Raw genomic sequence first — 72,089 nt, forward strand, 5'->3', positions numbered from 1 at the left:
CGAAGCTCGCCAACATTTTTTTTGTATGATATTTTTTTTTTTCCTCCCTAAAATTGTTTGGGGTGGGTAAATACCCCCTCCTAAATGGGATGGGTAAAATGAAAAATATTTCGTTTGGGGGGGGGGGTAATCACCCCTTCCCCCCCTCCCCTTGGACGTCTATGTTGTTAGCTTAAACTTTGGATACCTTTATTAAATCTTGATAGGTTAGTTCAAAACTAGCTGTGTTCACACATTTCAACCAATAATTTTTATATACAGATGTAATTTTGTTGATTAAAATTGGGGATATACATAAATTAATCGTCCAATGTAATATTTTACAATGCCACACTGTATTTTCATTGCATTGATATTATTATACATAAAAACACGTAAATATCTAAATGAATAGAAAAAAAATTTGAAAATCAGTACGCTTTAGTTTTTGACATAAATTATATATTATTTTTTAATTTTGTCTAATATTTAAGTTTTATCATTCATTTGGGGTTTGTTAAAAGAAGGACATTATATGCCACTAATTGCAACTGTAATCAGCTTCCTAATTTTAGCAAGTCGTTCTCCCAAACCGCAGCAGTCCATCCTTTCATTGAAAACCAATTTGCAGTTTCATATAAGTCTGCAGTTTAGTAAATCGGCTGAAAATTGGAATTTAACCCTAATTGATAGAGGTTAGGGCGAAAACGCCCACATCCATTTTTTGCGCTAAAAAGATAGAGATTTTTGAGGAACTGACCTTCAACACAACTGAAAATACAGTTTTTTATATCACTATCCTGGCGGGCACAGGATGTCATCAAACCTTGCTGGGTCAACCCATTCAGGAGAAAGGCTAGAAGTTGGAGGCTCAATAATATACACAACACATGATAAGGTTTTTTCTAATTTCGGCTAAATTTTCTTTAAAAAGTTATTTTTTCTCATAATTTTACTAATTTTTATAAATAACTGTATAAATCAACGACGTAATAAATGTTATTCATCATGTTTATAATTTTTTGTTCAGTTTATTGTCAAATAAATTATTTCATTAAACATGTCATATTTATATTTAATTCAAATTCAATTCAAACATAACAATATCTGGATATCTCTTTCTCGTATTCATTCGAATCCGGTGGATAGGAACCGGTTCTCATCCATACGAAAAAAACTATGTCTAGCATCGTATTATAAACGGCATTTAATTGTACATTTTATATCCGCGGAAAGCCGTTTATAATACGATGAAAGAAATAACTTATAAAATCTTATATATTTGAATTTTGCCTACGCGTTTGAATTTGGACTCGCAGCAATCTCTGCCGTCAATTTTAGTGGCTTTAGCTGCTAATATTTCAAAACTTTTATTATTGGTTATTGACAAAATAGAGTAGCTTTAATCCTGGTTTAGGTTGTAGGGAGGGGTGAACACTAACAGTAAAAACACCCCCTTAAAAGATAAATTATGAAGACTATATTATTATCCTTATCTCAACCCCCTTCAAGGCTCACACCCCCTTGCAAATTCTTGAGTTCGCTATTATTTTGTGGGCTTGATAAGAACGTACTAGGATTTCCCGTAAAGATCATAGTAGAGCAAAGAATCCCCCCCCCCCCATATTTTAGAATCAATGAAAATAAAGGAAGTTGAGGCATTTTTTCGTGTATTTATTGCTTTAGGTTAGGTTATATTGGGTACTGGGTACCCCTGCAGTGTTTGGGCCTCCTACAGGGGTTAGGCATTGGTAATTATTTAACACTTAACAGTCGGGCCCCTTGCCGCACCTTAATCGTTCGAAGGGGGGGGGGGGCGTTCAACGCCCCTCTATTATCTCAGTTCCTATTAGATCTAAAGGGCTAAAATTTTTGTGCAAGTCCCCTGTTTGATAATGTAATTCCGACCTTAAGCAAGTCAAAGTCAAATTTCGCTTCCTTCACTCTTTTATTTAACAACCTTAGTTTTTAGGTCCTTTTTAAAAGCGAAGCTTTTCTATAATTAGGGTCGGTCCGTCCGTAACGGATAGCTTTTTTTGTTAATTTAGGCATGTTAGAATTGTCCTATCGATTTCAAATTTTGCATGGTGATTCTTTTAATAGTTTGGTACGATTTAGCAAGCGTTGCAACTCTATAATCATCACTAAACTAACGCAAGCTGGCTGTTAGTAGGAGTTCCAAAAACGCTCACAAGTAATATGATAACTGTCTTAAATATTGAAATTATACTTGTGTTATATTTTATCTTTCAGTCAAGACTGAAAAAAAAGCTTCCATTAAAATCAAATCTACTTGAATTTATTTCCTTTCAAAGGAAATTTTTGCTTAAAAACAAAAGGTATAAACTAGGATATGAAAAATTAACAACAATTCAATTTGACCCTGGATAAATTTTATTCCTACTCTGTCTGTTATTCAGCTCAAGCATGCTATACAGGGTAAATACCTAGGTAAGGGACCAGTCGATAATGATCCTTCATTAATCCTCTGGCGACTCTTAAACCTAACAGGGTCAGAGCTGTCTACTATCAGAATACCTGTCCTTGCCCCAGTCATCTTAATTCAGTCTGCCAAGCACATCTTATATGTGATACACTATTTCTTTGAGGCTTTATTGATGACTGGGCTCAGGGAATACCACAGGATGTCTGACTTAAATTAAAGGGGCAATAACAAGGTAAGGGACCAGTCATCCTCTGGCGACCCTTGTACCTAACAGTGTTAATAAAACTGTACATGCCCCTCCCTTACTTATTCATTCTGCTAATTACATCTTAAATGTGATCCATTATTATGTTATGAAGACGTAAATTATGCCTGAACAAAGGGAATGTCACAGTATGTAAAAATCTTTTCTTATAACCAATGTAATTTTGATATGATATTCACTAATATATGTGTACATAAATAATTTTTATCCATTTTTTTTTTTGAATATTGTGAATGACTTTTAAAATAATATTGATAAACTTTAAATGTAATTTTTGTATGTAAATGATAAAGACAAATAAAGAATCAAATAATAATAACTAAAATGTCCGTACGTCCATTTTAAACATGTTGATTTTTTTACTTTTTTAACAACAAATTTTTATGTGATCTAATCATCCGATTGATCTGATTTTTGGTATATTGATTCCTGGGACAACAAAGTATAATATAATCAGCGAAGCAACTCTATAATCAAGTCCTAAAAATGTTAGTATGTCATTGTCCATAAACATTATCCTGAATCAAGCAGTTTTTCAACAAATTTACTTACAATTTTGCTTTGACTCTTATACATTTATATTATGATTATTCAGTTCTGACACTGTACAAGTGTTAATGTCCGTTTGTCCTACCGTTTCAGTGCTTCGCTTTTATGGATGTTGTCATCCTTGTTTACTTAAGAATTTCAAACGGCTGTAATTTTCTTATTTTTGAAGCTAGAAGAAAATTTTTAATTAATCAACGAAGGGGTAAGTTTCAGTGCTCACAGGCACTTTGAGGGAACGTACCGGATATACTTTATCTGGCAATTTCTATAATTGCTCAAGATAGGAAAATGATAACGTAAATTAGTAGAAATTAAAAATGGCTGAGTTAACCCATCTTTAAGTTAAAACCAAAACAGATGATAATAGGCTAGGACACAATCATTACACTAAAGTAACAGGATGTCTGTTTGTCTGTCTGTACCGAAGGATCTCGCTAACCGCTGAACCGATAACTATTTTCTTGAGAGGTGGGACACTCCGAACCCCCCACCCAAAAAAAAAAAATTAACTAAAATTAAAAAAGAGGGGGGGGGGGGCAAAAAATATTCTACCCCTCAAAATTTTTTTTTACTTTTTCTTTTAAAATCTAAAATAAGAAATTGGGTCATCAAATTCGACTCCCCCTTCCTCAAGTGCCTCTAGAGGCATCTAGGGGGCGTAGCCGCTAGTTTCAAATATTTAACATAAAAAATCTATTTGGAGTTTTCAATTTGACATCCTTTTAATCAGGGATAGGCAGTCCAAATCCAAAGTTTTGGGTGATGGAGGCTGGATTTTTTAAATAGAAAATAAGTAGAGTGGGGGTGTAATTTTCTACCTATGCCTAACTTCTGCGGGGCCTCCACCTAAAATTTGATAACACTGCTGGGCTACCCAGAATACAAAATAAACCTGACCTACCGCAATAACAAAACCGAAAAACTCACCGTCCCACTCTTTTTCGAATTTATATACTTTGAGGGAAACCGTCCAGCCAGTTAACCACATACCCTTTCCCTTCTGGCATAGTTTTTAGGAAAAATTTTAAAAATAAAGTTAGGAAAGAAACAAAAAGTACTAGGTATCTAAAGCTCCAAGTTCGTCTTAACAAATAGTACACAATATGTTAGCAAAGGAAAGAAATATAGAATTTACGATGTCAGGGGAAAAATTGTCGTCAATTTAGGTTGCTAAAAAGGAACTCGTTAATTGGCCAGTAGGCGGGAAAGGGACTTTAAAAACAACAACAATGTTTTCTATTGAACTATTTTATTTAATGATTATTGAAACAAAATTGTGAAAAATGTAAAATAAAATAATAAATTTTCATACAACATCCATTTTCATAAAAAATATAAGATTTGTTTTTATTCTTATTTAATTATTTTTCTTTAATAAACAGGAGATCATTTAAGGACATAAGGACAGAATAGGAAACGGGATAGGGCGAATAAAGAAAATCTATTTTTCCCACATTTTCGACTTTTTGTCATTTAAATGTTTGGAGGAAAGGTAAAGGAATTGTTATTTATCGCATCGTATTATAGACAGCTTTCCGCAGTTGGTAAATGAACACATTATAGGATTAATTCCAGTTTTGTTGGCCCCAAGTGGCTGAAGGCCAGAGCTACGAAAAACTAACGTTAATTTTATGAATTTTATTTTTCTATTACTTGAAATTTGTCTATAATACTTTATTTTTCAGTAGGATATCTCATCAAAACTGGTTTGAATCCAAGGATATTAATCAGTTTTATAGTCATACTGGAAAGATAGATTTTCATCTGATGCTAAACCCCATCCCATTTAAATCTAAAAAAAAATCCATGTCCCAAATAAAAATGGTTAATTTGTAAATTTCTGTTAAATTCAGGATTCTTATTAGGAGATTTTTAATTTGCTTTTAATGATAAATAGAAAAGATACCTTTTTTTACACATTTATGTATGTTACAATAAACCAAAATCACATTAAAACTGAGAAGTATATAAAAATTACATACATAGCTTGTTTTTACACTGTCAAATATTTATTTCCATTATCCATATGTAATGTAATTCAGTTTCAAGTCCTTAAATTTAGCAATTTAAATTTTCAAAAAAATATCTATTACCTAATTAAGATGACAAAAATCTTAATAAGAAATATACAATATTTTTTTGTTTGTTTTTTAAATGAAAAAGTGTAGGATTAATTCCTGTTTAATCGGCCCCAGGGTTCTAAATACTTACATACAAGCCAAAAAAATATACTTGACAATATTTCAATCAAATTAAAAAGTTTCAAATCTGTTAAGCAAGAATATTGACATATGGAAATAAACTCTTAACAGCGTATGGAAAAAAATATGCGTACATAAAAAGAACACTTCTTGCAAGACAAAACCAAATTTACAAAGAATTATAAAATAAATATATTTCACAGCTTTTATTCAGGGTAAGGGAAATGCATTCAGAAGAAAATAATAGCAGGATAACCCAGGGATTTTAAGGGATAAGGACAATAGATGTAGATCTCCAATGAGGATAAACAAAATTACCCATTCTGTAAATGAATATTGTTGGTTGGAAAGTTTACACACAATTCTAATAACAATCAAATTTTTTTTTAATTCACAAATTCTTCAGCCTTCGAATATGATAACGTGGTGGCTATAAAACTTTGGGTACCAGTATAATGTACAGCTTAATGTCCCCTACCTCCTTAAGGCGTACAAATCTTTGATATCATGCTATTTTTTTCTTCTGGTTACACATCCCTCTCTCCCTGCACTTTTTTTACACTTACTTAATTTCTTTTTAATAATTTAAAACAAAATTAATTCAAAATTGATTGGTTACAATTTTGCTCTTTTAAATTTGTAGTATCGATACATTTTTTTAAAAATGAGAAGCTCTTAAATATTGAACCCTATCAATTTTGTTTTGAGACCTATGGGTAAAATATTATTCCATTTAGGAAATTATAATAAGTTATAAAATGACTTTTATGACTATTTTTAACCCATTTAAAACATTTTTAAAAAGATTTCTTGTTTTCATGGTCTTGTTAAAACCCTGTTTTACAGTTAATAATTTAGGTAGTTTAAAACTGTGTCTGGCATTATGAACTTTATATCTCACTAAAGGGGTAGTTTCACCAAGTGTATTTGATCAATGAAATAATAGTGATATCGTTTTTTTCTTAATCTATAATTTATTAGGCATCAATTTCAGAAAACTACATTTTACTTTGTAGTTTTCATAAAGTAACCTCCTTTTATTCTATTAAATATTGTTTTTTGAATTTCTTGTGACTAAAGAATATAATACTTTTCTGAAATGACTTTTATGATTACAAATTGCACATTTTTGGAAGTGATATAAATAACTTTTCATTTCTTTATCATACCTACCTAAATAGCATATCAAGGATCAATCAATTGCACTTCAAAAAACTATCCCTTTACACATAGATTTCCCAAAACATCACGATTTCAATTTGAGAATAAACTGCAAAATATCTAAAAGTCCAAATTGGCAAACAAGCTCAAAACTACCTGCGATTAGTTTATATTTCTCTCATATGTTCTTTTTTTACAGCTCACTTTTACATTTTAAAACACTTTATAAAATAAACCATTATATCTTATAAACAGTCATTTTATTGTTTTACTAAGGACTAACTTTAATCATCTTGCGATAGTTCCTTGGTTTTTTTTTAATAACTGGCAATTTTATTTTAACTTTTTTATGTTTGATTTCTGCTTGTTTCTGTTTCTGTATCTGTTTGGTGGTGGTGATGGTGAAATTTTGTTTTTATGCAAATTTTGGCGCTCCTTCGATCTTTCTTCACCTTAAACATTAAATTTTTTAATATTTTATGGTCAGGTGAGAGGTTCTAACCCTAAACGACACTAAAAAGGTTTATTTTTACTTTTCTTTGTAATACAAAAGGTTCGACTCTCGTCCCACTTCTTCCCAATTACTCCTAGAGGCATGGCCGCTAGATTAAAGTAAAATAATAGAGGGGGCAGGGGTTAAATAACTGTATGTTCTAGGGACCCTGTGCCGACTTTCAATTGGGTCTTCGAATATCAGCCAATAGCGTCGAAAATAATAACACAGCCAAGTCGCAATAGGGAAAGCAATTTAGTAGCAGAGGAAAATGGTCCCTACCAATAGAACTAGAAAGTTATCTGGGTTATTTATATATACTTATATATTTATTGCCACAAATAACTTTAGATATTATGATGTATGATCACATCATACATCAACCTTGGATATTAAGACATATGAAAGGGGGGGGGGGGGCTACATACCTTTACTGATCATTAGCTTGAGATTGCGCCAAATTGACTGGACTTGACTGTGGCGGCGAATTCGTTAAATGGCCCTGAAAGAAAATTTTAATATTATTTGTTGTGGTTGAGTTAATCAGACATCGACAGTCGTGCATTAAGCCTCTTATTAAATTCCCGTTGGAAGCATTTAAAACTTTTTTGAAAAGAAATATTATTTCGTTAGGATTTTGGACAGGTTTGGGCTTCTAGTTGACTTTTTTTTAAATTGTAAAAGGCTTTTTTTCTTAAATAGATAGGCAGCTAGAAAAGATAGTCAGGATATCTAGATGTCCTTACATACCTGTGAGTCAGAAACTGTAGAAATTTCACTGGTAGGTGTAATATTCCCCGATGTGGCTAATTCAAGGTTCACAGGAGATGTCTGAGGGGGGCCTACAAATAATTTTATCAAGATTAGTCTTTAGAAAAACTTATGCCACAATAGACATACAAAACCTAAAGAACAATCTAATATAAAATTTAAATAAGCTTTACATAATTTTGGAAAAATAAAATGGAGAATGGCAATATTACGTTGAATAATATTATACAACTAGATAAACAAACAGCATTCTACTTTGACAAAAGGCGTAAAAATGATAAAATTTAATAGGTAGGTACGGTAGTTATTTTCAATTATTTGGGTGAAATACTAGAAGAGCAATTAAGAAAGATAAGGTTGATTCTCAATAATATCTTCTCGTCCTAACATCTATTTGATACTTTATTTAAGTGAAACTTTCATTCAAGAATAGACTATTTTTTCAAAAGCGCAACTACTCTATAATAAGTTAGATAAAAATGACGTACCTATATTGGCAAGCTCAATTGGATCTGTGCCGAGAATGTTAGCTGGTTGAAAATGCTTGAGATCAAGCTGTTGTATGCTTGTGACCCCAGCTAGTTGGCTTATACTCACAGGAACCTAAAAAACGATGTATAAATAACAGATCTATAGTATAGATGTATATACAGACAACTAGATCTATAGTATAGAAGTATATAGACAACTACCTGTCTTAATTTTTCAAAGACCTCTTTCGTCTGCTTCTAAACTATTTTCTACTATTTAGCTGTGTTATATAAGCGACACCATTGCATTGGTTGATTTTCAATGACTCAATAGAAAGGTTGCGCGCAAGGTGGTTACGATGGGGAAATAAATTTATCTAACCCTTTCTCCCTCTAGTGTTTTACTCTAATGTATAAATAGATGTATTATTACTTGGATATTACACCAGATTTTCATGCTCTCTAATTAAATTAACCACGCAGCGGGCTAAAATAACTATTACCCCCTTTCATTCCAAACTCCATTCCCTCACCTCCTAATGGATTAACGAACTGACCAAATACCTATATTACCAACCTAAATTGACAATTTTTCCCTTGTCATAAAATCCACGGATATTCTACATCCATTGATATACACCTAGTATACTTACAAATTGTAAATTCACATTATCCAAGTATAAAGCAATAAATAAAACAAATGATCTATTTATTTGTCTATCTGCTTGTCAATCAAACAAACTGACCAAGTCTGTCTAAATATATGTGTCTGTCTCTCTCTATCTGTATCAACCAATCTGTAAATCTACCTGACTAACCATGATTTGATTATTTACCAATATATCTATCTACAATCTATCTATCTAACCTGTGGTAGCATGGGTAGAGAGTTGGTATTTAATTTTCCCGAGGAGATGGTGCCCGTGCCCAGGGAGGAGGTGGAGTTGGCGAGACTGAAGGTTACAGGGACTCGGGGTAAGCTCACCAGTGTTGATACTGGTATCTAAAATTAAACATAATACAATATACATTAGCTATCCTCTAAATCTTAAACAAAATAACATCTCCACCATGTATCTATCTATCTACTATACCTGGACCTGACCAGTAATACTGGCGAGAAGAGTCATCTCCACCATGTATCTATCTATCAACTATAACTGGACCTGACGAGTAATACTGACAGGAAGAGTCATCTCCACCATGCATCTATCAAACTACTATACCTGGACCTGACGAGTAATACTGACAGGAAGAGTCATTTCCACCATGTATCTATCTATCTACTATACCAGGACCTGACCAGTAATACTGGCAGGAAGAGTGTCATCCCTACCATGTATCTGTCTATCTACTATACCTGGACCTGACGAGTAATACTGACAGGAAGAGTCATCTCCACCATGTATCTATCCATCAACTATACCTGGACCTGACCAGTAATGCTTGCAGGAAGAGTCATCTCCACCATGCATCTATACATCAACTATACCTGGACCTGACCAGTAATGCTTGCAGGAAGAGTAATCTCCACCAAGTATCTATCTATCTACTAAACCTGGACCTGGTCATTAACATAGGCAGGAAGAGTCATCTCCACCATGTTGTATCTATATATCTACTATACCTGGACCTGACCAGTTATACTGGCAGGAAGAGTCATCTCGACCATGGTTGAATCCTCATTCAGAGAAATTGTTGACTCTACGACCTCCTCTTTAACAACCTTCAGAGAAAAAAAAATTGGTTAATGTTTTATTATATAAAGAAAGGAAAGTTATATGTCGATGTATAATAAATAAAAAAGTGTCACGTCCACCAGGTACCTAAAAATTCGACATGAAATGTGGGGAAGAATTCAAAAGATGACAGCCAGTTTCTGCAGCAGCAAAGATTTCTGTTTTAGGTTATGATGTTACAAACTTAAGTTACATATCTGCCCCTCCCACACCCTTCTTATTTGTCTTGCTTTATCTGTATGTTCATCTATCTAACTATACCTGATGGGGTCCTGTTTCTTCGCTGAAAAGGTGGTCACCCTCCAGGTGTCTGATGGCCTCCACAATGGTCTCCAGGTTCTTGGATGGCCCGGAGTCACTTCCCATCTAAATTTAAAATTGAGACTTAAGATTTTGTGCATGTTTTATTGCAAAATTTGGTCAAAACAATACAAAACTAATGCACCTAACTTGAGGAATACAAGATTATTGTTTTTACCATGTAATAAAAGTATCTATTGCATAAGATTGCAGAAGGAGGTGCAGAGGGGGTGTCTACACCCACCTGACAAAACCCAGTGCAAACCATTAGTATTATGAAGAATATCCAAGAAGGTACAAAATCTAGACAATAGGAAGAACAAACATTTGTATTAATATTAAAAACAAGACCTTATAATCCATACATACAGAGGTGTATATTCTGCACGGAATCTCCTAATAAAGGAAGGGGGAAAATGAGTACTGAAAACATTTTTTCCCCTCCTTGAGGGGAGAAAATAAAATATTTTGCAACCGGGGAACAAAATAAATCTTGTGCAGAATATACACCCCTGCATACATAATTTTAAGCTTTCTATGATGTTTCTAAATGTACTACTTGGATACTTACAATAATACCTACTAGGTATATAATCTCCCTTTATAAAAACCGCAAACAAACTAACCCCTTGGTTAAGATAACATAACTTGATAGAAATCATATTAAATTCATAATAGTTATTTCTCGCATCGTATTATAAACAGCTTTCCGCGGATAAAGAATGTACATTTATAAGATTAAAACCAGTTTTTTTAGCCCCGAGGTGCCGAAGGCACGGGCTAAAAAACTGGTTTTAATCTTATGATTGTACATTTAATATTCGTAGAAAGCTGGATATAATACGATGCTAGACATAGTTTTTTCGTATGGATGAGAACCGGTTCCTATCCACCGGATTCGAATTAATACGAGAAAATATTTTAATGTCAATGATAAAGCTACACCGATAGGCTGGGTCACAAAAGTGTCTCAGCCGCCTTCCCTCTTTTGTTATTTTTTAAGAATCAAATAGTTATATGATAAAACATTTTAAAGGTGCACATTATTCGCATTAAAAATTACTAGGTAAATAATATACCCAAAGTTAAATAGGTTTAAAATTGACATATTATTCAGCACAAACATGTTCAAACTACAAAACCCACTGGTATAAATATATCAAAGTTAACACAAAACAAGTTACAATATTAATGTATTCTAGGTAGAAAAAATTGTTTACTACCGTGGAAAAGTTTGAGGGGAGCAATGTACTGTACACTTGATCCCCCTGAAAATAATCACCAGTTTATTTATAGATAATTTTAACTAGGTAGGACTTACTGAAATAGTAAAATAAATCTTTGATTGACGCGGGTATCTTTGGAGATAGGACAGTGGAATATAAATTAAAATAATATAATAATAAGATCATCCCTTATGTAGACTAAAATCATTGGCTGATAAGTTTAGACACAATTAGTGTAGATAAAATATAATAAAACACAAGATACCAGTTTAATTTACATTCCAATGTCACTTCCCTCCCTCGTTTTACAATTAAGTATAAAATTGTGAATACTTCCCCTTTTTTAAATGCCTCAATGTAAAAAAAACAACGATAAATGTTTGAAGAAAATGTATGGTATTTCAATATCTAAGCAGGATTAATAATTTTACTTCCAGTGCTAAAAGAATGTATGTATGTATGTATACCTGTGTGGTAAGAATATACTGCCTGGTGGCACCGGTCTCCGGGTCCTGGACACTGGTGATCTCCAGGGCGGTACCGGCCGTTCCGTCCGCAGATACGAATTCTGGTAGCCGGGGCAGGTGCTCTACTTCAACCTTGCTTCCATCCTTCACCTGAGGATGAATAACAAAATAAGTTTAGTCGCAGGATGTCTTTCTGTCTGTCCATTTATAATAAGTAAAGTCTGAATATGTTAAACACTAGGAAGTAGTTTTATCAAAAGGATAGTTGTATAATGTGCATTTAACAAGTTTGATTGCAAGCATAAGTTATAAAAGTTACAAGAATACCATCTCACATATATAATTTTTAATTACAATCTATAGCAATAAATTAGGCACCACCATAATAGTCATCAAACTGTTTTTGTGAAAACAGGACAGCCATTTATATTCATATATCCAAAAGTATGATTTTTTGTCTTAATATTTTTTATAACTACCTGGTAGAAAATTGAAATTCTTTCAAATTATTTAATATAGATGTAGTTTAAAATTTGAAATAAGTTGGGTTTCCTTTCACAATCTAATAACCTCTCTAAATATTTACCTTATGGCTATCCTATCTTCGTAAATACATGTAAATTTTTATATCTACCTAAATATAAATCTTATAGGTTTCTATCTATCATTTACCTGGATGATGCTAGGTAGTTTATCCCCTGAAGTTGTTTGAAAGATGATTGTTTCCATTCCCTTTTTGTCACCTGGTGTTATAATTGTTTGTCCCAACCCACCAACACCTTAACAAGGTTTAAATATCATAAAAATTTTTGGCGGTTGGCAGTATGACTTTAGTTCAGTTTAGGCTATTTTTTTTTTTTTTTTTTTGGGGGGGGGGGGGTTAACGCATCCGGTGTTTAGGCCCCGCGGGGTTAGACATTGGAAAATATGTTGGAGTTGGTGGCAGTGGTTCAATGCTCGATAGGTACTTTAAGAATAAGCACCGAATGGTTCTTTATCAGTTATATCTAGTGTAGCTAGTATTTGGAGATCTATTGGTCTCTTTATAAAACATTCACACAGGCCTCATAGAGAAAAAAATAAAAGAGAGGAATCGAAGCAACTAGAAGACGAAAATAGGCAGTGGGCCTAGAGGCCTACTCAGCGCTGTTGCCGCGCTAAAATTTATTGCTATTCCACTACTTTTCAAATGGGAGGATTAAAAATTATTAAAAAAAATATTTTTTTACTTTTTACTACTTCCATATTTAGGGCAAAAATATTAAATTAGATATTTTCGTTTTAATGTTTTAATTAAAAATTACATAGAATTTAATCTTTATTTAAAAAAATTTGTTCATGAAAGATGAATCCTTCTATTTCTAAAAAGGGGGAAATTTTTTTCATAATGAACATTCAGCTGATTCTGACCGCCCACGGCTATTTGCTAAATATCGCTTTTCTTTTTATTCACATTATTATTTATGATTGACTTACAAAAAGCCCTGGGCGGTTTTTGATTTTCGTCTGCTTCTAAATTTAGGGATGGGGAAGTAGTATTTTACCATGAAAAAGGGGTGAGTATTCATCCTCTTATCCTTTTTCCTTATGACAGGCCTACATTTTATATAAGCAGTGATAGCTGTATCAGTCGGATTCTGATCTAGTTTCCAAAATATTGGCGAATTCAAACCAGACGGATTCGAACTTTGAATGAATCATATAAAAAAATCGGGTTGTTTTTTCACGGATTTTGGGTCAAAATATCACTTTTGGTCGGAAAAAAGGGGATATCGAAAGCTACCTTCTAATAATAGTTATTTTACATATTAAAGTTTAGAATTTCCATAATTTTAATTATGAAATGAAGAAACAAATCGTCTTACTTTCAATAATTTCTGGAGCCACAGACATGTCTGTCATACCACCAGACCTGGAGGTCACGATGCCGCCACCTCCACCGCCAAACTTAATTAGAGAAAACATTTTAAAATCATAAGAATTACTTACAAGATAGTAGAAGGAAAGTATTTTTTTCCTCTTGAAAAAAAAGATGTAAAAATTCTATGAAAAGCTTCACTGTAAAAGGTAGTAGTCGTATTACTTTCAAGATTAGCAAGAACAAGTTTTGGTAAAAAAATTCAAAACTTTACCTTTTGTTTTACAAATTTTTACTTTAAGATTAAGGAAAGATATTATTTATAAGTTCATAGGAAAAAAGTATACCTAGGCTATTTTATAGTTTCAGACTACGCAAGGACTTTACCTAATTTAGTACATTAATCTTATTAGCATTAGTAAAAAAGCACAACAAACCTGGGACATAAGATTGTTTATTTTCTCCTCTAACTGCATGCGCGTCCTACGCTCACGCTCATACTTGTTTTGAATTTCTGCAATTTCCTCATTCTCCTCCTATAGTAAGATTTAAATAATATTAATTTTATATTTGTTAAATCTGAATGTATTGTATTTACAAGCGTTTTTAAAGGTTTAGGTCAAATATCCTTATAGAAAAGAAGCAGAATCTGTATCTTATTGTGTGCGTGTACCGAAGGATCTCGCCAACCACTGAATCGATATGGTTCTCCTATACAGTGTAGCTTAGTACAGGTCCTAGGAAGTTTATATTCATCTTTAGGGAGGGTACAACCCTCCATCCTAGAGAAATCGCCCCCAACAAAAATTAACCCCAACCCAGTTTTATGTGACCCTAGGTGCGTAGCAACTAGTATTATATACATATAGCATCAATTAAAGATACCTAGTCATTGCTAATACATTATTGAATTCTTCTTTAAAATATAATTCTACTCCTATTGATCTCAAATCCTGTATTTTGTAATATTTTGAGAGTAATGGCTAAACCCTAGATATTATACCAAAGGATATGCAAATTATACGCGTCTTTAAACAGATATGCAGAAACGTTGAAAAATGTATTCCCTTCCCATTCATACCCCAAATAATATTTGTAGAGCAGCCACTGTATATTTACCTCAAACAGAAGCTTCTGTCCAGTATCAATAAGCCTCCTCTTGGGAGCTGGGCCCGAGTCTACTTCGTCAGTTTCCATGACATGCTGGGTCTGCCCGAGTAAACGTTTCAGTTGACAGTTCTGACTTAGCAACCTGAATATATGTTGAAATTAATGATGTATTCAAATGTAAAATAACTTTTTGCTGACTGAAAGTTAATGATGAATTAGTTGTTAATAAAAAAATTACGTAGAGGCAGTAATCTTAAAAATATTTAAATTTAAATATAATGCGAAGAATCTAAAAGAAAGAGAAATGCCAAAATATCTTTTCTCTCAGAAAAATATAAATAAAGTTTGCAACAAGAGTAAGTATTGACGTCATACAAAATAATACGCAAATTCTAAAGATGAATCATATTATAGAAACTTTCTTGTGCTAGTATTGCATAAGTGTACAATGTATATTGTATATATTCTCGAACTGGCCATTAGGTGCTTATTTCATTGTCATAAAGAGAAGTTATTTACCTTGTTTTCTCTTGTTCCAAGCTATAAATATATTCAGCAGTCTGTTGCAGAATAGCAGCCTTGCTCAGCTTTTCTCCCTGCAAAATATATTAAATATTAACTCGGAAAATAAATAATCTTAAGATCAATTTTGAAAGGTTAAGTTAAGGTTAAAAAAAAATTCTAGGAGGCGTATTTGGGCGGCTGAAAAAGAAAGAGAGGAGAAGGTAGACCCAATTATACACTTATATATTTTTTTCTCTTTGGGAAGGTGGGTGGGGAGTTCTATTGACGATTTCTTTAGAAGGTTTTAGAAGTATCCTCAACTACATCAAAAGAACAAAAAAAATATTAATAGGAACATAAATTTCCTTCAAACTTTTGTTTCTCGTCCCTATAAACGGTAAACACTAAGCCATCAAAAAATAAAGTAAACTCTTTTGTAAATAAATAGGCAGATATTCAGTGATGCATTCATGACAGATAAATAAATCTTCCCCAAAATATGAAAATTCTGATATATCTGATACAACCAATACACATTTAGATACATAGGGCAATTACAGGGAAAGTATATTTATAAAACTTTGGTTACCACTATAATTTAGTCTAATATCCCCCTTCCTATCCGAGTCATACCTCATGGTGCGGCAGAAGATTCCTGAGACTTGAGAAGCCCGCATTGATGCTCTGCATCCGCCGACGCTCGTTGCTGTTGGCGATCTCTCTGCGAATTCTCTTCTCAGAGGTCTGCTCCAGGTTCATGGGGCCCCCGACGTTATCCTTAATGGAGATATGATTTAAACAAACTTCGAAAAAAAACAATAGTTAATAGTAAATTTCTACATCAAAATGGACCAAAAAGGTCTAAAAATCCCATTTCCGCAGGGTTTTTCTTACCTGGCCTATCCTGAAAATAATTCTTTAATGCTTTTCTGCCAATTTGATGGAGTATCAATATGACTAGGCTTATGTAACATCTCAATATTTAGACTATTTTGCTCACAGTTTACAGTCAGATGTCATTACGCACCCCCCCCCCCCCTTCATTTTTACTAAACCACGATTTTTTATTTAGATTTTAACAACTTTTACAAATATGCATGCCAATCTAAATAGGTACCTAGACAGTAGTCATGTCAAGATATCTAAGAACTAGAGATCTTAATGAACAACAAGCAATTACCTGATCGTCCTCCCCCATGTCTGTGGGCGTCATCACCTTAACCAGATGTTGACTTCCTCCCCTAAAACAAATAAAACAAAATTATATATCCAACCAAAAAATATGTTTGGTCCCAGGGATAAAAGGGACATTTGACTTTATATTAAAATCACACCCAAAAGATTTGTATCCATGTTATCTTATCCGTGTGTAAATGATTCAGTAGTGTCCAAGCTCCATTAATTTTTCTATTTAGAATGGATAGTTTTGTTTAACATCATTGGGTATGTACAATAATCTTTTGTCCATTACCTTATCTTTTTAGATCCTTGAATTGATCCATAGTTTAAATCCCCAAGATTTTACAAATAAGAATCTTATTTGATGTCAGAGATACTTCGGTTACGAGATTTTAAAAGTATTGCCCTTCTTATTTTTTTGTTATAAAGTATTTTGAAAAGTGTGTAATGTGTAAATATTTAGTTTATATGTAATTTTGCAGTATATTATTTTTAGTATAAAAAAATCAACTGATTAATTTCAAAAGGCAAAATTAAATCGATCAAATTATTTCTCAATTACCTAACAAACTTAATTTCCCAGCAGTAGGAACCATTTTCAAAAATGTAAAACAAAAACAATGGGTGTGTGTAAAAAATCGGTGTCTTAAACCGGCTTGTTACAAGACAATGCTATGCAAGAAACATCTGATTATGTGGTACTCTACCAGCTGTGTATAGTATACATTACCAGCTGATTATATGTATATATTATATATACCATATGATTACAACAATCATATGTTCACTAGGCCGCAGATCAGGTGATTAATACACAAATATACGGCGAGGAGGTATACAGTCGACAGCTCAACGTTAAAACACCCAGAGCTCAATAATGACATTAAATTATATAAATGTAATTTTTTCTGGCAATTTACCCCCCTTCCCCCTTTACACTCCCCACCTCCCTTTAATACCAACTTTTAAAACAATAAATTATTACTTTATTTTCACTAAAATGGTAACAAATCACTTATACTATATTGTGTTAGTAATAAAACTTTATAAAAATCACAATTTTAACACTAAAAACTGGATTTATATATTAATTTTTAGTAAGATAATATGTAATTTTTTGGGTGTTTATTAAAGGGATTTTGAGGTGTTTTTCACGCAGTAAAACTACCTTCCAATATTAATGACCGACTTCATTTGTTCGTCGACCTGTTGAACGAGGCTAGACGTCGAGCCATAGTCTTCTGGCGACGCTCCCGCCGACACAGTCCCATAATGGTTCGAATTCCCGCTAACCGAAAGATCGCCGTATATATCCAAATTTTCCATTGCTTTACTGACTTAAAAAGAACATAAATTTTACAATTTTTAAATGAAAACAATTAAAATGATATTGTAAAGTTGAAATTAATATAATTTACGCACCTTTGTAAAGTTTTTATTGCAAGGACCCGGGCAGAGTTCTAAAACTCCCCCTTGAAAAATCCTCTAAAATCAGCACCCTGCGGCCACAAATATTTTCACGGATTTTTGGCCAAACACTAGTTAGCGGATTTTTCGCCAATAATTTGGCGGATTTATTTATCTTATACGCTTGTTATTTCTGTATTTTTAAATAGCAGAAATAAATGCATCAGCTGGGCTACAGATGATCTAAATTGTTGTTTGTTGTATGAGTGGATGGAGGGTGTGTGAGTTTGTCCCCCACTCCCCCTGGCCTCCCCTGCTTTGTTCAGCTGTGCATGGGGGTGCGCACAGTGTATAGCTTGCTCGGGGGTGACTCTGTTATCAAACATGAAAATATAAGGGGGGCTAGGATCAAAAGGGAGGTTTATATCCAAACATCTCCCTTGTCTCACCTCCCCTCTAATTTGCCTCCATGTTTTACCCATGAAACATTGCAGCGCTCACAAATATAGCTTTATTTTTTCACCTAATACATAATACGTGACTTCAATAATAATAATAATAATTTTATCTGAAAAAATCTTCAAATTATTTAAAAGGGCGCGATAACATCAAAAGAAAAATTAAAATTTTATTATTTAGCTAGAAAAAATGTTAATGTATTTATTCAAATGAAATGTAAAAAAATTCCGATAGCATTCATTAAAATTTGAATTTTAAAAATTCAGAATAAAAACCTTAATTTTTTCACACATCAAAATATCATTTTTGTTATCCTAAATTATGAGTTTAAAAACGTTGTCATTAAAAAAATATTTTCTTTATTGCGCAGAAATTTATTTGTGAGCGATTAACATTTAAAGTGGGGCAAAGTCGTAGTAGGGGAAGGATTTTAAGGGGGGAAGATGGACAACCGACGCCATCTTGATTTTATAAATAAATTATAGAAAGCGTCCTTCTCAAAAGAAGCTTGTTAAAATGTCGTCTTTGGCGTTGAACATTTCAAAATTAGCAGACAATGGTTTGTTTACAAACATGATTAAATACGCTATTTTTTGACGGACAATTTATTTTTAGAACTCTCGTTACGGAAATAAGTGTGGGTATGATCAGCTGATTTGACGTACCGGTGTATTTTTTACATGAATTGCGTAATTTCTTCTACACATTGGCATATTTTAAGGTTTTTTAATAGTATAAAATTATTTAATTGTTATTTTAGCCTTACGCAGCATCTAGATAGAAACAAATGGATATTACAATTAATTTTGGGTCTGGCCGTATGTCCTATAGTAAAATCTCCTACAGCCTTACTCTAAGTCGCACATCTTCCTCTTTGCGCGATTAATTTGTTTGTCTCTTTAGACGGCAGAGCTACTAGAAAGCCAATTGGTTAGGCTTAGAGTGGCTAATTTGGTAGGCATCAGTGCCGATGATGGCTGTTCAGTTCATGCTACCAAGACCCCGGTAATTAGATACAAACTTTTTGAATATCATCATGTCGGGCACAGGATTACAGCTAACCTTGCTGCTGAGCCATCTAGGTACAGAGCTGCAATCCTCACTTTAATTTAACTCTTTACTATCAGTACCATATATATATAGTAATAAATATTAGGGTTGTTCAATTTTTAATACTTTTGCCCCTTTTGCTTGATTTAAACCTTTAACGCAAAGCTACAAAAAAATATTGAATGAAGTTGTGCAGTAGCTGACTGTAAGATGTAACTAACCTTTGAAAATCTAAATATTCCGTAGTCAATTAACAAAGGATATTAACAAGAGAAGTACATGAGTACAGACATACAGACAAACCGAGTGAGGGAAACGAAAATTTATAGAAAACACTTTTCTTGTTAAAAACAAAAATTATTGAGTACTTTGGTTATTTATTTATATTAAGAAACATTCACGCATTTAGTTATAGAAAAAACATTCATAAAAATAGCTGTTACAATATTAGATACTAGTGGTTTCGCCCAAAGGGCAGGTAATTTTTATTGATTGGCGCATAGATTTTCCTTGTGGAGGGGCGATTTCTATTGGGAGAGTGGGCTCCCCCAAATAAAAAGTTATAAACCTTCCCATGTATGAGTTATGAGAGGCTACACTGTAAAGAAGAACCATATCGGTTCAGCGGTTACATAGATCCTTAGTTACAGACAGAGAGACACAGATCATGTTACTTTTATATAAGGAATAAGTTTATTTTACAGTATTTTATTTATTACATTATTACATCAGGGTAAAGACATACTCTGAAAAACAAGAAGTAGAAAATAAAAGCGAAAGATACTCTAAAAGTGTTCATGTCAAACTGTATTTCATTCTACCAAACATTCCACTCTGTTTTGGTCTCTCTCTCTTATTGCTCCGTCCAATGCACTGATAAGATCAAAAAAATAATGAAAAGTTTCTAAGATTCTTTCTCTGCTTTTTTCCCCCTATTTCTCTATCACTTTCTTTCTATCTCTCTATCCCTCCCGTTATTTAACTTCTATTTGTTCTTTAATTTTTGACTGTTCTGTTCTACCATTTGTTTTTCAGAATACCTTTAAAAGTCCCTTATTAATTACAGAGTAAAAAAGACACATTGGATGCCTTGTTATTTTTTAAGGTTTCAAAATGATTTTGATTCATATTTTTTTTTGATTAAGTTTCTGGGTTTTTCGGAGTAAAAAATTTGCAAAAAAATATTTTTTTCATGATATTTATATGTACTAAAAACAGAAAATTGAACTGTTAAAGAATCAAAACTTTGAAACCCTTTTAGGATCTAATACTATAAGTTATTTACCATTATTAGACCAGACGAACAATAAAAAATGCTAGAATAAAAATATCATATCAATTATTCAATTGCAGGGCTGGAAACCGATGCTTTATCCACAGAAGCGCAGCTTATTTTTTTGTTTAATAAAAGGCGCGGCTGCCGAACCCTGCCCATTTGTACAATAATTTCGAAATCATAAATTATTTTTACAAAAAAAATTATATTAGAATTTTTAGTAAAAATTTTGTGGATTTTTTTTTGACTTTATAACTCATAAATGCCCCTTCTAAAAAAAATATTAAACATGTTAGAGTAGTAAAAAACAAGCTCTCGATCAATAACATACAAGTTTAGAAAAAGTATAAAATAGTATAAAAACTGATAATCAAAGGTTACAATGAAACAAACTTACATAGAATTTAAATGGTTAAGTTTATAACATTCACCGGCCTGTTATACAATTACCAAAGATTGGATTCAGATACTTTTAGTTTTTTTGATTTGATATACCAAATTTTTTGAATATTTTTATACATCTATCTGGAAACCATGCCTGAAAAGTGAGAAAGTACCTGAGAAGTTAGAAAATTTTTTAGAAAATGTAAGAAAATAATTGAAGATATTATCAAATATGTTGTCTTGTTTTTAATTTTCAAACAAATAGAGTGATTTTTATATCAAACTTTAATATAAGAGCTTAAAATAGAAAAATTGAAGCTATTTTATACTTTTCAAGCACAGGCTACAGGCAGTGGTATCTCAAACTTAATTTTTTTTTTAAATTTTGTTAAAATATGAAAAAAAGTATCTGTGGAAAAAAAACAATAATTAACAATCATTCCAAATTTCTAACAACAATAAACAAAACAAACATAAAATACTATCATTCATAATATAAAACAATTTTTTAATTCATAAAAAAAACATTAAATTTTAAAATCAATAATTATAAGCTATAACCTAAACAATTTTTAAAAGTATGAATTTTTCTGTGATTTTTAATTTTAGAGCCTAAATGATTTATAACATTCATTCAATTTGAAAAAAGACTAAATATGAAACTAATGGCAGTGAGTTCAATTAGCCTGGTTTAAATTTTACTAATCATGAGTAAAAAAGTGAAAATATCAAAGTAATTATAATATAAAAAGGAAACATAGCATAGTAATTACAGTACATTTTGCATCTAACTGAGTTATTTAAAAATATATTCTTGACTAAAAATCAATTTTTAGGTGCAATTTTGCAAAAAATCAGTCTTTTTAATTTCCAAAAATTTGTTGGTTTAAATTTGATTAAGGTAACTGAAAATTTCATTTGTTCAATTCACTTCAAAGCTCCTTTATTCTAAAATACTGTTATTATTTTCTATAAAAAAAAATGCTTATAAGCAAAGTTTAAATTTTGTTGTCTAATTTTGATGAGCATTTTGCCAGGTACAATTAATTTTTTTGACTAATGCTGTATAAAAAGTAAAAAAAATCATTGGATCAATATTACTTTTTTTCAATGTCTTCACTTACAAACTTTTATAACTAATTTTACTATCATCAATTGTTTTCTAGTATCCTAAAAAAAATTAACAATTTTATAAATGGCAGTTTCTTATTTAAAGTCAGGCTTAATATGCAAAAAAAATATTATTTTATTACTAAAAAAGCAATAATTAAATATTTAAAGTGTCATTACAGGAATAATCTAAAAGTGGGAAAAATTCTATAATGCTAACATTAAATCTGTAAAAATTGTATAATATAAAAACAGCTAGAATCACAGAAATCACAAAACAAAAGATCAAACTTTTTATAAAGGATGATCTTGGAATATATTTGCTAGAAATTACTTATAAATTTACTTTATTACCATAACCTAATGTAATTTTATAATGTTTCATATTATAATGCCTAGTTGTTTTTGAAAGACTAAACTTGAAAATAAACTTTTTATCTTATTATTTGTGACTAGAAATGTTTAACTAAATCATTAATATAAATGCCTATAAAAAGTGAAATTCTAAATTGATAAAAGAAATTCTTTAGCAACTTCTTAAAATGTGCCAGCAAGTCCTTTACTCAAGTTAAGAATCATCTTGGAAGATGTTCCTCCTAACCCTGCATCCACATTACTATCAGGACTTACAGAATTCCTATCAAAGAATCCTTCATCCAAATCAGAATCTTCATCAAGCAAATCATCAACTTCGTCAACAGCAGATGATATCTTTCCATTAAATGACTCCTCATTAACAATATCAGAAGTAGATGTGTCAGTTTCGTCATTTTGATCATCCATACACTCATGGTCATGTTGCAAGGATTGCAATTCCTCCTCAATAATTCTTTCAATTGTTGACAATCTAGATATTGCTGTTGAACCAGATGATATTTTTAGAGTAGGATCAGTTAAAAGTGTTGCAGTTTTGATAGAATCAGCTGATTTTGCCACATTGTCATCTTTGTTGAAATCAAAACAATTGGTGGACAAAACAACTGGAATATTATGATTATCATCAATAGCTTTATAATTATTTCTGAAAGAAGACATCCTAGTAGAACTTCTGGTACACATGACACTCAATGTTGGGGAGATAGTTATTGATTCATCAGAGATTGTATTAGTTGGTGAGGAAGATAAGGAGGAGTAGAATGAGGAATGATGGGAATCTTTATTGCCAAGACAAGGTGAGTAGGACTGGAGAGGAATTGCCATCATGTAACCTGGTCCCTGGTAAGCTGAACCACAACAAATGTTTGTCCTAAATTAAATAGGTTACAAAGTATGAATTGTTTTCTGGAAAAAGAACTTAACAATTACAGCTGCAAGTAATGTGTGTTTCATGTCCTTCAGTTGGAGACAGATTCCTAATGTTTCTAAAACTATAAGTTAAAAAAATGTATGAGTATCCTAAATAAAAGAAAATGACAGACATTGAATAAATTGCAGAAAACAATAATTTTTTTCTGTTAGTCAGGTAAATTTCATGTTGACAACAGTTTTATAAAACAAAAAAATATTAAATTACCTTTTCCAAAGCTTTGAGTCAAGAACATTGTTGAGAGTTCCACGACGTTTCTGCTCCCCTGAAAAGATGAAATTTTAGATACATAATTTGCAAGATAATGAAATTTATGGGTAAGACAATGAACAATAAATGATTATAAACACAATTACCTCCTCTGTAGATTTAAACTGTTGTTAGACACTACTATTAGTTAGAAACAACCACATCAAAATTAAATAAAAGTACCCAAAGTTTTTAGGTCAACCCATAATATGACGTGGTTACAAAACATTTGGTACTAGTGTACTTTACAGCCCCTCCCTCTCATTCCCTTTAATAAAAATATGATGAGCATTAAATTGGAATAGTTATTTCTCGCATCGTATTATAAACGGCTTTCCGCGGATATAGAATGTACAATTAAAAGATTAAAACCAGTTTTTTTGCCCCTAGGTGCCGTAGGCACGGGCTAAAAAAACTGGTTTTAATCTTATGTTTGTACATTTTTATATTCGTAGAAAGCTGGATATAATACGATGCTAGACATAGTTTTTTCGTATGGATGAGAACCGGTTCCTATCCACCGGATTCGAATGAATACGAGAAAAAATTAACTAAATTTTTTATACAGAATAAATTTTAGAAATTGTTCTTTATATGTCTCCTTTATCTTTAAATAGAAATAGAAATTTATCATACAAGAATAATTCTTAAGTGAGGCTACAGTTAACTACACTTTCAAGAATACATTCTAATCCTATAATATTTTATGTAAAACTTTTTTTAAAAGTACCTAACATCTTTTTTACTTCAATAATTTATGTCACTAAAATTGGGTCAATTATATAAAACTTCCTTTCATTTATAATGTATGAATCAGTTTTTTACTTCCTCTTTTTATTACATTTCAGGCGAAAGTTTTCCTATAGATCTGGAAACACAAAAACCTGGACAAAAACAGGCTGTGCAGAGAATTTCATGTAAAAAAACCGCGAAGCAGTCAGCTGATTTGTGTGTGTGGTGTGAGTGTGTGTGTGAAAGGTTTTCTTCATTGAGGACAAAGAAGACAAAAGCTGGTTTTTGGTTTTTGCTGTACCAAGTACTTTATAAAATATGGATGTGTACTTTTACAAGAGGAATGATAAGAGCTTGTACACCAACAGACATATGTATTTAACATTTTATAAAACTCTTAGTTTAAACAATTCTATTATCAGTCCCTACTAAATTTACTATTTGGGGATGTATTAACACTATTTAATCCTACTTAACCTAACTTAATACCAACTGTATAAATCTTTTGAATAGCATACTGTAATAAACAAGTATCAAATTAATTTCTTTTACATCCAAACTCCTTTATATTCCAGGTCCAACACGCTAATTTCAGAGAAAACCATTTAAGTTTTTTACAATAGTTTTTATTTACTCTATTACATATATATTTTATATACTGAATTCTCTGTACTTTTGATAACAAAGAGAAGCAAAAACTAAATATATTTAGATACAGGGTGTATCATCTAAATTGTCACAAAATTCAAACCTTCCTTTGACAGAGAGAACTCACTCAAAAAAAGAGTTTTTCGGTTTGGTTTACCCTGATAAAAAAAACGGAATGTCTGTCTGTGTGTCTCTAGCCAAGTATGATTCTCCTTCAGAGTGAAACTTCATTCAGGTACAAGGAAGGTTTTTAACTATTATGGTGGAAAGTTCTTTTTAATAAATACCCTCATCCAAAAAAATTAAAATAACAAAGTGAATGTCTCCTCCTCCCCCTTCCTCAGGGGCCCTACAGGTCTCTAGGGGCTCAGACGCCAGTAGTAATTAGACATATCATTAATATTTTTTTCTCAGGCATTTAAAAATCATTAGTTTTAGACACCCTGTATATATGTGATTCTTTCTTATGTCTAAATGTTATGTATGTATTAAATAGGTCAGGAAAAGTGGAAGTTTTAATGAAAATGAAACCATAATAAAAACTTTTCTCTTGGCTGAATAACTTTAAATTATTTTTCTCTTTATACATTTGAAGTAGGAAATCTAAATAACAAGGATGACAGCATGTATAAAAGCGAAGTTATTTTAGAATAACGAATTTAACAACTCTAGACTGACTGCGCTTTTAAAATTAAATAAACAAAGTCTGAATAAAAAATTCAATCTGTCGTGAAATTGGTTAAAATGAAGTATGCCCAACACATAATTAATTCTGCGAATTAATCATTCTGGACACACAAACATATAAAATGTAGAAAATTTTCACGCAAAAAAAAATTATGCTTAATTAGTGTACTTTTGACTTTATAAAAGTGTTTGATGACTAAATATTTTAACTAATATTGATAAATACCAAGACCAAGAATCTTCTTTTAAGCTGTCCCATTTTAAAAATTAAAAGAAATGGTATGTGTTTAAAATCTCGGTTTTAAAAATAAAGTTTCAATACCCTAGTCGTTTAGTCCGAAATCATGTTTTTATAATATGAATTTACATGGAAAAGTGCATGTAGAATATTCCACTAGTAATCAGACTTTTAGTATTTTAAAGTAAAAATCTCAAAATTGGTTAACTTTATGAGGAAATACTTAAAGAAAAAAACTTTTCAATACCCTAAAGAAAATGAAAGTATGCATCAAACTTTGAAAATTATTTCTAGTTGTTGAAATAAAAAAAGCATTTTTCTTCCTTATACTTTTACTTAGAATATCTTAATCTTCTAAATACAAACATTTTTGGGGTATACAAACAAAGGCTTAAAGGGGAAGATATTCTTTAATGATAAGGTCCCCTCACACCCAAGTAAATATTTAAAATTAGATAGTACAATCTTTATGATGGTCTCATAAAACAACCAAACTTACTCTCAGTTATTTTATTGACTAAAGAAATTACAGTTTTTTTCTTTTTTTGGTTAAAAAATTTAATAAAATGATTGAGGTATTTTTTAATATATTGAAATTATTAGGTATAGATATTTAAATTTTTTGTAATTTTGTAAAAACATCAAATGCATATGACCCATGCAATGTAGAGAGTTATTAATGATATTCTTCAGTGATGAACTGAAATTAGTTTCCGAATGTGAACACATTTTCCTGGGTGTTACCCAATCCTATCTCAATATTTGCTACTAGCTAAAAAACCTTCAAACTTCAAAAAAAAAAAAAAATTTGAATGTATTAACGATTTATACATTATACATTCAAAGTTTTAATTTTTCAAATTTTGATTTTTTTGTGGAAGTTTTAAGGGTTTTTTAGCTAGTAGCAAATATTGAGATAGGATTGGGAAACACCTAGGAAAATGTGTTCACATTCGGAAACTAATTTCAGTTCACCTCTTCAGCTGTCCAAATGTAAAGTGTGGGTTTAAATCATAAACTTATATTTTATAGTTATGTATAATCTATGAAAAAGGATATAATCTAAAGAAAACATTCACATTAAATAGATTATGTTTTAGTAAACTAATTCAGAATTAAAAAGAATAAAAAATTATCATATGAGATAAGCCACGCTGCACATTAGTGTTAATTTTAATTACAGATTAAAAGTTATTAAACATAATTGTTTAATATGTTTTATGTTTATTAAAAGTTATTATTCATTAAGGAGTATTGCTTTCCCATTCCCATTATTCAGTAATATACTATTTCAAGAAAGAATAATTATACACATAACCCTTTTATTGGGGATTATGGGAGAGGGTAGATGGGGTAGGGGAAAGAAAAAGGGAATGCAAACGGTCAACTAGAAAGAAGAAAGATAGACAGCAATTTTTTGGGGGTTTTATTTAAAAAGGGGGGTAGGACAATATTCAGAAAAAATCTTACAATGCAACAAAAAAAAAATGTTTGAGTATTTTTAGTATTAACAGTTAAGATTTTTAATTACATGCAATTGGTAATCTAAAATAAAATTTTCATTTTAAGATTATAAAAAAGTTGGTTTATAATTTATTTGAAATGTGTTGGTCTTATATAGCTAGGATTGGAAACTTTAGCTGTTTTCTTTAAACATTATGATAAATCCCCTGTAGACTTATATTCACTCAGTTTTCTATTAACATTTCACAAAGCAAGACAGAAGATAGAAATTTTTCAAAGATATCTCAAACAAAGAAACTTTTAGAAATGATTAACTTCATGAAAGCTTCTAAAATGCAAAGGTGTATAAATTATAAATTGTTATCTAAGTTTAGAATTAGTAACTTAGATATATTATTTATTTTTTTTTACAATTTTGCTTTTCAACACTTTTAAGAATACTTTTGATACAGTTTGTAAATGCATATAAACCAATTATTTAAAGGTTTTTCCTTTTTTTGTAAACTTTAGATAGTTATGAAAAAAGTGAAAACTTGCAATCATCATGGTTTATAACATCCTGAAATTAATTCCTATATCTTTTTGTATAAGATAAATTTGATTTTTTTTCTACCAATGATATTAGTTTTTATGTGTTATAGAAATCTTTTCCAAAGCGAAAAAACATACTTAAAAATATTTGAACTAAAAATATATTTTGATATATGTTAATTGTTTATTTTTGTGTGTGGATGAATGTAAATAGGGTAGGGGTAAGGATTTTTAGTGGAAGGGGAGGAATTAGAGAATAGGGAAACTGTGGGAAAAAGGGAAGGTGGCTGAACCAAATAAAGAGATGGGGAGAAAAAAGGGTCAATAAAGGGTGGGGGGCCGGCTAAAAGGGGGATGGTGGATAAAGGGGGGAAAGGGTGGATAAAGCAGGGGAGGGGGGTGCAAATTAAAGAAAGGGAAGAATGGCGATGTCCAGAAGGAGGAGTGGGTAATTAGGGGAAAGGGGTTAGTTAAAGGGTTAATTCAAAAAAGGGAAAGAACAATGTCAAGAAAGGATAGAGGGGATTTTAAAAGGGATTAAATACAAGGGTCAGAGGTGAGATAAAGTAAATAATTTGTCAACTGATATCTAGTTGTTTATCTGAAAAGAAAATTATATTCCTATTAATATATTATTATTCCCCTTTAATATTTTCTTCCCCTTTCTGAAAAAAACGTCTTACACCACAAATAAATTCTATTACAATTTAAGCACAGTAATTTTCTGAAACTTAATAACTATCATCAACTTTAAACATTACTGTAATAGTATTCTACTAATTTTGTGATTTCAAAAGACTAGGGTATAAGTTCATTTATGTAAAATTTGAATTTCTAACTAAACCTTATTATAAAGATACAAATTTGGATTTAATCAATGTAAATTGGATTGATTAACATACTTTATTAGAAATCTAAGCATAGACGTCCAAGCTTTTTTTTTTGGGGGGGGGGGGGGTAAAAAAGTTTAAGGGGGGGGGGGTAATTCGTATTTGGAGGGGGGGGGGGGTAAAATGGCGAAATTTTTTTTACCCCCCCTGAAACCTGTTGGCAGGGGTAAATTTAGTTTACCCCCCCCCCCAAAATTTACCCCCAGGGTAAAATTTTTGGGGTGGGTAATTTAAATTTTATTAAATATTTAGTATTAAAATGCGCGCGAAATTGTGGAAAACGCCGTTTGTTTTTTAAAAGTAGGGTTTTTCTCACATTTTTAGATATAGGTTGTTGTCATTCCTTATTAAATAACTTTCATTTTTCTTACCTCAAAAGTCACGAAACCTTACACTCCCTAATTTCCTAACCGTGCGTCTATAACTTTCAATTTCAAACAAAGTTTTCTTTGTTTCAAGAAATTTCATGAAAAGAATACAGACAAAGGATTAAGGTCAGACCCATCATATTATTAACAAGATGCAAAGTATACAAAGGAATTCAAGTAAGTGTTGGAAAGAAAACGAAGTAGCGGAATTCGTCGTTTTTTCACAGTAGCTTTTGAAAGGTTATTTTAGGTTAGGTTAGGCAAATGTTTAACCCGCTGCTTCGTTTTCTTTTCATGATCCGATATCTTTTATTTATAAACTTGAAACTGGGCATAAAGTAATGTATGTATAAATGTATAAGTGCAAGTACTTATGTCAGTTACTTTAAGTTTGACTTTGGTTTTGGTAGAAGTTTGTACATTTTGCCTAAAAATCTTCCATATTTAATATTTTAGCTGTAAAAAAAGCAGTGCAGTTTAGACACTCAACCTAATGAACCAACCAATCAAAATTCAACATAAGTACTCAAAGTTGTTAAGCAAAAAAAAAAGAAAATGTCATTATAAATCTTTGGGGACTAGTGTAATAAACAGCCCAATGTCTCCTCCCTCCTCCATGCTAGATACAAAGTTCTTAAAAATATATTTTAATATTAATAAGAAAACGAAAAAAAACATTAAGCATTTAGTATGAAAATATAAAATTATATAATTTCAAATCTAAGTGCACATTGCATAAATGGAAATGAGCTAAAAATTTATTATGTAAAGTAGTAAAATAAAACATTTAGGAATGGATGTAGAATATATGTGGACATTATGACAGTGGAAAAATTGTGTTAATAACTTGGAACGCAAATTTATTGGTCAGTTTGTTCATCCTTTAGGAGGGGAGTGAATAAGATAATAGGGATGGAAGTGGGAGATCGTTATTTTAGTTCGCTGCAAGTTTCACTTTATTAGAATGCTTGAAAATATGGTTAAAGATCCATTTATATACGTTAAAACTTCTCCCAAATGCGCAAACAAGAGTATCATTAAACATCCTTTTAAAGTCAAGAATACGCAAATTAAAAGTCAGCTTGAATACTTATAAAAATATAAAAAAATTATGCTTTCTCTGAAATTGAACATGCGAAAATATATCTACTGTACTTTTGCTGGATTTGTAAATAGCAGTATCCCCTGCGGGGGGCTAAATATAACCCAACCTGCCATGCAATATTAATATAAAAACAAACAAATAAATAACCACCACCCTATTTTTAGGATTTTTAAAAAAAGACGTGAGGGGGGGGGGGTTGTGCCCAACATGCACTTATGTTTAGGGAATGTTTAATTCTTAGTCATCATTTCAAACATATATGTAAAATCATCTTTTTGATTTTAATCCTTCCTTTATCCAATGGTGATTAGACACGAAAATATAATGTAAGTTTAATATAATAAATGTTTAACAAATTTATATGGATTATCAAAAATATTTTGAAGACTTAAAATTTTGAATAATACTTTCTGAAAATACTTTGTTAATGGAACAAAACTTTCTGTGTATAAACTTATATCAAGGTCAAAGAAATAAAGAGAAAGAGTTACAGAATAAGAAAGAGAGAGAGAGAGAGAGAGAGAGAGAGAGAGAGAGCGAGAGAGAGAGAGAGAGAGAGAGAGAGAGAGAGAAGGAAAAAAGAGAAGAAAGGGTAAACTATAAGTGCAATTCTACGCATTTATGTTGAACAAAGATGGGCGAACTTTTCAAAATTATTGCAAAATAACAAATAATAAAAAAGATCTTTGTATTTTTTGGATATAGTTTCTAAAAAGTTAACTGTCTGTGTTATAAACTAGTTGCTCAATGGAGTGATTGTTTGGTCAAGCCGTTTACTGGACATAAACACAACTGACTGCTTATATTTTAGTACTAGCAGCTACTTCCCTAGCATCTATGGGCTCTGTTTTCTAGAAAAAATGCTAGAAAAATAGCTATCCAAAGAATATGAAAATGAATTCGCCTATAACCATCACTGGACCTATGTAAAGCCTATAAGGGGCCTGACATTTTCAGACAATAGTAGTGTAATGCCTCTGCTCGTAAACAGGTCAAACTCAAAACTGATATTAATATTATGAATATGATTTTTTATATTTGTAGAAAATTGAATATATTACAATGCGGAACATGATCTAATTCAGCGGATATTAATCGGTTTCGAAGCCATACTGGAAAAGTTATTATAGTTGATACAAAGCCATCCATCTTGCATTTGAATTATCTGGGTCTTAAAGTTAGGGCAATGTTAATGCAACACTAGAGGATGGTTACACACATTACACAACACATTTTGTTTATTAAAATTACAGCTATTTTTCCAACCAGCCTGGCTGAAATTCAATTGTGATAAAACCAGAGCAAAGGAAACAGCCTTAATTCAGAACTGCACAAGTTTCATAGATAGAGAAAAGTTAATTTTTAATCCTTTTAATTTCAGAAATAGTTTGGGGTATAGTCCCTTTCGTAACATCGCACCTCATGGGGCGATTCTTCGTATTTTTCACAGTAACTTTTCTCCTATTTCTAGCCCCTGCGGGGACAGTTACCTAACCCTGTGGGACAATCACCTAAGCCAATACAACCTAACCTAACCTAAAATAACCTATAAAAAGATATTTTAAAAATACGAGGAATCGCCCCTTATGGTGCGATGTTACGAAAGTAACTATTTCCATAGTTTGAATGAGATAAATTAAATAATGGACTTAAATTTTTTTTTCAAATCAAAAGCTTAACAAAATGCATCTATTATTGAATGTGGACATTCAGCCTTTATAAAGTAGCAGCAGCATTAATATTTGCTTTTTGAAGCAAACTATGACATTACAGATAGACATACAGAATGTAAAAAGTTAAACTTTATAGAAAACGCTTTGCATATAGAAAAAAATAGATTCGTTTACCAGTACAGACTGTATAGTATATATACAGGCTATAAAATGCATTTAACATACATTTACCTTTCCCCCCCTCCCCCATAAAAAATCTCTTCCCTCCCCCAACTTTCCCAAGAGATATATATTTGTAATTGGCAAAATAGTTTCCCAAACAAATGCTTTTAGACCTACAGGGTAATATGATATAATCTTCTGTAATTGTATGCAATGAAACCCTTGACCAATAGAAATTATTTAATAAGCTGCTATATAAGATAGGATTATGTGATTAATCTTGAAAATGAATTATATTCTTTAATTAACTCAATTTGTCTGTATTAACTAAATAGATTTATTTGTATTTTGAACATTTCCCGGTAAATAAACTTCTACTGCATGAATCAATTTGTCTGTCAGTCTGTCTTTAAATCCTCAATGTCTAAGTTAAAGAAAAAGAACAGAGGGGGCAGGGGATAAGTAACTATATATGTCCATGGGGTTGGGATCCTATGCCGACTTTCAATTGGGTCTTTAAATATCACTTAATAGCGTCGGAAATATTAACACAGCAAATTCGCTACAAAAGCAGAAAGCAATTTGCTAGAGGATGAAAAGGCCCCAAACCCTGGGGCCAGGTAGATGTCTGAGTTATACATCTGTACTTATACATTTATTATGCCATGTAAAAAAGGATGATTTTCACATGGATAGATAGATATAGATGGGTATATGATGATTGAAAAAAGGATAGAAGGTCTCTAAAATATTTGTAGAATTTAGCTGGAAAATATGAAAATATTGCGTACAAGTTCTATAGAAGAATGTAGATGCGACCAGAATTATAAAATCTGCCAGAAATGCATTTAATGTAAAAACCTCCTCCATCTCTTTAGTAGCTATGCTGCTTTATAATCTGAAATGTCTGATTATTAGAAATGTGATGGTAATATGTCATTTGATCAGCTACTATTAGAGATAGATGGCTGCATATCTTGTTAAGATTCCTCTTATTATATTACATTATATAATGAATGTAATATGATTATTTTTTCAAATTTTGAAGAAGTTTCCCTTAACCAATCCGAATCTTATCTTAATTCACTTTGCTGTTCGTCCGACCGTACGTTTTTAAGTTGTAGTTGAAATTTAACCCTAACAGTCGGGCCCCTTGCCGCACCTTAATCAGTCGGGGGGGGGGGGGGCGTTCAACGCCCCCCCCATATTATCTCAGTTCCTATTAGAGCTAGAGGGCTAAATTTTTTTTGTACAAGTCCCCTGTGTTATGATGAATTTCCGACCTTAAGTAAGTCAAAGTCAATTTTCGCTTCCTTCACCCTTTTATTTAAAAACCTTTGTTTTTAGGTCCTTTTTTACTTAAAAATTTCAAACGGCTGTAATTTTCTTATTTTTGAAGCTAGAAGAACAATTTTTTTGCAGAAAATGTTTATCTTTATGTAAATTTTATACTTGAAATGTCAAAATATAAATTTCAGCGGCCGCAGCTGTACTTGGCAGCTGCCAGCCGCCGCAGTCGATGGTCGGCGGGAAAACGGCGGTGGATCTTTATGAAATTTTAATACTTTATGTAGACATGTAAGAAAAGCTTAAGTATAAAATTTGAAGTCTCTAAGTCAAAAATTGAGGCCACAGGAGCCTTTTAAAGATTTCTGGAGACCTGGAGGATCAGGACCTGCAGGATCATACCTGGAACCTGAAATTGACTTGAACACCTGTATTTCATATAAGGATGTACTACTAGAGGATATTTTAGTATTTTGGCAAGATAAAATACTTTGTTTAAGTCAAAAAAATATTTTTGCTCTTTACCTGGATGACCCTGCCAGGTTTGCTGGCATCCTGTGCCCGCCAGGATGGAGATATTAAAAAAATTCCAACTCTCAGTTATGTGTCATACCCAAACTTAAAAAGTCACGCAGTTTGGGCTCTTTATCTTTCACACACAGAAAATGAGATAGAAAAAAACGGATGGGGTTAAGGGTTAAAAGCAGAAACATGATTTCTTAAGCTAAGAATTAAGACAGACCTCCAGATTTTGTGTTAACATTCCCATGAACATTTAGCATAAGAGTGTACCCCTGTTTTATTTTTTTCTAGTCCAATTGTATTGTAATTAATGTTATCATCCTTGTTTCTGTCTTACCAAAAGTTTTTCCCTCCCCTTTATATTTGTCTTACCCATTTTCTGTATGTTTAAAATTAGGACGGCGGGAAAAATAATAGATGTAAAATAAATTAAAATTAAAAATCAATAGATTAAAGAAGTATGATTTTCTCTTATTATCCTTTTATGTAAAGAAGTAAGAATTTTTTGTATGTCTGTTAAGATCTAGTGTACCACTAAATCTATTAAGAACTCCATTTTAGGAAGGCCACGTGATGGTTTTAGACTATTTTATCTGCTTTTGGGGGCAAAATGTAATGCAAATCAATCTCCCGACCAACTCCTAATCATCAATCATTTTCTATAATCTAATAACCTATCCCTTGTTTAAAAAGCAATGCATCAAATTCTAGTAGAAAATCTTTCTTCTATTGTGGGATCCGATAGACCCAAAAAATTGCATTTGTTTTTAATTTTTTAAAAAAATATTAATTTATTGTCCATTGTCTTTTCCATTCAGATTCCTTAACAACATCCAATCGAAATAGTAGTTAAAAATAAATAACTCACCAGGAGATAGCCTAATTGGATTAGTCTGTTTTCTTCTGCCAACTCCTTGCAATTTTCGTTTTCTCTCCGAGCTCAACATGCGCTGGTAACGAAGACGAAATTGTTGATAACTTGACGCGGCATCTGCGCCTTGCACCAGCAGTGCAGCACTGAATGAATTGGTGGATTTTCTGGCATTTACCGCATTTCTTTTCCTCTGTCTTTTGTGTTGGTCGGAGACATTTGTCTGCTTTTGCATCATTTGTTTCTTACGTTTTACATAGGATTTTACTCCAGGTCCAAGCCTAAAACAATTATACATATCTTTTATACAAAATTATTCATCTACTATTTAAGTAGGAGACTAAGTTAACTTAAAAAATGACTATAATTGTAATACACACCAGTAATAGCCTTAAAGCTGTCCTGAAAGCATGCTATGCAGCCCTGAAAATTATAAACTTAATTCTGGGACTTAACTTTGAAGCTTTACACATTTATTCAAAAAATCATCTATGTGACGTCATAAAAATAAGATATTATCCATCTCTTTTTTAGGGAGTTTCTTTCCCACTTCTCCTCTCATCCCTCATTTTGATGACGTGACTTGGCTAATTTTTTGAGACAATTTGTCCAGCTACGTACTGTATCGTACCTGGAATCTACGACATGCGCCCAGTGCCTGGTATTGTTGGCTGGCAGCTTCCTCCATCTTTTGATCAACAAGACACAGGCATTGCAAATATCTCCAATTCTAAACAAAAGAGGTTACCTAATTTTTTTAAGATAGATATTTTTAGCTAATTAGCTTTTTGATGATTGAAATTTAATCAAATTTACTTTTTATTTATTAAGCTGCTATATTAGATAAGTATTTGGAAAATTGTGTAATGAATCCTTAAATTAAGCAGAAATGTAGGTATTTTTAGATACTATAGATATTTACAATTCCTACTACTGTTAAGAAATTAAGTTTCATTATATTTGCAGATTGCTGTAGAATTTGTCACAAAAATCATAAACGATAAAATTTTCCTGAATACTTTTTTAGCTGCTTAGTAGCATCATAAACGCTATTTATAAACAATATTATCCTTGCTTTTACATATGAACAATATCGACAGCTTTCCGCGGATTATAAAAAGAAAAATTATAAGATTAAAACCAGGTTTGTTCGCCCCGAGTGGCCACAGGCCTGGGCTAACAAACTTGTATCAATTTTTTGTTTTTATTCTAATATTCGCAGAAAATTGTCAGTAAAACGATGCCATACGTTAGTTTACAGTATGGATCGTATCCGGTTATAATCCAGCAGATATTTGTAGGTTTGGAAGCCATACTAGAAGTATAGTTACCTTTGTTCAGTGAGAAGGAAACATTTGTTGAAGCTATTGCTATATCTCTCACTGTCTGTAAATCTTGAACTAAAATAAAAACATAAAATATTTTTTGTAGCATACAATTGATATAGTACTTCACAACTTTCATTTCATATCTATACTACAAAGTAGAAAGATGTCTTGCAACTAAACCTGCCTGGTACCAACGATAAATAGGCTTTAAATTGTGGACTTGAAGGACTTGTCAGTTATGAGATTTTACTGAACAAACATAATTATACACATCTAAATGCTATGAGTTCAAATACAGCTTATTTTTTTCTTTTTCAATGAGTTTTAATTTGAAATCAGCGAACTGAAGGGATAAGATATTGGACGAAAAATTAATATATATCTCCGATATGTTAATAAACAAGATTACCCCTTCTGTAGATTAATATTATTGGTTGAAACTTCTGAACACAACTAGTTTTGAACTAACTTATCAAAACTCAGTAAGTTTCTCAGCCAACGAATATGATAAAGTGTTTAAAAGCTTTTGGGTACAAGTGTAATTAACAGCCCTATGTCTCCTCCCGCCTTGTTTTAATCTATACAAATTTTTCTTATTTTTTGTGTTAGTTTTAATTACTTCCGTCCATGTTTATTAGTTGATTTGAAACACATAATTCATTAATTTGTAATTACAAAATAATAGGTAACGTAAAAAACGTAACACAAACAATCAATAATTTGTGATAAAGTTGTAAAAAAAGCAGGTGTACTATAGGTAAAAAAGACGTATTGATTTTTACTAATATCAAAGTAGTAAAAAAGTGTAATCGTAAATAAATAATGACAAGGTTGACAACATCCATGCTTATACAAAAGTAACAGGATGTATGTATGTACCCCAGGACCGAAATGGTTCCCCTTAACAGTGATGCTTACAATAGGTCCTTGGAAAAGGGGAACTAATTTTTGGGTAGGGTACCAACATCCTCACCCAATAAAAATTTCATCCCCTTCTTTTAAAAAGCTTTTTCTTTTTTAAACTAAAATTGAAAATGGGAGGGATGGAGGGGGATCGAAATCCAAATCCCCCACCACCACACCTCCAGTGTCCCTAGAGGTATTTATTTACAAGTTTTTTGTAAAATTTAATACAAAAATGATCTTTTTTACTGATAAGTAGTATTTATTTAGGTTTTATAATAAATAAACTGTCGAATTTCAAAAGTTAGGATGATAATTCATTATAAATGCAGTACATATTATCAATGATGAAAATAATTTAATCAATACATGGCATTTTATCTTAATGTGAGAATGATTTTAATAATATCTAATAATACTGAATTATTATTAAAAAAATGAAAATTGCTGACAAAAAAAGAAACATGATATTTTGTTGATGTAATTGACAGAACAAAAATAATAAATTTTTGGGATATAAAAAAGATCCTTATTATCCTGATAAAAAATGTTTCATGTTCAAGGGCGATGTAAGCAGATGGTTGAAAACAGGGTAGGGGGAATATTTTTTAAAATCCTAGGCCTACAAATAAACATGACAATGGATATATGTGATACGTGGATATATTGACAGGGGAGATTTTGTCGTTAAATTAGGTTGCTAATATGGATCTCATTTGTTGATCAGTTCGTTCATCCAGTAGGAGGGTTGGGATAGGGGGTAATGTCATTTTAGCAAGCTGCGGATATCAATTTATTAGAGTACATGAAAATCTGGTGCAATATCTAAGTAATATTATATCGATTACCATAACCACTCCCTCTCTCCACCCCCTACCCCGCTTTAACTCGAAATTCAGAATTGTACACAAGGCTAATCCTGTCAAATTTTACTGCTGTTACCATATCAACATAAAATCATAGTCTGCACAATGTCATTATTGTACAACCATGTCAATAATATATCAGAAATGATCATCATGGAATGTCAAACATCTGACATTAACAGTGTGTGTTAACAATTTATCTAAAGGTAAGGGGGGTAAAAGTTAAAGCACTTCAAATTTCTGAGGAAAAATATTATAATTGTTAAAACTTTAAAAATCAATGTTCTGTAATATTATGTTTTTTTAAGAACAAAACATAAAATTTTATCAAAAGTGAAGCCAAGTATTTAAATTTAAATATGCTTATTTTTCTATGAATACGTCATGATTATTTGGAAAATAAATATAATTAATTTTTCAAGCCACCTGCTTGCCAATGCTTCCCCTAAATTCAATAATATTTTCTAAACATGATTTTTTTCCTAAACAAGGACGATAACATCCATTATTAGTAGTTACTGTACTGAATTAAGTTATTCATATTGGTAGATAGAATACTGCATAAGAGTTTAGTACATATTAAGATATTTGTGATTCAATTCAGAATCCAATTTTGTACATATTTTTGTGTGTTATAAGGTTTTTTTCTCATTGTTAATATTTTTACTAGTTACTGAAATGTAAAAAAAATGGAAAAAAATATTATTACAACTTTAAAAAAAGTAATTATACTGTTATCTGTGACAATTTAAGAAGTGTGTATTATATTGGATTCATGCACCCTAATGCATTAACAGTTATTTATCGCATCGTATTATAGACAGCTTTCCACGGATAAGAAAATGGAAAAACTGGTATTCATTTTATGATTATTATTTTATTATTCGTGGGATTATTCAGTGGATATATTTTAGTTTCGAGGCTATACTGGAAAGTACATTACAGATATAGATATGATGTTTAATTTTAACAACAAAAATATTATTCTAATTCTACCAGAGGGAAAGAAACAAGTATATAAGCTAGTTTTTTTATCAAACATTCTAATATAAGAAAATTAATGAAAATAAAAGTAAAACCTGCGAAACTTGAAATTGCGATGAAACAAAATTTAATTCACAAAATAAAGTAACCTTGGCTGACCTAATATTATCATGATTAACCTTATTTATTTTATCATGTCATTTATTTATAAATCTACAATTTAGCTATTTACTTTTTTGTGTCAATACTAGCAGATTCGTTCCTTCCACGGATACTTTAAAGCAGTTAACGAGATCATAACACTGAAATAAACTTAAAAAACAAGTTTAAATTTTTTTCTCGTATTCATTCGAATCCGGTGGATAGGAACCGGTTCTCATCCATACGAAAAAACTATGTCTAGGATCGTATTATATCCAGTTTTCTACGAATATAGAAATGTACAATCATAAGATTAAAACTAGTTTTTTAGCCGGTGCCTTCGGCACCACGGGGCTAAAAAAACTAGTTTTAATCTTATAATTGTACATTCTATATCCGCGGAAAGCCGTTTATAATACGATACGAGAAATAACTATTCTAGAACTCAACAAAAATATCCTTTAATTTCTCAATTTCAACTTTGGGGATTTAAATGAAACAAATTTTAACAGTACATATTAAGTTTAGCTAACGTGACTTTTAAAAATAGAAATTAAATTAATTTAATGCAATGATTGTAAAATTAAAGATAAATTAATCTCCCCACCTCCCACAAAATCAATATGCAGTATGAACCTTTTAGTTACAAGAATAGTGAGGGAGAGAGTGGACAATGGGCTGTAACTTATACTTGTACTCAAAGTTTTATGAACATGTTTTCTCATTCGTTGACTTAAAAGTTTAATCTAATTTTAATTGATTGGTTCAAAGTAGTTCGGTCCCAATCATTTGAATCGAAACAATAATTTTAATCTACAGAAGTTTTAAAATTGGCTTCAAATTGATTATTTTTAACCTTATTATTTAAAAGCATGCTGTAATTGTTGTTAATTTTACCTGCTTGACTTTGCTTTGCAAATGACACACCCATGCAGAGATCTGAAAATCTTGGGTTTGTGAAACGACGACATTATACCGTTTCACATAAATGTCGTCCTATTTCTTTGATTTGCCGGATTTTTTTCTTGATCTTTGCGGATTTAAAAAAAAATATTTTATTTCTAATCTAATTTACTTCTAATTGCACTAATATTATTTGTTAACTAATATTTATATGTATTTCTGTTTGAATTTTCTCAGCTAATGTTTGATTTTTCTACAAGGTGGTTCCATTTTTTTCTTCTGAAAAAAATCAATATTTTTAATTAAGTTTGTAATTTCTCTATAGATAAATTTTTAGTGTAAATAAAATATTAAATATGCAATGAGCTGAAAATGTTATTCTGACCAGTAACTGATATTGAGAATAATATCCTAACTAAAAATCAATAATTTTTCCCTTTGTTGTTATTATATTAATGGTGAAAATGTCTTTACTAGTGGTGTAATAGGAGTTTCATTATAAGTAGCACAGCTACTCTACACATAGGACATGTCCGTTCAAATCTCCGTAACGGACAGAATAATCAAAAATCCTAAATTATCGGTTTTATACCTTATGGGCTAAGGGCCAAAGAAGTAACATTAAAGCTAAAATATTGTCTTATCTATCTATTCTACTATGGTGATTTCTTCTGATTTCTTTGACGATTAAACAAATTTTTCCTTTTAGGATGACATGTTTAGCTTCGCTTTCACAGATTTTATCATCCTTGTTATAAATACTTATTATCTTAATAACAATAGCTGTCATATAGCTGTATATATATTATTGATAGCGGATAAACCCCTAGCATCTAGGGGCTCTGTATTCATAGAGACAGAAAGGGATTAGCCAAATATCTTAAAACAATCCAAAGACTTAAATCTGAAAATGAATTAGCCTAAAACCATCACTGGACCTATATGAAGGTTACCTAAAAGGTTTAGTAGTAATTAAGAGCGTAAGCTTCAGAATAAAACATGTAAGAAATAAAGAATATTAAGTTTTATGAGTAAGGTCTCTCATTCTTTTGTGCTTTTGGAATTTTCATTAATACTTTTAATTTTGTTTATCATAATTGTTGGTATACATCAAATTCTCGTCCATTGTCCAATTCCTAAAAATATGAAATGACAAATGGGGAAAGACGATATGAAAATTTGAAATTAAAAGAAAACTTTTCTTTCTCTGTACATAAAATTTAGTGCCATTTGTAAGGATAATTTAACTTGAGAAATTCAAGGATGACAAGATCCTTAAACGCCAAGATCAGCTGGAAAAGTCTGTACGTCCCTTTTAAACGCTATTATCTGGGTTTTTGAGAGGTTAAATTGATACAAAGTAATAAGCTTATGAAATCACCAATCAAGTCTTAGAGTGTTTTGTCTCTATAAGATTGAATTTGTTTCTGTCCGTATTACTGTCTTATTTATTTATTGACCTTTGCTTTTTAATGGATGTTGTCATCCTTGTTTATTATGTCAAAATAGTACGATATACACACACACATTTTATGATTATGTGGGTAAAATGAAAGGGAACTTTAGTTTGAAGATTATTCCCCTAGAGTTCACCCTCTCTCACTTTCTACGTACTTTGTAGTTATAGGAATCATTGACAAGTATAAGGAAAATCAGGATAATAATGTCCACGAGTAACGTAGCAATAAAGTTACAACACCAACAACATTTTATCAAAAAGTAGAACGACAAAGGACAAAAATTGGTACTTTATAAATACATTCGGAGAAAAGGCAATAAGGTAACCGAACCAACTAATTTTTAATAACGAAGCTACTCTGTAGTTTCCGTTGTCTGACCATCAGGCAGTCTGTAACGAGAAAAATTTAAGATAGACCGCTGAAAATTGTAAAGATTTTGGATCATGTTTTGGGAGTTTTAAATTTTTTTTTCTTTCGATGGTAGGTAATTTTATAAAGTCTATGCTTTAAATGTTTAATATTTGTCAATAAATAAGGATAGATTTCTTAACATCACCTACTCTTAGTAACATTGTGGTGACTTATTGACTTATATTTATAGACATACACTATTTATAGATTAGCTTCGCTACTAGAAAAGTAATATGAAAAAGTGGTTGACTATATATGTGCCAAATTGTGCCTGTAAATATCTCTAAATCTGCTGATTTACTAATGAAAGCTTTATATATGTCATGACAGGCATATATTAAATATATTGTTTTCAACATACTCAAATAAAAAAAAATTAGGTATGAAAATAGAATATCTTATAAAATGATAACATAAGAAAATGTAAAGAATAAATAACAACAGAATATAAAAACATTGAAAGCAAGTTTCTTTATAAACAGTCTAAACTGTTTTAATTATCAGAACAATATTCCATGTTCTTAATAACTTAGATTCCCCTTGATTCAAATTAATACATCACTGTGTGAATGGCACTATCTTTAGTCTTTACTACAACTAGAATGAGAGTTTGTTGTTTACTATGACTCAAGCTCGAGGGAGAGCTGCACCCCTCTTCCCCAACACCGTCTTTTAATCTTAGAAGGAGGGGAGGGGGGGGGGCTGAGGACTTTCCCTGACTGTCACTTCCTAAGGGAAAGTTGTACTTTGACTGAACTGAATGACGCGAATTTGTGAGGTTGGAGGGGGGTGTCAGAGAGAAAAATAGAGAGAGGGAGAGACTGAAAGTGAGAGAGAGAGAAGAGAGAGTGAGAGAAAGAGAGAGAGAGAGAGAGAGATAGATAGATAGATAGAGAGAGAGAGAGAGAGAGAGAGAGAGAGAGAGAGAGAGAGAGAGAGAGAGAGAGAGAGAGAGAGTGGTAGAAATAAAGAGAGATATAGAGAGACACAAATAGCAGAGAAAGAGACGGAGAGACAGAGAGAGAGAGAGAGAGAGAGAGAGAGAGAGAGAGAGAGAGAGAGAGAGAGAGAGAGAGAAAGAGAGAAAGATGTTATGAATGACAACAATTTGGAACCATCTATATTTTATGCTTGTTTCAACATGAAAAACTGCTGTTAAAAAAATGTTAACGTTTTTTTAAATTTATTGTTTTAATTGGTAAGTTTTATGCCAATATGTTTTTTTTGGAAGGGGGGGGGGTGCCTTGTATCTAGTTTGTTATTGGTACCAAACTACTAATTGTTAAAAATAGACCGTTTTATGTGCTAAAGAAAGGGAATTAATCAGGGTGCAACATACATTGTATTAAATTAAATTAAATTAAATTGTATCAATTAAGCTAGTTTTATAAACATGTTCTTTCATAGATTGGCTTAAAACTATGGATGTACTTTTATCAAATCTTGATTGGTTGTTAGAATTAGCAGTGTCCAAACTTTTCATCAACAATTATAATAATCTACATAATTCTCGTCCATTGTCTTATCCCTTAAGACCCCTCCCTGGAAGTAATGGAGATAAGGGGAAAATAAAATCTTGGGGAATGAAAACAGGGGAAAGAAAGGGAGGAAGATTGGTTTGGGAAATTTTGGTGAACTATTCAAGATATGTTGTATTACATCATATGTGGGATAAAGGATGTTAAAGGTTTAATGCCAGAAAAACACTTCCTATTTCCTATAGCTTCTAACTTTTCGACCAGTCAAAATAGAAGACTTCTGTTATTTTTACCTTGGCTTCTAGTTTCAAATGGCCCTATACTCTAACTTCTAATTGGATTGAAAAGTAGCCTAGAACCATGCCTATAATATGGAGAACTTAATCAGTTCAGTGGTTTGCTAGATGATAGCGGACAGTAAAAAACTACTTTAGAATAAGATAAGACTGCAGTCAAAATTTCAGTAACTTCTTGTCTTTGATATTTCAACCAAACCTTTAAATTTGTAGCTATGTCCCTTCTAGAAACCTTGAGGGGCGTAGCCGCTAGATAAAATATAATATCTAAAGCAAAAGATTTATGAAATGACAAGAATTTTTATACTTTGCTTCTCAGAAAATTATCAACCTGACACTTTATCCCTAAGTTATAAAGGTTGTTGTCAAAGTGTTGATGGTAACTTTCGATTTCTTTTACCCAAGTTTTCATTCTCAAGAAGATGGGAGAGAAATAGAGAGATAGAAAGATAGATGTTTGAAATATCGATCTTTTGAAACCCCCAACTTTCCCCTATTTCACAAACCCCATTTAACTTAATTTCCCTTTCCTTCTACAGCGAACAGGGAATGATATTCTGATAAGCAAATCTCAAAACAAGGATGACAACATTTATAAGAAGTTAAGCATTTAATTATTTAATAGCATTTTACACTAAAATTAAAGGTTTAATTGTCTAGTAATATCTTGTGAAAGGCTGGACCAGTCTTTCCACAATTGTCATGAGATATTTTTAAGCTATTTTGTGGGAAAAACCTTTTCTACGAAAATTCAACCCCGGCCAAAGAACAACAAAACTAAAAGTTACTAGTTTCAAATAATGATAATAACAACCAATATGGAAGGACAAAATAATAAAATTTCAAACCCAACATAAAATCCAACTCCATAATAACAGTTTAATGACGCACAAACGTACATTTAAGTTATAGAGTAGACAAAACGATTCATGTTTGGTGGATTAATAGTGGAAAAGTTTAAATACTTTAAATCTATACCTCCCAATCAAGTCACATGAGTTTTAAAGCCAAGGAATGAGAGATTATGATTATAAAACTTTGGGAACCAGTACCATTTATATTCAAATGAAAAAAGGTTTTATTTTGAAAATTCTATTAATTCAAGGCAAATTAAATTCTTATTGAAAAGAAGACGAATGTTTGTGTGTCTGACTGTTTGTTTGTATCAAAATATCTCGATAGCAGCTGGACCGTATTGGTTCCACCCCCTTAAGAAAGTATATTGGGGGGGGGGGGAGTTAGGGGTACTTATGTAATACCTTACTGAGAATTATAGTCCTTGAAACAATTCTTCCCCACTCCACTTAAATAAAAAAAAAATATGAAAACAAATATGGGGGAGAGGTTTCAACCCCCAAACCCTCTTGGAGCAAAGTCCCTATATAAGTTAAGATTAAGAATACCTAACCCTGTTCTTATTATGAAAGAAGGGAACGAGAGAAAGTGATCTTTAACTTCAAAATTTTTGCACAAAATAAATCTTTCCCTGTCTTTTCATATTCCCTTTCGACCATAGCCCTTTCTCGTTCTAAGTAGCAAAGCTACCTAAAACTAGGTTGTGTTTGTATTGCTGTGTGTCTGTCAGACTGAGTATAACTTTGGTAGATTTTCTGTAGTTATTGCTTACATTATTTTTAGTACCTACTAAAATTTTGTTAACCTTTTTTTTGTTTTTCTCTATTCTTACTTTATAACAATGTACTAATATTTTTCTTTTAAAATGTTGTAGCTGGAAATAATTGATTATTATATTTACAAGACATTCAGACAAATTTAAACACTAAAAAGTAAAGGATAATGAATAAATAACTATGCTGCCTCCAACATTTTCACCATTTAAACCGTTCATTTCCTTAAAAAAATCTAGATTGATTTCTTATGATTAGCGATAGTATATTTTTTTCTCGTATTCATGCAAATCCGGTGGATAGGAACCGGTTCTCATCCATACGAAAAACTATGTCTAGCATTGTATTTTATCCAGCTTTCTACGAATATAAAAATGTACAATCATAAGATTAAAACCAGTTTTTTTAGCCGGTGCCTTCGGCACTTCGGGGCTAAAAAAAACTAGTTTTAATCTCATAATAGTACATTCTATATCCGCGGAAAGCCGTTTATAATACGATGCGAGAAATAACTATTCCTTCGTTCTTTTAACCCTTTATAATTATTTTTTCAATTATTAATTACATCAAATCCAATAAAGAAAAGATTGACAAAAAAACTCAAGTTTTTTATACCACAAGGAAAAAAAGCCACAAAAAGTTAATGAAAGTAAGACAGGAAAAAAAGTGAGAGAGACATAGAGAGAGAGAGAGAAAGAGAGAGGGAGTGTGAAAAAAAAGAGTGAAAAAGAGAGACAAATAGATAGATAGTGATAGTTTTTAGGCATTAAGAGAACGGAGGAGGGGGAAATATTATTATATTTAGCACACTGACCCACTTTTGTATACTTTCCCAGGTTTTAGGCCATTTTCAGCTCAATATAACATCATATTTTTGACTGAAATCATATTGTCAAATTATTGCGGTATAAAATCTCAAAACTTGCAACCATCCATTGACGAAATAGAATTTACACAGTACACACACGGAAGTATAGATAGTGTTGAAGCAAAGCTACGTAATTTTATAATGTTTAGTAGCTAAACTTCCTTCTATTCCTGTGGGTTAGTATTTCTATTTTAAAAAGAGTAGTAATGTTTTTTCCCTCAAAAATCTTTCTAATTATTTATGTTCGAGTTTTCTATAATGGGAATGCTTCACATATTTTTCAAATTCTAAGTCTTAGGATGGTTTCTTGCTAATTTACTGTCCTCTAATCCCTCTCTTGGGTGCTAGGGGCGCAACTGCCAGTTTTATAATTCATTCTTAAAATTTTTAGCTAGTCTAGGCTGTGTGTGTTGTAAACAAATAGAAAAAATAAGTAACAGTATTATTTGTCATTCTTGTTTGATTTTAAGTATTGGGATGGTTTAATGATATTTTGGCCCCCAATCAGTCCATAAGGTGCGAAAGAGTCAGCTGCTAGTTTTTAAAAGAGGCAAAAAATCTATCTTACACTTTTCAGCTAGGCTAGCCTCTATTTGTTATTAACAAAAAAAAAAATAATTAACAGTAATTTATAAAAGCGAAGCTTTTCTATAATTAGGGTCGGTCCGTCCGTACGTCCGTCCGTCCGTCCGTCCGTACGTCCGTCCGAGATAGATAGCTTTTATTCGTTAATTTAGGCATGTTAGAATTGTCCTATCGATTTCAAACTTTGCAAGATGATTCCTGTAGTAGATGGGTACGATTTAGAAAGCGTAGCAACTCTATAATCATTACCAAAATGTCCGTACGTCCATTTTAAACATGTTGATTTTTCTACTTTTTTAACAACAAATTTTAAAGTGTTTTAATTATCCGTTTGATCTGATTTTTGGTATATTGATTCCTGGGACAACAAAGAACAATATTATAAGCGAAGCAACTCTATAATCAAGTCCAAAAATGTAAGTATGTCCATAAACATTATCCTGTTTTTAAGCAGTTTTTCAACAAATTTACCTACAATTTTGATTCGAGATTTATGCTCCGATTTTTCAGTTTAGATACTATACAAGTGTTAATGTCCGTTTGTCCTACCGTTTTAGTGCTTCGCTTTTATGGATGTTGTCATCCTTGTTTTACATCATTGAATGAACAATCAGACTTATATTAAGAGAAAAGGGGGAATAAATAAATAAGAGAATTTGTTGGGGGAAAGGAAGGGAGTAGGAAAAGTGGGAAGTCGGAGGTGGTGGAATTTTGTCGGAGCCAAGATGAGTGAGGGGTGGGAAGAGGGAAAGGGGCGTCGGAGACCAACTGGCAAAAACTCTGCTTTCCCTTTCTATCCACATCATTATTGAGTTCCTCTGCCCCTTGCCTCTCTCTTTTCACTACTTATCCTTTTCACCCCCCCCCCCCAATCCCCCTTTTCTGCCGGTTTTTTGTACGTCACAAAAAATGCAAAAAAATGGTTACTAAGTAAAAGAAAAAAAACATCAAAAGTTTTTGGAAGCAAAGCTTTTCTAATTTGTTGGTGGGTCTGTCCGACCTTTCAAAAACCGTTGGTATCTTATAGGACTATTAAAATTGTTCTATTAATTAAAAACTTAAAGAATACTTTACCAATTTTTTGTTCTAAAAATATATTTTGATTCCTAAATACTTCATGATTGTAAATGTTTTACTTTATTTACTTTGACGAGCCGCGCTTTTATGTGTGTTGTCATCCCACCGAATATAAAAAAGTTTGTACTTTGAGACTTACATTTCTCCTAGGACCTAATTAGAGAAAGCAAAATTAGACTTATAGCAAAGGCTAAACATCAATAATATAGGGTCTATGTCGATCGACAATTTGGAAATTAAAATATGCCAGTGTCTGACACGATATACACCCCACGTTTCTGTCCTTCAGTCCGTAACGCTTTAGGAATAATGTAGGTTCCAGGACAAACGCATGAGTCCCAAACGTCGGAGTGGACAAACGCTGGAGTGTTAAAATATTAGTTTAATTAGGTATTTTTATACAGGTTAGGTTAGATTAAGATATGAATATACAAATAAACCCCCCGCAGGGGTTAGGCATTTAAAAAACCTAAAAAACGGTTTAAAAAAGGTTAGATTAGGTTAAGTATCCACTCCTGCGCTTGTCTACTCCGACGTTTGGGACTCCTGCGTTTGTGGTAGGACCATAATGTATTATTTCTAATCACTATTACGGAAGGAATGAATATTTTTGCCCAAGGGAATGATTCACTGTACCACTCTAGTATATAACCGGCTAAAAAAACTGGTTTTAATCTTTTGATTTTACATTTTTATATTCGTATATCTAAATGTAAACAAATTGTTAAAATTCTCCCCTGAACCTTTAGGAAAAAAGCTCCTCGAGGCTAGGGGCGAAGCCGCTAATGAATTAAATAAAGAAGCCAAAGATTTAGAAAATACGAAACATAAACACGAAGGGGCATCATAAAAACATTTTTACGTTATTTTTTAAAGAAAAAACTCTGAATAAGATAAAGGTTTCGTGATGTTTTGCTCAAAATCCTTATACTAAAGTAACAGGATGTCTGTTTGTCTGTGTGTTTGTGTGTTTGTGTGTCTGTGTGTCTGTACCGAAGGATCTCGCTAACCGCTGAACCGATCGGGTTCTCCTTAACAGGGTAGCTTCTCATAGGTCCCGTGAAGGTTTATAACTATTTTTTTGGGGGGTGGGACACACCCAACCCCCCCCCCCAAAACAAATGAAAAATCCCCCCCCGAAAAAATTTTTTAAAATTTTTTTACTAAAATTAAAAATGAAAAAAATATAAAAAATTTCGCCCCCCCCCAAAAAGAAATTTTTTAAAAAAATTTTTCTTTTAAAATCTAAAATAAGAAATTGGGTTATTAAATTCGACTCTCTCCTCCTCAAGTGCCCCCTAGAGGCCTCTAGGGGCGTAGCCGCTAGTTATAGATAAAATATTTGCGATGTTTACATTTTTATATTAACAAGTTGGAAGTCAACCCTCCACTTTACATATTAATTTTTGTCCCTTGTGAGGGTTGGTGTACCCCCCCCCCCTCCATAATTGTAATATACCTTATTATGACCAATAAGAAGCCTAATTGTAAAGAAGAACCATAAAAAGACAGACAGACTTACGGACATCCTGTCTCTCATATAAAAATACTAGGAAATCTTCAGCAAAAAAAAAATAGGGGGGGATTTTTTCTTTTTTTTTGGGGGGGGTTAGGGGTGCTCCACCCCCCAAGAAAATAGCCTAAAACCACCACAGGACCAGTAGGTATATTACCTGAAGAGTAGGATCCAATCGGTTCAGTGGTTACCGAGATCTTAAGGGACGGACAGACAGACGGACAGACAGACGGACAGATAGACGGACAGACAGACGGACAGACAGACAGACAGACAGACGGACGGACGGACAGACATCATTCTACTTTGTATTATAGATAAAAAGAGAAATAAAAGGCTATAAGTAGAAATAAAAGGCTGAATGTTTAAATCATTGTTCGTTCGTATACCAAAGCAATTTGTAACTTACTTTGTCTGTTTGTAATGCTACAGGGAAGAAAATTTCTCGGCTGTTATTTAAGATATTTCTCTAGATTTTTGTGTTTCTCCAATTTTCAAATTAAAATTTAAAAAGAGAAAGTCAAAAAATGTTTTTTGGGGGGATCATAAATTTCCGATTTCCTTTTGTGAAGTTAGTTTTACCTTTACCCAAAATAGTTTTAACAACATCCCAGGACCTAAGGAAAGATGAACCATAGCGGTGTACTAGTTCCTTCAGACAAAGACAGACAGAAACCCATTCTGTTACTTTTATATATAAGGATGTGAGCATAGACGTCCAAGGGGGGGGGGGGGGGTAAAGGGGTGATTACCCCCCCCCCCAAAAAAAAACGTTGAATTTTCAATTTTAACCCCCCCCCCCAAAATAAAAAAAAAGCCTCTATGAAATAAAGATTACCCCCCCCCAAAAAAAAAAATTTATTTTCAAAATTTTACCCCCCCCCCCGAAATAAAAAAGCTTGGACGCCCCTGGATGTGCGGAAGTTAACTCACACCTATCTTATTTACGATTACAGAGACATTGTAGACTAGAAATGTACGCTAAGTTTGAAATGTGAAAATAAACAATGGAAAAATATTTGGTTTTAATAATATTTTTGTATTGTACATTTTTAATTAATATCCGCTGGATTAGAACCTGTTAGCAGCCATACTGAAAAATCTGGTATAGCATTGAATTACAGACAATTTTCCATGAATATTTAACCCTTACAGATTAGGGGGGGGGGGTCATATTGACCCCCCCCTCTAGTTTTTTCAATGTCATTTTTTTTGTAGGTAAGATGGAGAGCTGTGACTTCATGACTTTTTAAGTTTAGTAATTATGCGTCGGCAAGAGTTGATTTTATTAGGATATCTGGTCTGTGTCGGTCGTGGTGTCCGGTCAAAGTCGGTTGGGTAGCACCAAAATTAAAAAAAAAAAATTCTAAATAAATCTTAATTTCTGCATTATGACTTTTGTGTATAAGGTAGAAACCTAAAATTTTTTTGGTGAATACTGAGATATCAATGACCTTATGAGAAAAGTGGCGTTATGACCGTTTGACCGCACCCTGACCGACTTTATGACCGATTTTTGTCCGGCTTTTACTACAGACATATATCATAAATATCGTGGCTTCTATTACAGCTATACTTCTATTACTATTTTGGTAAATTCTTGAGCAACAATAAACAGATAAAAATATTAATTGGCGCCGCCAACCGCCGTTTTACCGCCGTAACCGCCAAAAATGGCGGTTTCCGTTATTTGCCGATTTCGGCGATGTTCAGAAAAAGTATTTTTTTTGTTATGAAAAATAAAAGTTCGTCCTAAAATTTAATCATCCTGGCTGTAAAATTGGCCCTATACAGCTGTTTTAAAATTTAGCGGCTGGCCGCTAAAAAGCGGCTAAGGAGCGGCCTGACCGCTATGACTAGAAAAAGTAATTTTCTCTAAAAATACACATGAACCACCAGAAAAAAAATTTACGTCTTTATCTGTAACAGAAGCCGAGATAGAACCCCCGATCTATTAAGGTGGGAATGGGGGCCCGATCTGTAAGGGTTAAGTAGAAATCATAGAATTAATACAGGTATGAATTAATATCCCTTTGAGCTAACAAAATGATTTTAATCTTGTATTTTTCCATTTTTATATCCGTGCAAAGCTTTTTATAATACAACTCAATGAATAACTATTACATAACCCGAGAAAAATTCTTATGTACAAACTATGTACTGTACAAAAATGTTCCCCGAATTAGCCTGTGATCTTATAAACCACATCGGTACAATTACGCAGAGAACATTATTAAATTTACGTATAAAAAGCGTAAGTGTTTTGAAACTTAATTTTAGCTAGTTCACTGAGTAGTTTCCCATATAAACCGTTAATTATTTTATAAACCCCCTTTAAACTATTTAATTTAGTGATCATAGAGTTTGATGATGGGTTCAGGTTCCTTTCCCTTAAAGTGCCTTTCAGGCACTGAAACCACCTTCCACCGCCCCCCCCCTTCCGCACCAAAATAAATTTAAAATTAAGGGGGGAGGGAATTAGTTTTCTAATCTATGTTTAACCCCTACCAGGCTAACCAATACCCAATAAAACCTAAGAAATGAACAAAAAACTACCAACCCACTTTAAAATTTGGTCTGTCTGTGCTTTTAAAACTTAAAATTAAATAATAAATTTGATGATACCAAAATTTAGATTTTTATCCAAAAGGATACTGCTATCCATTACACTCTCTCTCTCTCTCTCTCTCTCTCTCTCTCTCTCTCTCTCTCTCTCTCTCTCTCTCTCTCTCTCTCTCTCTCACTCACTCACTATTTCTCCGACGATGGTTTGAATTTCTCAGTCACTCCTGTGCAGTGAAAATGTGAACCTATATTTTAGAAACATTAACAAGCGCATTTATATTTATATCGTGTGAATTTCGCGGCTTTTTTTCGCGACTCTGCAGCCACTCTTTAATTTGGTCCGTTCGTCTGTTAACATATCCGTAATGTTATACTATTTAGCGACAACTTTTTTTTGGAAGGATAACGAATTTTTAAAAGTAGTCATTTGTTCTTATTTAAAGATTATAATCATAATTCGAATACTTAGTTTTTGGGTTTTTTTTTCATTTTACTAGTTTTATATGAAAGTAGGATTTTTGACTGCTAAAATAAGCGAGGTAATAACAGATAAATAATAGTTAGAATTAAAAGATAATTCTTCAACTGTAATTTAATATTCTATAAAGAAATTAATATAATTGAAGGATCTGGTGTTTCTATCTCGCAGCGCAAATAAATGCGCGAAAAAGACTTATTATAGCGTGTTTTTATCAGTCAAGCTTTCCCTGTGGTGTGCATAATTGCATTTTACCCTCATACGCACCAGATCCAATAAAAATAATGATAATAGAAAATTCACAGAGACTGTCTAATCTTTAGCTGATTAATTATATCTAAGTCTTCAATGCAATTGTGTAACGGACGGTCAAACTACCATACAGACTTGCCAATTTTACAGTTTTTTCATTCTTTGAATCAATTTTGCTCTTCCAGCGTATGAATGTTATCATCCTTGTTAGCCGAAATATGACGTATGGCAAAAATACATTTTTTTGACACATGTTTGTTTTAAAAAATGTATGCAAAAATATTTTTTTATGTTAACAAGGATGGCAACATATTAAAATTTAAATAGTTATTTATATCATCATATTGTTGACAGCTTTCCGCGGATATTAATATGAAAAATATAAAAAAATAAGGCCCGGACTAACAAAACTGGTATTGTTTTTATGATATTTGTTTTATTAGAAATTGTCTATGATATTATGCTATACATGATTTTTCAGAATAGCTGAGAACCGGTTCTAATCCAGCGGATATCAATCGGTTTCGAAGTCATACCAGAAAAATATTTCGTATATGAAAGTAATAGGATATGTGTGTGTGTCTGCTGAGAAGTATATCGCTAACCGCTGGTTATCCTTTGCAGGAAAGCTTCTCAATAGATTCAGGTTATAAGAATGATGATATACGTACTAACTTTTGTGATAATATAGTGCAGCTATTCTTAATTTTGTTTCATTATCAAATGGTTGCTTCGCCTCAAGGGGGTTTAGAGGATATCTATTGATTTTAAAGCATGGCCATATCCATTATTGGGTCGAGGATTACCTCCCTCCTCAAAAAAAAGATTTTATGGTATGCTTTTAAGCTATTTTATTTTCAAATTTAAGTATTGAGCCATTGAGTCTAGACCTTTAATGGCCCTCCCAAGGACGTCCAACCTTTTTTTTTTTTTTGGGGGGGGGGTCAAAATTAGAAAATAAAAAAAAAATTGAGGGGGGGGGGTAATCTTTATATCATAGTGCAAAGAGCGTCCAAGCTTTTTTTATTTTGGAAGGATAATCGCAACCTTAACCCCCCCCCCCTTTTGGACCCCTGGGTCCTCACTCCCCTTTATGCTAGGGGCGCCTCCGCTAGTTTGTTATAAAACCACAATGCATGCTCCTGGAGCCTTAGAGGTCAAGAACATGGAAGAAAATATATTATACATATCAATCACTACAAATATTAAATATTAAACAAGGATGATACAATTATAAAAAAGGTTTTAAAAACTTTAGAAATCATTTAAATGATTGTACTGCTCTTTTTGGAGGTCTTCCTAATATTGTCTGGTTAGCCCCCCTTAATTTGAAAAATTTAGGTTAAATTAGGTACAGGTAACACCGTAAGCATAGGCCCTGCAGAGGTTTAGTATGAACTACCCACTCTCCCCCACCACCTATTTTAGATTTATCTCCATGTAGTCAACTGTTAGTTTGAAGGTGAGAATTAATTTTAGATTAGATTTGCTATATAATAATATTTGTAAAAAAAGCTTAATTAGTATCTGAAAAAAAAACATTATTAATTCTTACCTTTGCTAAATATATATGGTGTGCATTCAATTCCGCACTTGTATCACATCTTAAAATAAAAATTGCATATTAAAGATTTCAGGGATGGAGGGGACATTTGAATATAAACTATACAGGTAGCTCTCCTTTGCTGTCGGCTAACAAACTTCCCCCTCCCAATTTCTTTCCTGCCATTATTAAACTATGATATATTTGCTATTGTGTCTGCATGCGAATATGAAACAACACGTGGATGTGATAATATGCAGAAGGGAAGGTACACCAAATATTTATTTTATTTTTAAAAGCGTCCGTCCGTCCGTAACGGATAGCTTTTTTCGTTAATTTAGGCAGGTTAGAATTGTCCTATCGATTTCTAACTTTGCATGGTGATTCCTTTAGTAGTTAGGTACGATTTAGAAAGCGTAGCAACTCTATTATCATTACCAAATTGTCTGTACGTCCATTTTAAACATGTAAATTTTTTTACTTTTTTAACAACAAATTTCATTTGATCTAATCATCCTATTGATCTGATTTTTGGTATATCAATTCCTGGGACAACAAAGTATAATGTTATAAGCGAAGCAACTCTATAATCAAGTCCTAAAAATGTAAGTATGTTCATAAACATTATCCTGTATCCAGCAATTTGTCAACAAATTTACTTACAATTTGGGTCGACTCTTATACATTTATATTTTGATTATTCAGTTCTGACACTATACAAATGTTAATGTCCGTTTGTCCTACCTTTTCAGAGCTTCGCTTTTATGGATGTTGTCATCCTTGTTAGTAATAAAGCTACACGCAATATATATGTCTGTCCTTCCGTAATGATTTGGGAAAGTTTGAATAACTCTGATGCTATTTAAGAAGACAGACGGCGTAAATTTTTTATGAAAATTTTTCTGACCATGGAGCATCTTCTCTATAGCCTACTTGTACTGCCAGTCTGTTTGCAAGGCTCTAGATGAATTTTTTAAAAATTTCTTCATACTGCGCTACTTTTGTATGTTGTCATCCTTGTTTTATCCTAATAGCTTTTTAATTCATTAGAATCATTTCATTATATAATGTTATTCAATTTATTATCTCAACCAAGGTGAAAACCTATGAATCGTCTGTCCCTTTCAAATTTTCCGAGGGATTTGAATGGATTGGTCAATGGACGATAAATTTATCTACATCCATAATTATGAAAAACAAAATTATCTCCTATGCAGGGTAAAATTATTAAATTGGCTGAAAACATTGGACACTTTAAGTTTGGAACAAACCTATTCAACAAAATACAAGAAAAGTACCCAAAGTTTTTGAGCTTACAAAGTAAAATTTACATTCCACTGTCCACTCCATCCCAGAGTTTTCCTTCAAAATTCGCACGAACATTTTTTATTAAAGCCATATAGTCGACTTAAACTATGGAAGTTGTATATCCATAGATTGTTAACCGTTTCTACAGGACTACTAGACGGCTGGACGTACGGACCAGGGGTAGCTATTCTAACAATCAATTGTACAAAAATCATGAAACCTTTTAAAGTATCCGTGGGTAAGAAGGGGAGGAAAATGGTAAAGGGGTTGTGGGGAAATATTCTTTTAGAATTGTTTGTCAGAATATCATTCCCTTTTCCTTGCGTACGGACAGACTCTAAAAAAACATAAGGAAAGTGAATTTTAAACAATTTATAATAAAATGGTAAGGAGAAGTAGTTTAGTAATGGATTTTAAATTACTTATTGTTTTTACTAATAGTCTACTTGTATATAAAACATTTAGCTAAGAAAGTATACAGTATATTTATGTAGGGTATATTAGTACTTGGATGTTACACTAGATTTTCATGTTCTCTAATAAGGCGAAACTCGCAGGGGGCTAAAAAAAAGATACCCCAAATCAAACCCCCTTTACAAATGACAAATGTTAGGAACCTAAATTGACGACAATTCCCTATCATAATATCACGTATATTCTAAATCCATGAGTGATTTAAACAAGGATGACAGCATCCATTCTAGCAAAGCCTATACAATCAGGGTTTGGCAGAGTCGCGCTGAATAGAAGGTTGCGGCTGAGGCTTTGGTAGCGGAATTAAAAATTGACTGCTGCAGCTTGAGATGGCTCTAGCTGATTAAGGCTTAGAAAGGCAGCAGCAGAGGATGAATATAGCGGCTACAGCTGCTAAAAAGCCGCTTCTGCAGTTTATAGTATTTCTTTATAAGTAATTTTTTTGTATTTACAATTATAATCACTTACCTAACTCTAGTTCTTCAAGTTATTATTATGTTAAGTAACACTCTTCCTAACTATGGGAAAATATTAATGTTAAAACGTTAAGTAGGTATTGTCGTTCAATACTGCAGATTTAAATGAATCTTAAACAGTCTGACATAATTTGGATTAATTTCAATTATGTCAATTATATCAAAATAGATATTTATAGCTTCGTATTATAGAAAGCTTTTGTTCGGATATTAAAATGAAAAAAATTAAAATTAAAACCAGCTTTGTTACGCACGATGGGCCGATGTCCCAGGCTAACAAAACTGGTATTAATTCTATGATTTTTCTTTTATTATTTGAGGAAAAATTGTCTATATTACGATGTTATAAATACATGATATTTTAGTATTGATGAGAACCGGTTCTAATCCAGAGGATAACATTCGGTTTCGGAGCCATACTGGAAAAATTTTATTAAAAGGCTTTATAGTTTGTAAAGCCATTTAAGGTATCTTAAATTACATTTAGGATACGTTAATGATTATTTCCAGATATGCTAATAGTATCTACTACTTCGATGCAAGGCGCACGAATCACGATGATAATAGTAAGGTAAAGGGGACTGCCTTGACCTATACACAGGCTCATGCCCAACCTATTACCAATTACAACTTAGTTCTAGATAAAAGTTGTGCAATGCATTTTTTTGGCTTATTTACTGAGTGCTACAATAAACTGATTAATTAAAAGGATAAATTGTTGTTTGCTAATTTGCCTTTTTAGCTAAATCGAATGAAATTCTTTATAAAATCACACGACCTTACTAACTTTCCCCCCTTGTCAAGTTTTATACCCCATAATTTACTTTACTAAGATTAATAAATTGAACTTTTATTATATTGATTCATTCTTTACACGCAAAGCGTATTCTAAAAGACTTTGTCTATCTCACTTTTATTCAAATAAATATTTGTGGATGTTTATTTTGGGATAGCTTTGATTGCAATATTATTACCTCTCGGGATGTATTATTACTTAGATCTTACACCAGATTATCTTGTACTCTAATAAAGTGAAACTTGTAGCTGGCTAAAATGACGAACCCTCATACACCCATTTACCCATCCCCTCCCTTACACTGGATAAATGAACACGCCAATAAGTGATGTTCATGTTAGCAACCTAAATTGACGCCAAATGCAATATTGTTCAACCTTAGATTATATATTATGAATTATATTTTATTATTAAAGTTTTATTTTAATAGATGTTGACATCCTTGTTATTACAGAAAAAATTTGTAAATTTAGATTGATTATCTAATTTAATTGATAAACCAATCTATCATTACAAATTTTACATCATAAATAGCATGTACTTGTAGAATTATTAATAACTATCAATAAATTCTCGTAAAAAATGTTTAAGATGTAAATTCATCAAGGATGACAAAATACATAAAAGAATAGCCCAACAATTCACAAAATATCCTCTTCTGTATATTTCAATAAGTTGTTAAAACGTTTGGACATCTAACTTAATGAACCAAACAATCACAATTCAATAAAATTCCCCAAAGTTGATAAGCCAAACAATAAGAAATCGTTATAAACTTTGGGGAAAAGTATAATAAACAGCCAGATTTTTCCTCACTCCCTGCAAAGAACCAAACAATAGAACGAATGATAATTATGAAAATACATTTAATCTAGTTGTAAAATTACTTATATGCAGAATGTTAATGATGACATACTTACATTTTTGAAAAGATAACCTTTTCCCCATCCTTAGACGGTGGGGTGACCATTGTCTCTAGAAGCCTCTGGGGGCAATCGGAGGAATGGTAAGTCGACCCTACACTTTCCATTTTTTGTACTGGGGGAGGGAGTCTTCAAGGGGCGATTCCTCTTGAGAGGGTGGTGGTATCCTCCCTCAAGATATCTATAAATCTTCCCATGGACTATGTATTTGAAATCACTTCAACGGAAAATTCCAGCAGTTAGTGAGATTTTAAGATAACCCAGATAGACATCCTGTTACATTTACATAAGAATAATCATTAGAGTATTCATTATTTTTTTTACACAATTTTGTATAAATTATATTGTGTATGCTAATTATTAATTTAACCTAGAAAATATTAAACAATGCTTTATTACTAAGCATTTTATATTTTAAACAAGTTTATTTTTGTGTTATTATTTATGCTTAATTCCAGCTTATACCAATAACGAAATTATTTCGGAATAAATTCACGAAACTTTTACGTGTTTTTCAGCTGTCGTTGGGGGGCAACACATCGTAAAATTGACGACTTCTCCATTTTCCCCCCAAAATTGAAATTAGAAAGAAGTAACCCAACCCCCTTTTGACCCCCTCAAATTTTCACACCCCCTGTGCAATGTGCACGCCACTAATTGAAAATGTAGAGCTTAAATAATTATAATAATCAAATCAAATTAAATCAAATCAAATAAAACGTCCAGGGATAAGGGATGGGAAACGTAGGGAAATATTATTTCAGGCCTATTTCAAGAAACCAGTTATATGATGGTGCATTACGATGCATTATGATGGTACAAACAGACAAAAGAAGATGGCAGCACTACTAAAAACAAAAAATATATTGTTTATTTAATTTTAGCATCGTAAATGTTTAAAATGATAATTAATTATTGTATGAAGTAGAGAGGTCTTTTTACGCTGGTAATTTTTTCCAAACAAGGGTGACAATATCCACAAAAAGCGAGGTTTAACAAATCAGACAGAGGTTCGATTATTTAAAACAAAATATCCGTTACAATTAGAAGATAAATATTTGTTTTAGAATTGCTTGAAATGCAAGTTAATTATACAGACAAACAGCTAAAGCTACAGAGATGCTACGCTCTTATCGTCCTAGAAATCACCATTTCAAACATTCTGATAACAAAAATTTTTAGTTTATGCCCTATCTTTGCAGGAATCAATTGAGGGAAATGTTAGGGGCTGTCTGTCTAACACAGATGTATAAAAGCTTCGCAGTTTAAAACTATTATTAATGATGTAATGAAATAATTTCACCAACAGTTGTCAAATACATCAATTTTAAAGTGATTTATCGAGTGTGCTGTCATTTCCGCATAAACATTATATTATCAAATCATTCGCACTATAGGAGCTACTCTCTTATAGACCTTTGTTAGCATTTGTTAGGGGGGAAGAGAAGGTCGACTCCCCAACTTCAATTTTAGTTTAAAATTGAAAAAGTTTTTTTAAAATCTTTTAAGGGGGGGGGGGGCTTGGAGGGTGATAAATTATCCTCACCTCCATTGGACATATAAGAAACTTCATTGTAAAGGTGAACCATGTTGGTTAATTGGTTAGCAAGATCTTTCGTAACAGACACACAAACACACTTTGTGTTACTTCTAAATACATAAGCCTAAAGTTTAAAAGTTTATTTTGCAAGTCAAATTGCAATACATCATAATCTAAGTTTAAGAAAAGCTATGCTTTAAAAATTCAAATATTAATATTCAGTAGCCTATTAAGATAATAAATGCGCTAGTTTTAGAAGTAATATAAATAATAGTAAAATATTAATGTTTTTAAAGTATGGTGTCTAATTTTGTTACATCCTTATTAAAAGAAAACAGCATTTATGACTATTTTAGTGGTGCCTAGTTGATTGGAATTCAATGCAATAAAGAGGTGGGTTCTTAAAACACTCAATTGCTCCCTTGTTTTCCCATTTTTTTGGAACATCAAATGGGGTAAATGTGATTCTCATTCTTAAAAAAAATCAATTGAGAAAAAAAAGTGGGGCAAAATAATGTTCCAAAGAGTGTTCCCTAGTTCAGTGGATTAAGTTGGGTAGCCATAATTAAATTTGTAATATTTTTTTTTAATTCAGAGATTTTTCAATTATCTAAATTAACCCATTAGTGCCGAACCGGACATTAAAACCCGGTTCCGAAAAATGGAAAAAAAACCGGTTTCCGGCTCCATAATTGCATCATTCTCAGTATGAATCCCTCCTCTACTACCCTGGCTTTCATTTCCCCCTGGAGCAGGCAGTTTAGCTTACTTCCGTTTTATGGTATAGCTCAACAAAATTTGAAAATCATGAAATTCAAAATACCCCTTCTAACTTTTTTGTTTTTATAGTAAAGTCGCTGATTTTTTTCGTGAAATCTAATGTTTATTGACAAGTACATCTATATGTGAATTCGTTTTATTCAAATTATTATTTTTTATATGATTTTTTTATCGTTTTTTTACGCCCTATTATGACCCGGTTCGGCTTGGCCATACATACCCGAAAATTTTAAAACCCGGCTCGGTTTCGGTTTTTATTACCCGGTTTTAACTTTTCAACCAATAAAAATAACAATTAACGTCATTAGTAAGGGTTTGAGCCACCATAATAACCCTAGTAATCTCTATAGGTGTCACCCAATAGTTTTATGATCGTTTTCTGATATGTAACACCCAAATTTTATATGTTCTTTTTTTGTAGTGTGTGTCTTTTAAAACTTCGAGCAACGGGTTTTTTTACCCGAAAACGGCGGCACCTATAGCCGAAACACTAAATTTGAAATAAATCGCTTCGAATTATACTTGTAGCTCTTTAGATTACATGAGGTTGTGTAGTTTTCAATTACGGATCGTATCAAAGTTCTAAAAAGTGTTCATCTCACTTTTGGCGTTCAAAAATTACATGTTTCGATTTTTGGTCAAAATAACCGGGTTTATACAGGTCAACCGGGTTTTAAAACTGGGGGAAAGCACCAAAAACGGGTGTTAATGTCTGGTTGGTATTTATGGCCAAGCCGAACCGGGTTTTTTTGCAACTTTCCTGTGCACGCCACTAGAGCAAAACAAAAAAATACGAATTCCGTTTTGACCATTATAAAGCTTCCCTGAAACTTACAGCTCGATCGGCCCATAAAAGTGGCGCTCGGCACTAATGGGTTAAGCATAAAAAACATGTCTAAAACAACAAATACCAACAAAGACAAAAAAAATTAAAATTTTTATTCAAATAAAACTTGGCACCCCATTTTGTTGCCATTTTGTATAGGCATTTACCTAAAATGAGAAGACAATTTTTCTAAGCAATTTGTTCCCTTTTTTAAGAGCGATTTTTTTTGGAGTCAATTGTAAGCAGTTAATTCCTTTTACTTTGATTTATTAGTTTTATTTTTTTAAAAAATTACAATGTGAAGCTTGGGACTTTTTGTCAAGTAATTTTTTGTCCCAAAAATAGTGGTCCAGTGAGGATAATTTATCCCCACTCAAAAAATCATTTTGGAACATTATAACCAGTGCAGTGGGGTAAAAGTTTTTTAAGAATCAATATTACCAAATTTTTTATTTGCCCCACTGGTTATAATGTTCCAAAATGATTTTAGTGGGGTAAATGTTTTTTAAGAACCCACCTCAGAATTATACGTATATGTTAGATGGTATTCTTGTAACTTATGCTTTCAATTAGACTTCTTAAATGCACTTCATGCAACTATCCCTTTATTTTAAAAGTTTGGAAAATTTCTTCGAGTTATTGCATATTCTTTTTTTCTTTTCTTTTATATGACAACTGAATGTCTGCTCTTAATATGTTAGTCCATTTCAATTTATGGATGTTGTCATCTTTCTGATTATTTGGAAATTTATCTGTGATTACTAATTCTAAATTATTTTGAAAATTAGATGTGATATCTTTTGAGAGTCATTACGTAAGATTTAATTCCTGATATTTACAGTGTAAACCAATGTTGTAATTACCCCCTTTGTTTACAACTTATGTTTCAACTTTTAAATACCACAAATATTAATCACTGATTCTGCCACGTTGGGATGAGAGTTAGGGGATATGTATTTGGAAAGATAAATAATAACACAGAAAAAACAAAATTTAAAGAAATTAGAACTATGGTTGGTTTCGTCACACCTCACTTTTACGGTCTATATGACAAGAGGCGAACGGAGGATTTTACCGGAATGTTTTGACACCCCCCCCCTTCAGATTAAGGTGGGTGTGACTTTTACCCAGACACCCTTCTTGGCTGCTTTAGGGATATGAATCAGGGGAGTGTCTACCCTTGTCAAGGGGGATAAAGGGGTGTAGGGGAGTTGACACATATGGGAATGTATCCAATGATCCACCCCCCTTAAATTTGCCTTGAGGGAGGAGACTCCCCCATCTGAACGCCCTGCTGTTTACTTGTTTTGAACAAATAAGCATGTGATCACAAAAGAAGAGTCAAATCTTTTTTTCTGGAACCTTTTTTGTTCGTATAACTATCCCTCATCCTATAATTAGTCTACTTATGTTTGCTTCCTTTTAAAATTCCATATATATATATCAGGGACATATGGATAGGACAATGGACGATAAATCAATCTTTCTAGCTTATTTTTAAGTGAAAAAATTGCATTTGATAGTTGGAAAATAATTGGGGAAAAAGGAGTAGTGGATTAAATTAACTTTTCTTGTCCTTTACCTCCCTGGTATTTATAGTTTCCTATAAACAGGGTAGATTGATGCAATAACAATTAAATTATACACTTTTTAAAATTACAATTTTTTTAATATTTCGGTAGGGAGAGTAGGGGATTTTATGCTCCACTCAACAAATTTTTCGTATCGCATTAGAGACAGCCTTCCGTGATATCAAAATGAAAAATTGTAAGATTAATTTTAAGACTTTTAATTTTATATTCTTGGAAAATTGTCTTTGATACGATGCTATACATTATTTTTCAGTATATCTGAGATTCGGGTTCTAAAACAAAGGATATTAATCGGTTTAGAAGCCATAGTGGAAAATCCACTTACAAAAATTGTTAACACAATTTTTGTTCAAACTTTTGGCATACATCTCCCAAGGACTAAATCTATATGTTGATTTTGACTTTCATGAAATTGCCATCTTAACCTAACCTAACCCCTCTAATGGGGATTTTGTGATACACTTCTATAATCTTGAGGTTTTTTTTCTATAGGAATATCCCTGGCCGCATGAAATGCCCCCGTCTATCCCAATAACACTTTTTTTCTTGAAATTAACAAATTTTTGTAGTTCAAGTTAAACCAAGGACCTCATTTATTTTACAAACAGTTCAATGTTAAATACATTTATCTTTAATAGTAAATATTGGAAACACACAAGGGTGATAACATCCAAAAGAGCATAGGCCAACAAACAACATATTATAAATTAGGACAAACTGACATTTACAAAAATAGAGTGAGTGCACCTTCAATAACCAACAAAAAAAAAGAACTTTATCATAAAATATGAACTTAATTTTAATGTAAATCCAAAGAAATCTTTTGTTTTTTATTTTGTCCAATCATCCTAGGAATTACCATATCAAAAATAGAATTAAAAGAATAATTATTTCATGTAAAAAAAAACATGTTTATTGGATAATGCTTGTTTCGTTGCTATACTTTAAAAATTGTATCTCAGGTTTCAGTTCGATAGGACTATTCTATCATACCTAAATGATAAATTAGAGCTCTCCGTTTCCGATGAACGGACCGGCACTAATTGTAATGAAGCTTCGCTTACAAAAACTATGATGACAAATATGTCTCTATATTTTGTTTCGCAGCATGTTGCTAAATTAACACAGCGCTGTAAAGATTTCAGAAATCGATTTTTAAAAATGAACGCCTTTCTTTTTTATGTAGTAACAATTGCAATAATTTTAACGTAAAATGTTAAACAGGGTCAATGATAATATTCTTTCCAATAAGGCTTCCAAACTGATTAATATCCGATTAGATCCGGTTCTCAGCCATACTGAAAAATCATGTATCGTTTAGTATTATAGTCAATTTTTCATGAATTTAAAATATCTTAACGATTACTACTTTTCCTATTTTGTCTAAGAATTAACGTTAAATTATTTCAGGATTTATTTAACTTTAAGTTTAACCCATGATTTTTCAAGACAGGCGCTATAGAATTTAAATAATTGCAAGCCTTTTGAGGCCAGTTATGTTCTGTCTTTCCGTTCAGCCGTTTTTTTCATATAGATGCCTGGAAAATTTTTGAATCAATTCAATCAGACTTATAAAAATTATATATTAAATTTTATTGTATGATTGACAATTGTCTCTAAACATACTTCTTCTACATTTAAAACGGTTTTAATCCAGCGGAAAAAGTATAGGATTCTGAGTCATGATTTAAAAAGTATTTGTTATGTAATGTAAATGACGCAGGGGAAGCATGTTTCTAGTCCACAGCACAAAATAGCATAACCAAAACAAGGATGACTACATCCATGAATGCAAAGCTCTGAAATCAAACGTTAAATCAAACGAATATGAACAACTGTAGAGTGTCAAAATTTAGAAAAGTATTAATTTAAAAGTAAAAAAGTTGAAATCCGCTAAATTCAAATTGACATACGATTACAGAGTTGCTATGCTTTCTAAGAAATTACATGTATTGGCATTCAAAGTATAATTAACGAAAAAAGCTATCCTTTAAGTACGGACGGACATACCATTTTCATAGAAAAGATTCGCTTTAACAACGAAAAACTTTCCTTTAAAATTTCTTTGCATCTTAGACAGAGGTTGGTTTCTGAAAAAATATTTTGATCTCTGTAAAATTTGGCTATGATATATCATGTTGTAACCAGGGCTCGGCAGCCGTGCATAATTAGCTAAATAAATCCTGTATACGGCTAAAAAATTAGGCGTCAAACTCTTTTTCAGGCATGATAGCAAAATATTTTAAGGGGAAGTCCCCCCGACTTAGAAGAAATCTTAAAAGAAGTCTTTACAGATTTAGATGAATGGGTATGGCCAAATTTCATAACAATGATATTTGATAATCCTAATCCGCAGTTGCGAACTTGAAATCCGCTGAGTAATTGGTTTAAACGGATCTAGATATAGACCACATATAAACCAGGATTTGGGGGAAGTGGGAAGCACAATGGGAAAAAATCTGGGAAAAGTAGTTAATAAAAAAATCTTTGTTTTGGTAATCTCAATTCTGTTTCGTTGATTAAGTTTATTATTATTAATATAGTAGTTTATCTATTCTATAACTCACTTAACTGTCTGTTTTTTATCGTTCGTCAAATTAACAAAGATTTAGTTTTTATGTTTTTTTGCATTCTAATTACAGCTTGTTTATTTCATTGCTCCGCTAATTTTAAATGTTGTCAACCTTGTTGTGTTAGAACAAATCTTAACTGTTTAAAAGTTCCAAATGTATTTCACTGTGGGGGGTAAAAAAGGGTATGTTAAAGAGGGGTGACAAACCACACATCCATATATATACAGAGCAAATTTTTTCGCGGTTTTTCGCAAACATGACTCTTACAGTCTTAAAGCGGGTTTTTGAAATAAGCTAATACCAAAAAACACATTATTATTCAAGCCAAAAACTAGCCTAAAACCATAACATACAGTTGATATAAAAAGACTTTATTACGTTTTTTGTACTTTATCAGAAAGTAAGGGAAAGAAACAGGAATTTAAGGACGGGTAAATTTATTTAATAAACAAGGCCGTTTCTTGTGAACATAGGTTTCAATGTTTAAAACACAAAAACATTAACAAGCTACCCATTGATTGGGGGTGTTTTTTTTTATTGTTCGTTGTCCTTCCCCTCCATCCCTGACGATTTTAAAGAACGGATAAGAAAGTGGAAAATCAATAGAGGAAATGTTTAATATTTAATAAAAACCAAATAAATAAATAAGAGAGAGAGAGAGATAGATAGAGAGAGAGAGAGAAGGAGAGAGATAGATAGAGGAGAGAGAGAGAAAGAGAGAGAGAGAGAGAGAGAGAGAGAGAGAGAGAGAGAGAGAGAGAGAGAGAGAGAGAGAGAGCGAGGGAGAGAGAGAGAGAGTAAAAGAGAGTAAAAGAGTCAGAATTAAAGATTAAAAGAGAGAGATACTGCTAAGCTACAAGTACAAATCCTGCAGGTTTATTAAGTTCCCAATATAACCTTACTTAACCTAACCTAAAGTAATAATATAGAAAAACTCGACTAGGCTATTTGATGGAAACCGCCGTTAAAATATATGAAACTAGTTGTACAGACATAGTTGTGGAATAGCAGTGGTATTCGGTTCCTACTGTTTTTGGTTTTCCTCCTCAGAGCACATCAAAATCAAATCTTTTCTATTTTATAACCTTAATTATTTTATTACTAGAGGCTGCGCCCCTTGATTGCTAAAGTAGAGTTAGGCTGGTAAACAACTGTCAACTAAATGTTATGAATTATACAACATATATTCCTTTTTTGCATGTGAACTAAATCTACTAAATTTAAAATAAAAACATTAGCTTCAATCAAATCAAAACACAACCCAATCTTTCCCGATTTTGTATAATTTTTGAGGAACACGATTCCAGTGACGTCATATTTTTCTTTCCCGAAAAAGGGAAGGGGGGAAGAGAATCTCTCCAAAAGAGATGGGGAAAACACCCTTTTCTCTTATCTCTTTTTTTTCTTCCCCCCTTCCCTTTTTCGGGAAAGAAAAATATGACGTCACTGGAAACGTGTTCCTCAAAAATTATACAAAATCGGGAAAGATTGGGTTGTGTCGTAATGACTTTTCTGCAGGACAAATTATTATAAATTTATCTCAAGTTTAAATATTGAAAATAGTTTTATTAAGTATAGTAAAATTAAAAATAATTGGGTTTATTTATTTTTTATTGGTCCCGAGGATCCGAAGGTCCAGGCCAATAAAACAGGGATTATGTCTATGATTTTTATTAATGTGTAAAATTGTCAATCCTTATACTAAAGTAACAGGATGTCTGTGTGTCTGTGTGTGTGTCTGTGTGTGTGTCTGTACCGAAGGATCTCGCTAACCGCTGAACCGATCGGGTTCTCCTTAACAGGGTAGCTTCTCATAAGTCCCGGGAAGGTTTATAACTATTTTGGGGGAGGGTACCACCACCCTCCCAAGAATAATGACAAAAAAATCTAAAAAATTTCAAATTTAGAGGAGACTACAACGTCAAATAAGGTGGTATCGTACATAAAAATTAACTTTAACAAACAACAACATTTAAAGTGCCACTAGAGGCCTCTAGGGGCGTAGCCGCTAGTAATACTATACAGTAAGGCTCAGAACTGGATCTAAACCAAAAAATAATCGGGTTCAAAATAATACTTCTAAGTATTTATAATACAATTTAAAAATTTTTTAACAAGGATGAAATCAAACAAAAAGCAAATCTCAAGAAACCACAATATTTAGACATACAAACATTGACGTATGTAGAGTGATACTTCTAAACATTGTTGTCAACAATCGTCGTTGGAATCACCTTTTGAAAATCATCTAGTTTGGAACATTGTATTAGTATAATTTGAAATTATCATTAGCAAAAAATTAGATAAAAATTATTATGTAAGAATAAGCAATAAAAGTTTTTTTTTCTTCAGTATAGCTTTCCCTGTTCATCAATGGATCTTGACTATTATTTGTAGGCCTTCTTATGTCGCTTATAGCGGTGTGCGGTATGTATGTTCAGCCGCTTGGCAGCAAGCAGTCCTAAAATTTATAGATTTTTGGAGATAATCGTTAGCAAGCACATTTTACTGTCAACTGCACTTCCAAATTTTCTTCCTTTTTTATCCTTTTCTGTTTTTGTAAGCCTAACCACTCTGTAATATAATAATTAGAGTGAAACAGCACCTAATCAATTTCTAACCAACATATATGGCTGGTATAAATTTAATTATGCATACTTCTTTTTTTTAGTAGCGAAGCTACTTTTCAGCTAGGGTATGTTTGATTGATTGACCCTTGGCCGGTAACCACGGCCGATTAAATGAAAATTATTCTTTACCTACAGGAAATTTTTATTTCTGTTTCGCTCATTATGAAAATAGTCGTACTTGTTTTTGATGTTTTTAGTTATTTTAATCTTTTGCTGTAACTTTCACTTTTTTTAGATTCTTATGGTGCTTTCCCTATATGTATTGTTATTTATAGCCTGCTGCGAATATTACTTTATTAGAGTACATGAAAATCTGGTGGAACATCCCAGTAATAATATTTGCCTGCATGCAATTGTAATGTTTTATGTAGATTATGGTATTAAATAACAAGGATGCCAACATCCATAAAAGCGAAGCACTGAAACGGTAGGACAAACGGACATTAACACTTGTATAGTGTCATAACTGAATAATCATAATATAAATGTATAAGAGTCAAAGCAAAATTGTAAGTAAATTTGTTGAAAAACTGCTTGATTCAGGATAATGTTTATGGACAAACTTACATTTTTAGGACTTGATTATAGAGTTGCTTCGCTTATTAAATTATACTTTGTTGTCCCAGGAATTAATATACCAAAAATTAGATAAATCGGATGATTAGATCACATAAAAATTTGTTGTTAAAAAAGTAAAAAAAACAACATGTTTAAAATGGACGTACGGACATTTTGGTGATGATTATAGAGTTGCTACGCTTTCTAAATCGTACCTAACTACTAAAGGAATCACCATGCAAAATTTGAAATCGATAAGACAATTTTAACATGCCAAAATTAACGAAAAAAGCTATCCGTTACGGACGGACGTACGGACGGACGGACGTACGGACGGACCGACCCTAATTATAGAAAAGCTTCGCTTTTAAAAATAGCTTTGCCTTGATTGGTATAAAATCGACATGACATTTTTAAACACAATTGTTGTCAACTTTTTAACAATTATAAATAAAAGTGGTCTTGCAACTGACATAAAATCAACATTTCATTACATTACATATCAAATCACATTTTTGACAAAAAAATGACACTAGGACCTTAAATAAACGTGGTCTTGTCTGTCTTATTATGTACTGTACAGTACACTTTACCGGTGATGTTTTGATGTAATTGCTTGAATGGTAAAAAAAAATCCTAACTTCTTACCAATAAAAGTTAGTCATCATTAAATCTTTATAAAGTTGTTACCAATTAATAAATCTTATTTTAAAAATGTATATTTAATTTCAGATAATGATGCCACATTGAAACAAATGTAGAAAGCTATCAACATCAATTTAAAAAAAAGAAGAATTCGTGAAAGTGATCTAAAAACCATAAAAAAAATCCGTGAAATAAAAAGAATAAAACCCGCAAACCAGAAAAGCGCAGTTACCATCATAATAAAAATTGTTCCACATTTAATTTCAATTTTTCAAGGGATGTTATTCATAAAAATAATGTTAATTTATTTTATTGTATGAAATTTGATTTTTTCTTCCTTTGATTTCAAACTTTTAATTATGGTGGCTTTGTTAAGTGAAAGGCTGAAAGCCTTTGTTATCTTACTGGGTGATTAGTATTAGGTGTTTAAACTTTTAAACAAATAATTTCATTCTTCAGAAGAGTAATTTTCTTTGTCACAATAAATCCCCTCCCCATATTTCTAGCCAACCCTGTAAGGTCCATAATATATCTTATAACCTTTACCTAACCCATTTTCTCAAATCCGGGCCAATATACGCATCAAAAATGTTTTCGAAAGGTGATTAAGTGAAATCGCAAGTAAAATAATATTTTATTCATGAATAACACTATTAGAATCAAAAAGAAAGAAATTGAATAAAAAATGATTGTTCTACAGCTGTCTAAAAGTGAATAAATGCACAAGAAAAAAACTGTTACGACGGCTACAAATGTATAAAGAAAGTGATCTTTAATGTACGTGATTCTATTAAAATTTTATTGCTCTCAGAGGGATTGAAAAATATGAAAACAAGGATGACAACATCCATAAAAGCGAAGCACTGAATCGGTAGGACAAACGGACATTAACACTTGTATAGTGTTTAAACTGAATAATCAGAATATAAATGTATAAGAGTAAAAGCAAAATTGTAAGTAAATTTATCGAAAAACTGCTTGATAAAGGATAATGTTTATGGATATACTTACATCTTTAGGACTTGATTATAGAGTTACTTCTTTTAAAATATTGTTCTTTGTTGTCCCAAAAATCAATATACCAAAAATCAGATTAAATGGATAATTAGGTCACATAAAAATTTGTTGTTAAAAAAGTAAAAAAATCAACATGTTTAAAATGGACGTACGAACATTCTTGTAATGATTATAGAGTCGCTACGCTTTCTAAATCGTACCTAACTACTACAGGAATCACCATGCAAAATTTGAAATCGATAGGACAATTCTAACATGCCTAAATTAACGAAAAAAGCTATCCGTTACGGACGTACGGACGGACCGACCCTAATTATAGAAAAGCATCGCTTTTAAAAATTGTAAAAAATGAGCTAGGCAATGGGGCACTTGAGGGAAAGGTACTCTCCACACTTTTTTCAATTTTAGTTTTTAAAAGTAAAAGTAAAAAATAAAAAAATAGATGTAAATGTTTTTTTCCTATGGCAATTTCTCTTGGGAGGGTGGAGATATCCTCCAAAAAAAATAGTTATCTGGACCTACAGTAAGGTTTCGCGTAAACAAAACCATATCGTTCCAGTAATCTTAGACTACAAAATGACACACAAACAGACAAACACTCATCCTGTTTCTTTTCTTTTTCGTCCATTCTTTTTTCAGAAGTGTTATTCTTATCCCTTTAAAAACATTTTATTTTAGTAAGAAAATTGAAAGTCCGACCAAAAAAATCTTCCAAAGAAATTTTGCACCAAAAACTTATTCTCTGAATATGAAACAGTAGAAGAAAAATAACAAAACAAGGTTAGTTTTTTAGAACGTATTTTTTTAAATTAATGAATTATTTAGGTAACACAAAAAATATCAGATTTTATTATAATGTGGTATTCGGCAACCGTGAGCCATGCCTATGGCACCCCTGACCGGGGTTCGGGGAAGGGCCAACGGCCCTCCCCCGAGTCCTATGCCTAAAATTAATGATTGAATCTGACAGCCTTATTATGGTTAAGCTGCATTGTTAATTCCCCCCACCCTTCCCAGGGATGGGGGATCATTATTGCCCAAACTGACTATTGTATATGTATTATATTGCTTTTATTTATGATTATTTATTCCTATCTGTGTAGTTATTGTTTGTTGTATATAGCTTTAGTAACCCTTAGACCTTCAATAAAGGAACAACTGAATAGATGCTGTTTGTTATTTAGTGATTGTTAGAGAAGCGTAGCTTCTCTATAGTAAGGTGTCCACGTCTGTTCACACTGCCGTAGTCATTTTGAACTCTGGTGTCTGCCATTTATCCTAGGCGGATACCACAACTTTTGGTGACAGCTGTGTGAGATTACGGCAAACCACAAGTGTAGAGCAGACGCGTAGCTGAGGCTAAGGTACTCCCAGCAGTGAAACTGGCAAAACTGACACAAGCAACCTGAATTACCCACCCTGGATAGCAAGGTCTAACTCTGCATCCTGCAGTTGTGGAAGCGAAACAGCGAAACTTGACGGAGAACCGCGAGAAGCGCCGACATCTAACGGAGAATTGAGCGCTCAAGGGC

At 32.1% G+C, this 72,089-nt stretch overlaps 2 protein-coding genes across 9 annotated transcripts; both read right to left on the reverse strand.

The window, feature by feature from the left end:
- Positions 1–4,471: 4,471 nt before the first annotated feature.
- On the reverse strand, positions 4,472–18,449 carry crp (transcription factor cropped). 8 transcript variants are annotated; one of them, XR_013884683.1, is made up of 19 exons: positions 18,141–18,445; positions 16,720–16,780; positions 16,173–16,316; positions 15,555–15,631; positions 15,045–15,177; positions 14,363–14,461; positions 13,933–14,014; positions 12,740–12,846; positions 12,068–12,217; positions 11,598–11,642; positions 10,336–10,440; positions 9,963–10,061; positions 9,204–9,338; positions 8,354–8,468; positions 7,845–7,936; positions 7,523–7,596; positions 6,758–7,053; positions 5,550–6,275; positions 4,472–5,237 (listed from the first exon to the last, which is right to left on the reverse strand). XR_013884683.1 is itself a non-coding variant. In XM_080179314.1 (18 exons), exons 2-17 carry the CDS (start codon positions 18,042–18,044, stop codon positions 7,525–7,527), a joined length of 1,674 nt encoding a protein of 557 aa, XP_080035440.1. In that variant the 5' UTR covers positions 18,045–18,055; positions 18,141–18,391; the 3' UTR covers positions 6,752–7,053; positions 7,523–7,524. The 8 variants fall into 8 exon arrangements, 2 of the variants coding, with proteins under 2 accessions (XP_080035440.1, XP_080035441.1); XR_013884681.1 differs by lacking the exon at positions 5,550–6,275 and adding an exon at positions 17,887–18,055 and having other exon boundaries at positions 18,141–18,391; XR_013884680.1 differs by lacking the exon at positions 4,472–5,237 and adding an exon at positions 17,887–18,055 and having other exon boundaries at positions 6,247–6,275; positions 18,141–18,391.
- A 1,550-nt stretch (positions 18,450–19,999) lies between these two features.
- Positions 20,000–40,537, reverse strand: LOC145333853 (uncharacterized). The gene is made up of 6 exons (XM_080179111.1): positions 40,257–40,537; positions 36,469–36,537; positions 35,769–35,867; positions 35,135–35,418; positions 23,918–23,975; positions 20,000–23,650 (listed from the first exon to the last, which is right to left on the reverse strand). Exons 1-6 carry the CDS (start codon positions 40,328–40,330, stop codon positions 22,942–22,944), a joined length of 1,293 nt encoding a protein of 430 aa, XP_080035237.1. The 5' UTR covers positions 40,331–40,537; the 3' UTR covers positions 20,000–22,941.
- Between the last annotated feature and the right edge of the window lie 31,552 nt (positions 40,538–72,089).

This window comes from Acartia tonsa, chromosome 12 (assembly GCF_053477335.1).
Source record: "Acartia tonsa isolate MP-2025a chromosome 12, ASM5347733v1, whole genome shotgun sequence".
Lineage (NCBI taxonomy): Eukaryota > Metazoa > Arthropoda > Copepoda > Calanoida > Acartiidae > Acartia > Acartia tonsa.

Bases quoted from the DNA above. Each gene is read 5' to 3' on its own strand.
- crp (XM_080179314.1), bottom strand. From the start codon at position 18,044: ATGGAAAATTTGGATATATACGGCGATCTTTCGGTTAGCGGGAATTCG. The intron at 16,781-17,886 runs GTAGTTTTACTG...TATTTGTTTTAG, and splicing joins TCGGTCATTAATATTGGAAG to GGGAGGAAGTCAACATCTGG. The intron at 7,937-8,353 runs GTACGTCATTTT...AATTATTTGTAG, and splicing joins AATTGAGCTTGCCAATATAG to GCCCCCCTCAGACATCTCCT.
- LOC145333853 (XM_080179111.1), bottom strand. From the start codon at position 40,330: ATGTCGTCGTTTCACAAACCCAAGATTTTCAGATCTCTGCATGGGTGT. The intron at 35,868-36,468 runs GTAACTATACTT...TCTTTTGTTTAG, and splicing joins TTCCTTCTCACTGAACAAAG to AATTGGAGATATTTGCAATG. The intron at 35,419-35,768 runs GTACGATACAGT...TAATTGTTTTAG, and splicing joins GCGCATGTCGTAGATTCCAG to GCTTGGACCTGGAGTAAAAT.